Here is a 67042-nt window from a genome sequence, read left to right as displayed (position 1 = left end):
AATGAGAAAAATGCAACAGAAATTGAAGACATCTGTAGTCAAAATAGAAGCCCTAAAGATTCAAATAGGAAGCCGCCGTCCAAGCTGCTGCCTGAGACATCTGACGTGTTTCCTTGCGCAATGCTGTGTGCTGTGGGTTCTTACAGGCAGTGATTGTCTTATTCCTTCAAGTCTGTGTTCTTGCTGATGCCACTGAGGACAGTCTCCAGGTGGTTTAAATTCAAGACAAAATTTGAAAATCAGACCCAAATTTTTTTTATCAATAGCCCTACTGATACCTTCCTTCTGTTCAGTTTCCTCTCTGCTCATAGCCCTCGAATTAATCACTACGTTAGCCCTCAAAATTAAGTCCTCCTTTTTTTAAACCGTTAAAAGCTACAGGATGCCAAATCAGACTCATGATGAGGCTTCCCCCACATCCTCCCTCCCACCAAGTACACACCATGCTGTCCTTTTCCCCTTTCTTTTGCAAGTTTTGCTCCCTAATGATTTCATCTGGAGCCAGATGATTTCATCGACCATCTGTATAAGGATAATTTCCAAGTCTTCTTAGCCACCCTTGTCCTAGTATTCTCAAATCAGTCACACATTTTATCATGGTCAACCACCCTTCCAAATGAGTCAGTGTCATGTTGAACTGCCACGTAGAAAGCTGTGAGTGAGACTGGAGTTGTGTAACTTTCCACTTTGTCCTTCCTTACTAAATAGAAACATCTCTTGCGTGACTTTTGATGTCCTCCTTTTGCTGTCCCCAATTTCCCCTCTTAACCTAATTTTCCAAGCAAGTATGTCTACACTCTGTGACTCTTTTTTCTGCCTAGTCTTTGAAAAAGAAAATGTAGTTTCATGCCTTGCCAAGGTTCTTTAGTCTTAGTGTCTTCTTCCCTAAAATGTAGACTCATCCTTCCTTCTTCCACAATAGGTGTCTCCTCATTGCCTGTAAATCTGCTCCTGTTTCCCTACACTTCCCTTGACCTTGTGTTTGCTTCAAGCAAGAGTCTTTCAATATTTAAAACCTTTATATGGCTCTACATTAAGAAGCAGATTAAAAAAGACCTGTAACCTCCATATTCTAAGCTCTCTGGTCCAGACTATACTTCCAGCCTTCACTCTCACATCACCACATGAAAACCATGCTCCATCTGAAACTGGGCTAATTTAAATTGCCAAATACACCTATCTCTTTACATGAATCTCCTTTCTGTCTTTCCCTGAAAACATTTTATTATTTAAGGTCTGCCTCAGATGTCACCCTCCTCATGTAGCCTTTCTTGAGGGCCTCCAAGTGGACGTGAATGTTCCTTCGTTGTCCTTTCTATTACCTCATATCTCTCTAATACAATTTATTGAGTCTTATGACATGTTGTTTACTAAATTTAATGGTATCTCCTTCTCCTTGAATCTTCTTGAGCACTTGTATCTAAGCCTTGCATTTAATAATTGCTCCCATAATGTTGCTAAATTGAAATGACTGGATTTAGATAGCCTGCATTCTTCACTGTCCCATGGTCATGAGATAATCATCATTGGCCAATTATTTTCCTGATCCACTATCTATACCTTATCTGATTGGCCTAGCACCATTTAGCACTTAATTGTTCATTATCTTGAATGCTTTTGTACCATTTCATGTGGGTTCAACTTATCTATTCTAGACCACACATTCCCAAAGAGGTGTAAGCATGTGTTATATTTCCTTACAGCATTTACAGAGTGCTGAACATGGAGTAGGAGCCTGTAATAGATAATTTGTTGTTTTACCCATATTCTCTCTTGAAAGCCAAAGCATGGACCTATAATCCCCTGAGAATATCTGTTACTGAGGCTTCACAGCCATGCCCCTCATTGAGAATTGCCCTCAGTCACCAAGACTACCTTACTGAAGGTAACCTCCACCCCTTCCAGGTTCTGGCCCACAGTCCACGACTGTCTGAGTCAAGGATACAAGACCTACCCCTCTTACTGTGAATTATAACTACTCTGAAGGGCCATCTGACTTCTAGAGTTTCTTGTAGCATTGCCTGGAGCCTCACTGTCAATTGCTCTTGGTCAGTTTCTCCTTCAGTCTAAACCTGCCTTTCTGTGTCTCCCGAGATGACTCCTCAGTAAATCTTATGCACAGAAGTCACCATCTTAGAGTCTATTTCCAGGGAAACCACTCTAAAACAGAGCTTAAATCTTTTTATTTTTTTTCTCCCACCTTTTTAATTATGGGATGTCTCGTTTTCAAAATTGCAACAAGCATAACATTGCTTTGACATCATTGCTAAACTTGTATGAAATATAGTAATTCCCATTCATAAATTTTATGGACCACATAGGGTAGCCTTCCTTTTTAATAAGAACCATACCAGATATGATTAACAGATACCAAGTAATTCTGTGCATTTTAGTGAAAACACTCAGGAGTTTTAAAGGGACATATTTTTTGAACAGATTTAAAGAGATGAAAAGCAAAAGGAGGAGCAAAATTGTCATCAGAGAAGAATTTGTTTAGAAAAATATTGGCTGTGGATAATAGACTCTTTTTTTTTTTGTTGTGGCCTTGGCTCAACAAGCAATTCTTCATAGGATCTCTAAACCTTGGGTGTGGCAGCCTGGGGCCTTGAAGAGTTGAGGAGATCTTTCACGTATGCTCTCTTATAGAATGTTCTCACCAATATTGTATCAAACTCACTTAGTGAGTTATGACTCAATGGAGGGTTATGTCTGAAAGGAAAATATTTCCAGTTTATGACTCACTTTTAAAAATAAGCACATTCCTCTAGGATAGAACCCAGACAAGTAAACTTTTAATATAAACTAGATAAAAGTAAGGTCACTTTGATGTGATTTCTAATTTCGGAGCCCATTATTTTTTAAAAATAGTTTCCTCTATATTTTTCCTGTTTATTACCAAAATCAAAATATATTTTTTATGAATAAAATGGTATCATGTTAAAAGACAAAGCAGCATACAAAATGGCATATATAGTATTATCAAAATTGTGTTAGAATATTCCAAGAAGCTTTAAAGAAATGTCATTGATGTGGGACATGGATAATTAATTTTTCTTTTTAGTTTTCTGCATTTTCCAAATATTCTATAGTTACTGTGTAAATTTATCCTCAAGATTTATAAAATAAGTTTTATAAGTGAAACTTTTTTGTTAAAATGCCAGTTTAAAGGTAAAGACAGTTGCATTTAATTCTGCATCAAGAAAGAGATAAAAAGTGATAATATGACTGTGATTAGATTCCATCTCTCTTTGGCATCTTTGGACATAAGAAAACTTACATAACCTCACTTTTTAAAATCTGTAATTAGCGGCCTTGAAATACGTCAACTCTAAGCTTACTTATCCTCTTAATATGCTGTAATTCTAAAATGTTAACAGCACACTTGTTTTTCACTTGGCTTCTAGGTGACTGCACTTCCCTGGTTTCCCTTTGTTCCTTCTCCATCTCCTTTGCTGCTTCCTCCTCATTTCTCCAACCTGTAGACATCGAAATAGCCCAGAGTTAGTCCTTATACATTTTCTCCTTTCTTTCTATGCTCAATTACTTGATGATCACGTCTACTTCCATGGATATAAAAACTGTACATATGCTGAAACTCCTAAATTTATTTCTCTAACCTGGACCTTTCCTCTGACCTCCAGATCTGTATGTAACTGCCAACTAAGCAAGTCTACTTAGATGATGGATAAGCATTCAGAATGTAATAAGCCCTATTATCTCGAGCCTAAAATCTCGAGCCCCTCAAATCTTTTACCTTGATTGTCTCTTCCATCTCAGCTATTGGCAACTCTCTTCTCTCAGTTACTTAGGCAAAAAGCTTTGGATTCATGCTTTGTATCTCTCTTTCCCTTAGACAACACATCCAATTTGTTAGCACTTTTTGTTTTCTATACTTTCAAAATATATCCAGAACCTGACTAGTCTTTTGTCTCTTCCACTACTACCCCCCTGGTCGAAGCTACTATGTTCCTTGGCCCAGATAAGTGCAATGGACTCCTAACTGTTCTCATAGATTCTGCTCCAGCACAATATTTTCTCAAAAGAACAGCCACAACAACACTCTAAAACTGTAAGCCAGATCACGTCCATTTGCACAACAGCTTCTCATCTCCCTCAGAGCAAAGGTCAAAATTCTCACAGCAGCCAAATAAAAGTAGGGTGGCCATATAATATCCCCACATCAGAATACTTATGAGAATTCTAAAATGCTAAATGTTATGAGACATCAAAAAAATATGTATAAACTGGGGCTCTCCAGGGCAAATCCGGACCTATGGTCATCCTTCCTGTAGTCTCGGTACAGTCCGTCTCCCTGTCTATTTCTGTGGTCTTTTCTTGCACTACTCTCCCATGCGCTAACTCTGCTCCAACCATGTGGCTTGCCTCTTCCTTGAACACACCAAGAACATCCCTCTATTAAGGGCTTTGCAATTGCTATTTCCTCTGCCTGGAATGATGTTCTTCAAGATCTCCATGTTGCTTGCTTTATGAAAGATTTGAAAACTTTAGTGGGGATCTCAATTAAGCCATGGACTATATTGTCTTTAGTTCCATGAAATGCACACATAATTTTCTGAGTTAAAGTTCAACCACATCAGTTAAAGTGACGACTTAAGTGAAGTCTTATAATTCTTCTTTTTGTCCTTATTTTCTTTTTTGGATTGAATGAAGATAATAGTACCTCACAAGACTGAAGTGAGTAATACATTAATTAATAAGTTTAAAGTGACTAGAACAATGATTGGCCCATCTTTTTTTTTAAGATTTTATTTTTTTCCTTTTTCTCCCCAAAGCCCCCCCGGTACATAGTTGCACATTCTTCGTTGTGGGTCCTTCTAGTTGTGGCATGTGGGACGCCGCCTCAGCGTGGTTTGATGAGCAGTGCCATGTCCGCGCCCAGGATTCGAACCAACGAAACACTGGGCCGCCTGCAGCAGAGCGTGTGAACTTAACCACTCGGCCACGGGGCCAGCCCCTGATGATTGGCCCATCTTTACTTCCCATTATTTGTGTTGTTATTGCAGGAGACTTCCTCCAAAGCACTGAACTTCTTCATTCAAGATGCTGGCTCTACGAACTCAAAGTCTGGAAACCGGATGAAAGCCTTATGGCCTGTGTAGTTGCTCAACTAAGCTCTCTTCACCTGCATTGAAATTATTTGTCCTTGTTTATGAAAAACTAAGTATGACTGTCACAGGCAGCCTGTCTAATAGGGCGCATTATTTTCTTACAATTATTTTTACTTTGTTGCCAGTAGTCTAGAGATGCCCTCTGGTATGGAATCCTGTCATCTCCATTGAAACCAAGAAGCTTATTTCACCTGGTTTTTTTCTATTTCCATCTCCAGTCTAAAGACACACTTACAAGGAGGTTTTCAAAAGTGCTGGCACACATCTCACTGTGTATTTCTCAAGACCTTGGTGGTCCACCTTGGGAGTACAGTTAGAAGCTGAGTGGTGTATCACATATGAGAAACCATTCCAACAGTCTAAAGTTTTCGAATTACATTCTCCTTCTGCCAAAAAGTTTGTGATGTCTCAAATTCATTTAGTTTTGGCTGCTCTGAGGCCTGGTTCAGTCAACCATGCTAGTAATTATAACCTTCCTAGAACTCTGATACATTCACATATTGACAAATTTCGTCTAATCTGATCGCACAATTCTTCCTTTTCTAGTACCTCACAAGCCACTCCCACACATGTGGCCCAGATTTTAGACAATTTTAATTAATTAAATCCTTCTATTTTTTTTATGTGTAAGCCTCCTCCTGAGATTGACATTCTAATTGTTATCCCCCTGAAGCATTCTGGGATCTGACTCTAGTTATAAATCTGGAGACAATAAGCAGTGGTCATAGTGAGGTATGATGAGAATTAGTCTTTTCTTGTTGGCGTCTTGCATTTCAGGAAAGGCAGAAATATTCCCAGGCAGGAAATAAGGGGTCTTATTTTAGATGGCTAGAGAAGTTTAATGTGAAACAGGAATTTTTGAAGCGAATTTTTCCATAAACCCCATTCCAATTTCTGAGGTCGTATTATTTCCCAAGTATACAGCATTCAGAGAATTGGAAAATCCATTTATTTATATTAAAGTTTGGTGATCTGCAGAACTGAGATTTATATTTGCTTTTTGGTTATCTCAAACCTGTGCAAAGAGAAGAGTTTTTAAATTTTTAAAAAAATATTTATGTTTTCATTTTAGCACAGCCAGAGGAAGGTCATAGCTTCCCTTCTACACCTTGAGCCAAGAAGTTAGGGAATGGACCTTGTCATTCTACTTCTGTGTACCACCAGTAAAAACAGCCATACCCTCACGCAGTCCTGCAGTTTCTTGTGAAATTTAAATATACTATTGTATAGTAGAGGCCACTCATTTTCTTAGACCTCAGACCTTGACTTCAAAATGCAAATCATACCAGGTGATCACAGATGATGAATTCTATTTCCATGGACTGCTAAGTTCTCATCCCTGGATACAAACTGGATTTTCTTACGTGTTTCCCTAACCAGTGTAAGCCTTTGATCCCATAGTCTTTTCATTTTCCTGAATTTCTGCTGCCTGCCATCACTGCTGTGATGGATTACTAGCCTGGTCAGGATTCTTAGCTGCAAACAGTCTAAACCAACTTGGGCTGATTTAAGTAGAAATGTAATTTATAGACTTTATCTGAAGTTCAGGGAAATTCAGGGAAAGCTATAGAACCCAGAATCATAAGCGAGAAGATATGAAGGGAATGCTGACATTCAGAGTCATCTTCAAACTCATACCCAAGAAGCAGCATGGTGAAACCATAATAAAGCTGGACACTGGATGCCATTTCTGGCACTACTGGCCAAGGTTTTTTAGAAATCTGGCTACTGTGCCCGGACTCCAGCTGTGACCACCACCAACATGGATTTCCTATTCTCCCTGCTTCTTTGCATCGCTTTTGAGGTAAGAAGAATACTAGCCCCAAATATGTCCACATCCTGATCCTCGAAACATGTGAATGTTATGTTACATGGCAAGGCAAAGAGAAATTAAGGTTGCAGACAGAATTAAGGTTGCTAATCAGCTAAGCTTGACATGGGGATTATTCTGAATTATCCAGTTGGGCCCAATATAATTCTAAGAGTCCTTATAAATGAAGGATGGAGGCAGGAGACCCAATTTCAGAGTGATGCAATATGAGAAAGACTTGACCAAATATTACTGACTTTGAAGATGTCTAAAATAAAACTCCAAGTAATTTAATTTTTAATGCATAATGCAAATAGACTTTCTTTATCTCTCTCTCTCTATATATGTAAACAAAATATTTCTAGAAAGATAACTGACACGAGAACTGTTAAGACTGGGTGTCTCTAGCTTTGAGGATAAGTAGACTAAGAGTCTTGACATTTGACTGATGGGATCTTAATTTTTGAAAGTATTATTATTTTTATCAACCATATAGAGTGAGTAAATTTGAAACTATAAAGTCATATGTACAAGATCATACTATTTGTATTTATAGTAACTAAAAGATTAATAACTTGATGGTGGAGAAGGAACTGACCCAAGACGGCAATGAGTCAGTATATAGAGGTGATAGAACAAGCCTAAGCTTGTAACTATTCTTAATATTAATGTCTGTTTTGCCAGACCTTGCTTATTTCCTGATAAATTAATAGCGTTTTCCTCCCTGATTACTCCCATTTGGGGGCACCCTAATTTGCTATGTTACTATTTTTCAGAGATTTATTCCAATAGAATGCACTTAGTTTTCAATATGCCTCAGGGGTTCCACTAAATATAATCTAAAAATCTGCATGATTCCCCACTGAGCATTATGTCTGTTCTGAGCATAGGTTATATTATCTCATATTCCTGAAGGTTATGCATTATGAAGCTAGAGAGTTGGAATTCAATATGCTTTTTTTCAAGAAAATCACTAGAGTTCTTGAATGTAGACATGCATTTGTTAAATCTATGAAAAGTGACAAAAAACAGGAATGTTTTCTTATGATATTTTATTACGGGCGTCTGCAAGAAAAAAAGATCAACAACCACATACAAGCTTACAAAGTTAAATTTCAACAAATTCTCTGTGTTACTATGACAAAAGAAGCCCCATAATTTGTTTTTTGTTGTTGTTGACTTTTACAGGATGAAGGGAGAGAGTCCCCTGAAGTGACACGCCAATAAATCTTTTTGACCGGAGACATGTACAGATGGTGTGCATTTACGTTTTGAATGCAAGGCAACAATTCTGACCTAGAGTTTGAAAAGTGAAAGTACATTAGCACCATAATATGTGTCTTTAAAGCCTTCCCAAATGTTGGTAATCTTGACCAGCAATGACAAGAAAGGAGAAAAGCACCTTTAAAAGAGGATGATATCCAAGATTTAAATAATTGTGGCTTTTAAAATATTTCTTTAAATTCTTTTACTACATTATACCTTCTTTTTTTTTTTTCACCAATATTTTAGGAAGTAAATCAATGAAATTTATGTTTTACCAATTTATACTTTTTTTTTTGTCTTCTGGGACATATATAGAATTCATCTGTGTTTCTCACCAGGTTGAGGTAGTTGAAACAGGGAGGTCTTTTCTAATTTCCTGTTTGACTGTTTCAGAAAGAAAGGTAATCTTTTAATGGTAAGCATAGTCATTGCTCTGCAAATGGGCTAGGATTCAAAGAATGTAACGCAGTGTTCTTGTAAGAGTGTTGAAGTTTATTTATTATAGCACCATTGAGACATTTTGAAATTGGAATTGGTAAAAAAATAGAACAAAAAGCATTTGAACTGTATTTGGTGGAACAGGAAAAAAAGTATCATTTTTTGTCAAATTATACTTTTTCCAAAAATTTTGGAAATAAATAACTGGAATTTAGTTGGTCACTTGTACTGGTTGACAAAATTAAAACAAGAGGAACACATATGGAGTGTGAAACTTTTTGCTGGGGTTTCAGATAAGAGTTTGGTTTATAAAAAGCAAACAGGGCCAATGTCCACACCGAATTCTTGATCAGGACCACCAACATCATAGGGAGCAATATCTACAATAGGTAGTCTCACGGCCTTGCGTGTTCGATATTCGAAGACTGTTTTGCCCCATTCCCCAGTGTGTTTCTGTAAAAAAGAGCAGAAAAATGTAAGCAATCATGACATGACAATTACTTAGACACTTTCTCTGACTGACCAAGTTTAAAAAAAAAGTTGCTGGAGAGGAGTTGCCAATTTCCCATGTTATCTTCCATATGTCTGAGACCTGGTCCACTTCAAAGCCATAATTCTCCCAGTTGATAAACCATCTTGCTAACCAAAAGCCTCAAAAGGCCTCAGGGTAAACCCAGCAGGGAGATTGCCATAGGCCAGGGCATTCTCAGAAGCCTTGGTAATGGTCATTACTACCAGGTATATAGCTGTTTACTAAGGAGTGGATAGGTCTCTCACAATGGAATTTGCTAATATTAGAAGTGAATTCTCCTTCTGTTCATAAATGGTAACAACAAGGAATTGATTTAAAGCTAACCTTTAAAATGAAAAGAAAAGCAGAGATTTTGGAGTCTTTATGATGGCTATTATGCAGACTATATAGTAACCATCCAGATTATCTGACAAAGTTTATATGATGGATTTAAATTTCAATTGCTTTCATTTCAACTAGTTTTCACCTGGAGGTTGAAAATATGTATTTATTTTTGGTAGTTTTTTAACATTCCCTGTCATGCATTGCTCGATTCTATTCTATTCTCACACCAAATGCTATCTTTTGTTCACCCTCATTGTTTTTATTTCTTCTTTCCAAAATAATTAGCATGAGTGAACTAGAAATGCTAAGCTCTTTAGGATCCATGCTTATAAAAATGTTGTTACTTACAGTGCAACCATCCTCCAGAACTGTGTATGCGAATTTGCTGTTTCCTTCAGCCTTGAATTCGCCTTCATTTGACCCCATCAGCTTCAGGGCTTTCTTCACATTCCCGCTGGCTTGATCCATGTACGCAATGCTGTTTTTGCAGTGATACGTGATGTTCTGGGAGGCCCGACTGGAGAGAAGTCGGAGGAATGCCAGCTGGACATCAAGGACATCTTCAGGAAGGTCAGGATTGCCATAGCTAAACTGTGATAGGGAACAAATAAACCTCATCAAACATTTTTAGTTACAACACTATGTCAGGGATTCATGCAGTATACTATGGGCATTCTAGCGGAGGTTCATATATTTTATGTATGAGTATTTTATATGTGAATACGCTTTTATTGTATGTATATCATATAATGTTAGAGTAAAAAAAGTCTTAAGAATTGAAACAAAAGTGGTGGTATACAAAGAATAGTTCAATCTAGCTTAGCTCTAGAGAGACAAGTTATAAAAGTAGCTACCCGAATATACAAAATCATTCGGGTTCCTCTATTTATTAACTAACTTTGCTTTGTGATGAACAAATGGGAGGAACCAAAAAAGTTAAGTAAGTAGGGATCACTAAGTTAGAAAAATGGTATATCCTCTCTTACCTGAAAGCCACCATCCACAGATTCTCCAAACCAAACATGTTTCTTCTCAGCACCAGAATCTGTCAACCACTTCTTACGTGGAACATTCGAAGGACTGGCATTTATGCATGTTTCCCCAGTCTCCATATTACAGAATACTTTAATAGCATCCAGCTTGCAACCTTGGTTAGGATCAACCCAATATTCTCCTGAATAGTCACAAAAAGAGACAATGGGAATTGGTTATAAAATCCAGTAATAATGTTTGGACCAGAATGATATTGTTTGTTTACCTAGTGAGGCGTTCATAATGTTGCCCGCTAATGTATCTGTATTTTATAGTATAGCATAATAGAGAAACTTTTAGATTGAAATTATTGAGGTAAAAGAGTTAGCTATAACAATTAGAAAGCACTGAAGTAAAAATAGCATCTTGATACTGAACAATGAAGATAAACTAAGACAAGACATTTTGATTGGTGTATTGTATTTACTGAAATCTCTCTGTTTTTAAAGATGACCATCTATTTAAGGTAGTTTTGCTTAATAATGTAAGCTTTGTTTAATCTAGATTTATGTCAATAGGTCTAAACCTAAAGTCCCTATGATTGCTGATTGTCACCTATTTGAATTTCCAGAAATGACTCCTAACAAAGGCAAGTTTCCATGTCAAGATATTTGAAAGCTTGAAGTAATTTTGCCTTTCAGAAAGAATTAACCCAATACCTGCAAACCCTTACATTACTACCATATTCGATATAATTCTATATAATTTTCTGGAATTTTTCATTAATTGTTTCCTAAAATTTAATAATTAGATTTGTTACAAAAATTAAATTAGAATAAATAAATATTGCAATAATTAAATTGCAAATTATGTCTGCATCAAATTACATATATTTGATCCTGAAAACACAGTGATATACATTTCTTTATCACTCAAATAACTTTGTGATGATATACAGAAACATATCAACCTATGATTTGTATAGGCGTTTCTACAAAACTGTCTTTAAATTTTCTTACATTTGGAATATCTTGAAGGTATTCATGTCATGTTTTAAGTACACCTGCAAAATTTATGTTTTCTTACTCACAATATCAAGCAGTTTCAATTCAACTAATATTCTTGTTTTTTTTTTAAAGATTGGCACCTGAGCTAACAACTGTTGCCAAGCTTCTTTTTTTTTGTCTTTCTCTTTTTTCTCCTCAAATCCCCCCACTACATAGTTGTACATTCCAGTTGTGTGTCCTACTAGTTGTGGCATGTGGGACGCTGCCTCAGCATGGCCTGATCAGTGGTGCCATGTCCACGCCCAGGATCTGAACCAGCGAAACCCTGGGCCACTGCAGCGGAGCGCGCAAACTTAACCACTTGGTCACGGGGCCCGCCCCTCAACTAACATTCTTGAAGTACTATTTCTGCTATAAAAATTTTTCTATTCATTGTAAAAGCTTCCTCTTCCCTAAATTCTGATATAAGCAGCTTTCTCTGTAATCCTGTTGCCATGAGTGTGAAAGACTCCCCAGCATACCACTTTTGAGTTCAGGATGGCAGAATTTCAGGTCTCTGCAGTTCCGAGCAGGGTTTTTGCGAGAACCATCAGGACTGATGAGGTTTTCTATTTGTCCATTGACTGATTTGAGTGAAGTCATAATCTCGTCAGTGTTGATTTTGAAATCCATTGGTTCATCTCCATAATATGGGGCATAACCACCAGATTTTTCAGGTCCAATAACTCCAGAGATGGCAGAAACCCCAGCACCACAGCATGGACCAGGAGCACCAGGAGGTCCAGGAGGGCCCGGTTGTCCTGGGTGGCCCGGGGAGCCCTAGGAAGGGAAGAACATACATCATTGAAGTGTACTTGTTTGGTCTCCACTGAAAGAATATGTTGCTAGCCCCAAAAATGAATTAAAAATAATTAATACATTGTGTACTATAATTATTTTAATAAAGGTTTATTTGGGTTGCTTTGTGGTCAAATGATAACCAATTTGTAATAACTATATCATTATCATTAAATTTATTGTGCTCTACTGTTTAAGAATCGGTAGTGTTAGAGCACAAATTTTACTCTATCATGTTTCCTTCTGTATAAATGTAAGCAATTCTAATGCTGACACGACAAAGGGAATACAATCAGGAAGCCTAGATTCTGATCCCAGATTTGTCACTAATTTTATGTCTTTGGGCTAGTTACTTAACTTCTTTGTGTTTCAATCCCCATATGAGTAACTTGTGGGAATAATAATTTTTATTCCATTTACCTTAAAAGTGTGGGATAGAAAGGAATTAGGAATGTTGGTATCAATAGCAGAATAGGAATCACAGAAACTGTCTAAGCAGAATGTACCACTTACTTTCAAAGCATTATGATTCCCATAAGAGGGAGATCTCTAGCGTGAGATCAGCACCGGCAGAGTTCATTTGGTTAACTGGGCTTATGTCTTTATTCTGATATAACTGTTATCTGATCAAACTGTAAAAAAGGCTTTTTTCTCCCTGTTGTTATAGAGTGATGGAGAAAGTCTTAATATGGTGGAGAATGTCTTAAAGTCATTGCTCATTTTCTAAATCAAGTTGGGTGAAAGCATTGTGTTTAACTCACTACCTCAGTTTTAAAATGTTGTAAAGTGTTTCTGAAAATGTGAAGATTATAGCAAATTAAATATACATATTTATGAGTGATGTCTTACCTCAGATCCTCTTTCACCTCTGTTACCTCGAGGCCCTGGTGGTCCAATGGGACCTGGATGTCCAAGTGTTCCGTCTTTGCCAGGGGGCCCACTGGGTCCAGCAGGTCCCTAAAAAATTATCATAATATCACAATGCTGGAATTCCTTCTGACAGTGCAAACACTTAAAAAATATGGACCTCCCAATATCTTTCTGTGGCACTTACTCTGGGGCCTGCAGGTCCTGGACTCCCGACTGCACCTTGGTGACCAGCAGGACCCTGAAAGAAAAGGCAGGGTGAATATGAGTGAAGACTTTGAACACATTTGGAAAAGTGTACCTTCATGATCAGATCAAGAAACATGGGGAGCAGGGCGAAATTTGATCTCCTTTTCCTTTACTCTCCCCATTGTCTCATGCCAACTGCTATTTCAAATAAGCCCTTGGATCCATTTCTCATCTCTTTTAGCATATACTTTTGGAGATGAACATTTGTCTACTATGGGTCTCTAGAAGTTGCCTATTTCATCAGCTAAAACACATTAAAGGGGGTTTTCTAACAAAATGGATGCACTTACCGGAGAGCCTGGGCTACCTGGACTACCAGGGAATCCTCGATGTCCTTTGATGCCAGTAGAACCACGTTCACCAGTTTCACCCTTGTCACCACGTGGGCCTTGGGGACCCTTTACAAACACATTTCAAATTAAGGTCATATACACATTGGAAAAACAAAATAGAATTTATAACAAGTCCATCGTATGACATTCTATTAGAAATCCCATTAACAGACACTGCATACATGGAACAATAAAGATTGTTCTTGTGGTTGTTTTGATTTTGGACTGATAATTGCATGGAACCCCATGTGTATATCCTTAGCCCCAAAGAACTTTTGGATTTTGAATTGCTTTCTATATCATCAAAGGAAAATTTAAATTCTGCTCCATAGTTATGTATTTTGTCATCCCCTTGTCCTAAACATGCCAGAAAATAGAATATTCCCTACACTGCAGAATGAGTTTTAAAAAAAGACTTACAGGAGCACCTCGGGCACCAGCAGGACCTGGGGCACCAGCAGGACCAGCAGGGCCCTAAAATAAAAACAAACGAACAGACACACACGGAATTGCTTATTTATTGATATAATTTTGTTTTATTTAAAAGTTGATAATTTCATTGTAATGGAATAATAGTATGCATAGTTATTGAAAGTGAGTATCATTTTCTCCTTCAAAGTCCTGTAAATATCTTTCCCAGGAGGTCTGAGCAGGAAAGCTGAGAAAGTCCTATTAATTCAGCCTTGCATTTACCCAGGGAATATACATTCGGTTTAGTCAACACTGTTTTGAATTTTAGTAATGAATTCTTCGTTGACTACTGCCAGAAATGTCACACATAACTTTATTACCACACTTGCCTAAGGAATGACTAGCGTGAAAACTGTAAAACAAATGATAGTGGATCTTTCAATTAGCAGATATGACATTCAATCTTCTGCCTGCTGATCTCTTTACTGAGGAAAATAGACAAGTAAAGAAAGATGGTGCTTATTAGAACTCACACTTTCTCCTCTGTCACCATTCTTTCCAGCTGGACCCACAGGACCAGGTGGGCCTGGATGACCAGGAGCACCAGGGGCACCAGGAGAGCCATTTTCACCACGATCACCCTGTGGAAAAATTCACAGATCCAAAATAAATATGATCAGCAGTTATGGCTTTAATTACACAAACCTATTGTACACGTGTTTTTATACCTTGCCACCAGGAGCTCCATCTCGGCCTGGCAGGCCATCTGATCCAGGGTTTCCCTGATTAAAAAAAAAAAGGAGAAAAGAAATAAAATTCTTTGGAACTATTTAAATACCATCTAAGCCGTGCATTCTCAATGGGAGCAATATCCTCCTAAAGAGGATAAATATTAGTTCTTGGGAGTGAAAAATCTTAGATATTACAATGGGTGTGGCCCTTCAAAGGATGAAAATACCTTAACTGATACGCAGTGTATCTGTGGTACTAAAATTTCATGGGGTGAAAGAGGGAGAATTAGTTAGGGGAAAAAAGTCTAAAAAGGATCTTTACAGGAGAGATAATAAATAAAAGTTTGACAGACAGTAATTTACGCTGATAATGGAAATTTACAATGTAAGAAAAAGCTAATCACAGATAACATGCAGAACATTTTCACCCAGAAGGAATGTTGTAAATTGGGGCTCTCCTTACCCCCAACTTATTTCTTTATTTAGCGAGAGACCATATTCTTCTCCACTAACGATCAATCATTGGGTAAATACTAACAAACGTGAATAGTTGAGGCTAGTGTAAGTTGTAATAGAAAGAACATCTGTTATAGAGCAGGAAGGAGAACTCTGGCATGTGACAGTATTTACACTCGTAGACATTAAGGTCCAATTTGACCCTTGCTTAAATAAATTATCAAGTATTACCTGGTTGACTGGACATTTCCTGAGAACTAGTACTTACATCTCTTCCAGGTTCACCAGCTGTACCAGCCAGACCAGGCAGACCCTGAGGTCCAGGAGGACCACGTTCTCCATTGTGGCCAGGAGCTCCTGGTTTCCCACTTTCACCCTGTGTACAAACAAATAAAAAGCATTTTAACTTAAGAGATCAATTAATATGATGTTATCAGATGTCTTTATTTCCCAGAGAAAAACCTTGTTTTATTCAATTTCTATTGAATTTGTTCCTAAAACTATCCCCAACATGAGAGAAAAGCTCTGAGGAAGCAAGCTTCTTGTGTTTTCCAACTTGCCCAGTGACTCTGGATCCCAAAGGGCTGAGTTATCACATTAATTATCATATTCAGAATGCATTCTAATATGAGATGTATAAATAGACATGGCTATTGTAAAAAAAAATGATAAGCCATCATGAAACTATAGGTTTAGGGTGACCATTAGAATTAGGTTACAATGAACATTTGGCTCATATACATTTACTAGATATGTTCATATCATTTGAATACACTTCAATGCTATATTTTAATTTCATTACAATATTATATGACATTTTGTTGAAAGAGAGGTGCTCAAAGTGTCAAAATGTGAGCCCTAATAAAACAGAATTTTATTACCCCATTGGCTAAATGGATATTTAAGACCCTAAGCACTAGGATGTCATAGCAATATTAGTGAAAGAAAATCAAGAGTGCAAAACGAATAGAGTTGATGGATAATTGGTATCAATTAAAGGCTTTCAAAGGTCTATTAGCTGACATTATTTCCCTCTTCAAGGCTAACAGTCAACAAGCTAAAGAATGCTCATAAGTTTCCTAACCAGAGGTATTTGAGATGGCAAGATATTTTTCTGTGACATAAATTTATTTGTGTTTATGTTCAAGGCTGGTCTATGATGTGCATTGTTTTTGTGTTCAACATCCTTTTAATAATATGCATGCTTCCTGAAAATTTGAAAATATCAAGAATTTGCGTCTGTTACAGGAAAACTTATTCATACCATACTAGATATGGTTATGTGGTCTCTGAAGTCTATCAAAGGAAACAAGAGTCCAGTGAAAGACGGCCACACTCACCTTGACACCCTGTGGGCCAGGACTTCCCCTAGCACCTGGCATGCCTGGTGGTCCTGCAAGACCCCGTGCTCCGGTAATTCCTATAAGTCCAGATGGGCCTGGAACTCCCTGTTGTGAGAGAGAATGAAGCCTTAGCTCTTCTTTAGGTGACTATGTTCTCCTGTACTGAATTTATGATTAAAAATAAAAGAGTATTGTCAATCAATAGAGTAATGAAGCCACTCACTCACCGGAGGGCCCTGGGGGCCGGGTGATCCCTTCTCACCTGGTTGGCCAGCATCACCTTTCGGTCCAGACACCCCAGGGCTGCCAGGAGAACCACTGCTACCAGGTGGACCTGCGGGCCCATCTTTGCCTGGAGCACCACTGGGGCCTGGGGGGCCTGGGTTACCCTACAAAGAAATGCTTGAAATTTGAGTATTTTGTAATGAAAATGAATTTTTCTTTCCTCTTTTTTTTTTGCTTGTATTCAAATAATTTCATATGAGATTTAACACAAAGAAAAGCAGCAATGGATAAGTTTCTCATCCTATGCATATATGAATGCTTCTTATGGAATATATGGTGGAAAAATACTTTAAAAAGGACTTACATTACTACCAGGAGGACCAGGAAGACCACGAGCACCAGGGAAGCCAGCAGCACCCTGTGAAATGATAACATATTTTTGAATTTCAATAGTTAAGTAGAATAAATAGCCACTGAAAACAAATATAAAGTATAAGAAATGTGGTAGGATTCACATTCTACCCTGGGGTCACTTATGGCTTGTTTTTCCTCTTGGAACTTACATATAAGTCATGTATGATGATTAAAATCTTTATACTGTCCTTAGGGATCTAGTGCTTTCAAAGCAGTTTTTATACAGATTGATATTAATTCATACTTTTCAATAAGAGTTAAGAGGATCAATACTTACAGGACCACCAGGACTGCCACGTTCACCTTTGACTCCCTGGGGACCAGGGGGACCCTATATGGAATGAAGGTGGAAATGGAAATGGCTTATAAGAATAGCACCAAAATCAAAATTTGGGAGAAGCAGTAAGCCTTTGAAAAACAGTAACTCTACTTATTGTGATAATCATTTTCAATATATACATATGTCAAATCATTATGTTGTGTACCTTAAACTTATACAACGTTATATTTTGATTGTATCTTAATAAAGATGAAAAAAATGACAACAGAAACGACAACCTACAGCAAAAAAGCCTCAAAAGCCAAAACCCAGTAATTCTATGAAGGTAAAGTAACTTGATTAAGGTCATATGTAGACTGTTGCAGCCAAGCTTCAAACTCGGAACTATATTCCCATGAAGACTGTCCTCTCGTCACCGTGACCAGCTCTCTCAGTGTGAAATATGAAATTACTGATAAACCCACATGCTGTCCATTGGCAGGCTTAGGGAAAGAGAAAACTTACAGCAGGCCCAGAGCCTCCAGGAGGTCCTGCGATTCCAGGGGCGCCTCCTTCACCTTTCTCTCCAGGAGCGCCTCTTTCTCCTTTAGCACCAGGCTCACCGTTCTGTCCCTACACCCAGAAAGAACAACAGACTGTGAGCTGACATCCTTCACAACACTTGGCTTAGCATTTCATTGCTTCAGAAAATAGAATTCTTCAGGTAGAGAGATATTGAGAGGGAATCGGAGAAGAAGGCTCTCTGAAGAAATAGCAAAACAAAGTCAATCAAAATATTCCCACGACAAAAGAAAATGATCAAGAAAGCATTAAGATGTACATTATTTGTCATAAAGGAGAATGTCTCTCCAAGGATTGTGCATTTGAAAGTGAGCACCAGTAAATTCATTTGAGAAAGACGGGGCTTAGAGCTAATTTTAATTAGTTTCATCCTACAATGGAAACTCTTTTAAAATTCTCAGAGTGCTCTTAAATCTTGGGTGTTGTTACTTCATTACCATAGCATAAAGGCGAGACAGGTGTTTTTGTCTCCCTTTTCTAAAGAGCAAGAATAGAAATAAAGTAAAAAAAAAAAGGAATAGGGATAAAATGACCCTATAGAGAATGAATGGCTGAGGCAGGGCTAGAATCCAGACTTGACTTATACTTCTGCTATTTTTCAGCGAGTTCCTGATTCTAGGCTGTGTGACGTGTATGTTTTAGTGTTCATACTTACAGGAGCACCAGGGAAGCCAGCAGGTCCTGGAGGCCCAACTTCACCTCGCTCCCCCTGAAGTGAAAAATACCCTCGTTGGCCCCAGTGAAGACATCTTCCCATAGGGAGCATACATCATCCTTGATATTATCTTATCTTGCCTTTAAGCTGGAAGCTAACTAACATAGTTTAATCTCTAAAGATGTTTCCATTTCTTAAGGAAATTAGGAGTGGACAACACCAGAATCATTGATTCCTTCTGCCTCTGACTGTGATATTATTTACAAGAAAAATAATTTGAGAATTTTGAAGTGTTTAACACATTTAGTTGTATAACTTCTAAAAATGTAAAGATTTAATAATATGGTAAAAGGGTTGAGAAATTAATCAATTAATTAATAAATTAAAAACATTTACTATACAGTCATGTGCCACAAAACAATGTTTTGGTCAAAGAGCACATATATGACAGTGGTCCCCTAAGATTAGTACCATAGAGCCCAGATGTGTAGTAGGCCATACCATCCAGGTTTGTGTAAGTGCACTCTATGTTTGCGCAATGATGAAATTGCCTAATGACACATTTCTCAGAAGATATCCCCATTGTTATGCGGTGCATGACTGTATATCTCTCCTTCACACATCCTGCAGTGGGGAATTTTATATCTAGAAGGAGCCTCAGGCAAAGATCTACAGGTTTAAGAACTCATTTACAAGTGTATATTACTTGTGCAATTTTTATATTTTTTCCAGAATTATTTAGGAAAGAAGGCATGATTTTAAACTGTTTCCTGTGAATTTTAGATTTAAGAACTTTAACTTGCCCTGCATGTCGTGATTGCTAAAGACAGAATCCCACTGTTGAGACTCAGCACCTAGGCAGAATTGCTAAAGGGGGAAGCATGAGTAGTTGCTGCCTGTGTGGGGTTAAAAAGTATGTTGAAATGTCTTTAACACTCACAGGGCCACCACGAGGACCAGCTATACCCGGAAGTCCAGGAGCACCACCTTCACCCTTAAAAAAGAGAAAAAATAATAACATTGCCCTGCATCCAAAAAGCCAAGGACAGTTTCTTTTTGTTTCTGAAAAGTGTTACGTGTTACCTTATCTCCAGGCTGACCAGCTGGGCCAGGGGGACCAATGGGACCAGTAGGACCCTAAAGAAAACAGAAATACATTTTTAACTTTGAAGATAAAAAGCACCATTTTTCCTACTAATCACACAGAGAGTATATAGACATACCATTCATCTAAAAACTAAAGAATATGATTTGTTTTATGGCTTGAATGATATGCTCTTCCCTCAGTGTGTAAATACTACAGAGCTTAATCAACACAAGATTCTATGGACATGATACCAAAGGACTGCAAGATTCAGTGGCAATTTATTGACTCATCTTTCTTTCTATGGCAGAAGAAAATAAGATGTGGTATGAGATCTCAGAGTAACACATTTTAAAAATTAAAGTACATTGCCTTACTCAACTGCTTGATAATTCAGAATGTTTCATTTAACTACTCAAAGTATCATTATACATACTAAAGTTTTCAAATTGACATTTCCAAATATTAAAGTTTTACTTATATTATATAAATAAAATATTAGGTGTTTTTTTTTAACTGGATGATGGCTACCCATTTGGTCTGTCAAAAGCGAAGTATTTATAAATTTCTTTAAGGCAACTGCAGTAAATATAATATCTACATAATGGCTTAGTTATGTTTATTTGCTATAGTCATAGCCAGAAGATGTTTGCCAAAGTGAAGAGAATTGACTGTAACTTTTTTGTATACTTTTATTTTGAAATAGTTATAGACTCACAGAAGGTTGCAAAAGAATATACAGGGAAATACTGTGCACCTTTCTCCCCGCCTCCCTCAATGTTACATCTTACACGATTATAGCAAAATATCAAAGCCAAGAAACTGACATGGGTACAATCCAGAGCTTATTCAGGGTTCGCCAGTTGTACATGCACTCGTATGTGGGTATGCATGTATGTAGCTCTAAACAATTTTATCACATGCGGCCTTTAATGGCCACCACCATAATCAAGATACTCAAATGTACAATCACCATAAGACTCCCTTTGCCACCTCTTTCTAGTTACAGCCATCTCCCTCTCCCTCATTCCTAACTCCTGGTAACCACAAAGCTGTTATTCATCTCTACAATTATGTTATTTCACGAATGTTACATGAATGGAGTCATGCATTATGTATCCTTTGGAGTTTGACTTGTCTTCATTCAGCATGATATCCTGGAGGTTTGTATAAGATGTATGAGATGGTGCATGTACCAATAGTTCACGCCTTTTTATTGCTCAGTAGTATTCCACGTATGAATGCACCATAGAATTACAGTGTTTTTTAAAATCAAAAATTTCTTCACGAGTAGTATTGATTATCTTGGATTTTAGAGACTTATTATGACTTTAGCTGGTAACCTTTATCATACTTTTGAGATTTTTCCATTCTCAGGTCACTATTGAACTACCAGGTAGTGATAGATATAAATCAGAAATTTTAACAGTCAAGCCATTTGGCCCTTCTTAATGCCCAGACGGTGGCAAAGTATGGTCTAACTTGTGAGGAGTTTTGGGAAAAATAGAAGTTGAGGTATGGGACTATTCCATATCACATACAGGTAAGTCCTGTTTCTGCCGATGGCGAGTACTCACCCTTGGACCATCTTTCCCTGGAGCACCGTCAGCACCTGCACTGCCTGGTTCACCCTGTCAAATAAAAGCCAGCGTCATCAGAGTAGAAGTCTCTTCAATGAAAGTCTGCTAAGAACAGGAGCAACCCTCAAGACTTGGTGTGATGAATAGCGGGTGTTCTGATTAATGGTTGCTGTAGGAACACATCTCAAACTTCGCTTACTAGAAAATGGTAACATTAAGTTTAAAAATAGATCACTTTCCAGCAATGTTGCTTTCCTTTAACTACAAAGGTCTGTTTTATTACATAAATAACAGAAAATAAGTTAGTACCTTGTCACCCTTTACGCCGGGGCCTCCAGGACCTCCTCTTTCTCCAGGCATCCCTTGCAGACCAGGAGTACCAGCAGCACCAGGTGGCCCAGGGGCACCAGCAGGGCCCTGAAATTAAAGGAGAAATAGTAGGTCACGAGAAAAAGACGGAATGCATTTTGTAAAATCTAGGTCAATTGAATTATTTGGAGTTACCTTTCCTCCTTCGGGACCAGGGGGACCAGCTCCACCTCTAAGTCCGGGCGGCCCTGCTGCTCCAGGAGGTCCACGTTCACCTGGGGCACCAGAATCACCCTATAGTAGCAAAATGTGGTATCTCTGTTAGAAAAGCGAATGCTAAATACAAATCAAAAACATCCTAAGTTGTATTATTTTGATGCAGACCACTAGATTCTTATATTTTCTTAACAATTTGGAAATTTTTAAAATTATAAAAAAATTTTGATCAACTGAATGAGAACTGGAAACTTAAAAAGAATCTAAACAAGGAAACTGACCCCTGGTCTAAAGAGCTAGCTCCAAAACTATTATTATTTTATTCACAAGGGTGAGTTTTTATAGTTCTTCTACTAAAACAGTTTTCCTATATAGAATCAATATACTGGAAAGATTTTTCTTTTGAAATTTCAGGCCCATAGGCAATTGTATGGTATTTACTAATGTCAGAGAATTTGATTTTCCAGATGAAGCAAATTTAATGTATTGGAAATATCTCAAGTTACCCTAAGTGTGTTCACCAAACATTTGGAATGTTGTGCTTCTAAAAAAAAAGAGCATTTTGGTTTGGTATACTAAAAGTGTGTCACTAATCAATTGCTCTATAACATGCTGAAGAAATTAGAAAATAAATGGAAATATTTACCTTGCCTCCTGGAATTCCCGGTGAGCCGGCTTCACCCTTTGGACCCTATGAGATCAGCATTGTATGGTTAGGCCTACGTCACAATACATGTTATATAAATATAAGCAAGGTATACATGTGAACTTGCACACTGTACAATTTGTTAATTCTTGAGTTATGTACTCTTTCTTTAGTTCCTTTTATTTTATGGCAAAATTCAAACTTTCTATGTAATAGTTACAATGGAATATTTTTCTTTGTTTTGTTATAACTATTTCAAAACTAAATGTGAAAACTCAGATACTTTGGCATGAGAAAATGCAAAAGTTAATAACTGATGAAAGATTACTGCTTATTCTTTTGGTTTCTGAGTTTTGAAAAAATGGCATGCAACTTACTGGTTCACCAGGTTTTCCATTTTCTCCTGGAGGACCGCTCGTGCCAGGCAAGCCCTACAAAGAACCATATTTGTATTGTATAATTACTTCAAACATTGCTTACTGAAAACCTCCTCATAAGTAAACATGTTTCTGCAAAGTATTCAAATAATGGCTTAAGTGGACTTTTTAAGGGTGGAAAATTTGTGGCTCTCAAAATCTAATGACAGAGATGTGATATTCATACCTTACAAATCTATTCATCTCCCTCTATTCTCTCTGTGGCTGCATATAAATATGAATTGATGAGTGTGGTGAGATGGATGTAGCTTTATGGATTTAAATTATAATGGAAACAAGTATAAAGTATAGAATTATGTAAGCTTAATTATTTATTTTTAATTATTAATGCACTCATTCTGGAATAGATATGGAAGTTATGCCTTAACATTGTCTGTCATTTTATGTCAAAGTAGAAGACAGACCCACAAATTTTAAGCTTACGATGAGCTGTAATCTATTGGTGTCACAAAAAAAATTGACTGACAAAAAAAAATTAACTGACAAGTTAACTCAACAAATACAGGTATCAAAGGGAAGTACTTTGTTCTCTGGTAAAAGCAGGTGCTCAATGACATTTAAATAACAAGTTCTTACTTGTAATCCTTGTGGACCAGGGAGTCCTGCATCTCCTTTGTCACCAGATGGCCCCTATGTAGAAAAATACAATAAGATGCTCCATTATAAAATATCCTTTCATATTTAGTCCACACAGTTTTCATTTCAGCATGTGATTGCTTAATATAAAAAGTAACAGTGTATGGGGCTGGCCCAGTGGTGCAGTGGTTAAGTGTGTATGGGGTTCGCCGGTTTCGATCCCAGGTGCGGACATGGCACTGCTTGGCAAGCCATGTTGTGGTAGGCGTCCCACATATAAAGCAGAGGAAGATGGGCACTGATGTTAGCTCAGGGCCAGTCTTCCTCAGCAAAAAGAGGAGGATTGGCAGCAGATGTTAGATCAGGGCTAATCTTCCTCAAAAAAAAAAAAAAGTAACAGTGCAAAGCAGGACAGAGTCTGGCCTGTGGAAGTGAGGCAAAGGAGATATGTATAATATAAACTTTACCCAGTCAGCATTTAGTGAGCTAAGTAAGTAAGCAAGCTTTGTAAATGCTTTCATGAACTATAATGACATAGTGGTAGAGATTATATAATTCCCAAAGTCTTTCCCCTGTCCCACTGCCACCCACTTCCATCTCTAATTTATGTGAGTAAACTTACCGTAGGTCCTGGGGGACCCTGAGGTCCAGTTTCACCGTTCTTTCCAGCAGGACCCTAAAAAAAAAAAAAAAAGAAAAACAGAGAAGCAGAGTTAATAAAAATAACAGAGAGAAGTCATGGGGTTGGAGATAAATGCCTCTATTAGAAAGCTGGATATAAGCTGATGAAAGCTACATACCGGAGGGCCAGGACCTCCAGGGCCACCTCGTTCTCCATTCTTGCCAGGAGCACCCTAAAGCAGAAGTGACCAATATTTACTAATTCTCGAAAGAAAATCACTCACCATATTGTTCCCTCAGTCTTTTGATATGCCTCCTCCATACATAAGTACAAACATAAACTACTTTCTAGAACTAGATTCCCATAAATATCATCATTCTTTCCCAAAAAAGTTTTTACTACAAAAACATATTTTAGCTCCCTTCTCACATGGTATTTGGATTTTCATATACTCTTCCATGCTTTGAAATGGAGATCAAGTTTTGGCCCTCTCTGCACTTCCAGATGGGGGGTAAAGGCCTTCTGTCAAATATTTGTTGAAAAATGAAGGGAGGAACTCACATCATTTCCTTTAGGACCAGGGAAACCCATGACACCAGGCTGACCTCGGGGGCCAGATGGGCCTGGAGGACCTGGTCGACCACTTTCTCCTTGGCTTCCCTAATGAGAAAAAACATTACATTAACAGAGGTTTGACAAATATTTGATAAAGATATAGAATACACATATCAAGACTATACAATATATATCAAGGCTAGACCAAACTATGCATTCCATTATTCACTGGGCTTGTAAAATGAAATGTTAAATATGTACATACTGGAGGTCCTGGTTTCCCATCACTGCCTGGTCCTCCTGGGCTCCCAGGAACACCCTAAATTAAAGAAATTAGCCAGGTGATTTAAAAATGATCATTTAAAAAAAAAGAAAACATAGATCTATCTGTACAATTTTGAGATTTCCACTTACACATTCGCACACATTTTTTTCTGTATATCAAGTGTCTTAGTTAAGTGTTCTATATTCTGCTCTTCCTCAATCAATCCTAGCCTGTTTTCTTAAAATAATTTTGCTTTGTTTTGAGCCTATAAAGTATGTAGTCTGATTTGAGTTGTCTTTGATCCTTCTCCACTCGCCTTGCTTCTTCCTAAATGACAGTGTCAATCAAACAAGTGTTTCTCTGTACCCTAATTCCTGGGCCTCCAGGGACACCGTCTCGGCCAGGTTCTCCAGCAGCTCCTCTGGGCCCTGCGGGGCCTGGACTACCGCGGTCTCCAGGGGCACCCTAAGAGGTGAAATAAGTCAACAAATATGTAAAAGAGCCTTCACTGACCTAGACATTGAGCATATTTATGTTACAACTAGAGAACATCCTTTGTTCTCTGAGAGAGAGTTGGTATGTTGCTGACGTACTCTGTATAAAATCAGTTGTCTATTAGCTTGCATTATCTTGTTGGAAACATTTTGAAGCAACTCTGATGACTATCACATGCTTAAAAAAGCAATATTTAGTGGGCTTAATATATTTCTGTGCATATAAAGTTAAATATCTTTGATGACGTGAGATCATATCTATACAGCACATTAGTGTTTTCAAAGGACTTTCAAGAATTTGTTTATCTTATTCTTGCAAACGATGTTGAGATAAATAATTCCCAATTAACAAATAAGTTAAAGCATTCTTATGAAGTTTAAGTGACTAGCTTTAGTTACAAAGCTAGGAAAATGGCTGAGCAGGGGTTGGCATCATTATTTTACATTGGGAATTATTATTTTTTTAAAACTCCAATATATTTCTTTCAGACATTTAGGTTTCAGTTAATGGGAAACTGTAGAGAAGGATATATATATTTGTAGCACTAGCATTTATGAAGACAGAAACTACAGTTATCTACCTTTTCTCCTGGAAGGCCATTTGGTCCAGCAGGTCCTCGGAATCCAGGCGCACCCTGGAAATAGTGAAAGGTAAATATTTCAGTCCAAAGCATTAAAACTTTTTCATAATTCTTGAGAGGCAAAAGAAATAGGCTCATGTTTTAAATGCTTCAAAATGATATTTGGGATTGAGTACTCAAGAAAAACCATGCCTCACCCTGAAGGTCTAGTTCTATGTAGATTATAGCGTTGTTTGCTTTTTAGATGCCCATGGAAAACGTACCCTTTCTCCTGCAGCTCCTGGAAGCCCATTTGCACCAGGTTCTCCAGGCGAACCATCTTTGCCATCTTCACCCTTAGCTCCTGGAATACCTGGAGAACCAGCTTCACCCTAAGAAACGATGTTCATAAAAGAGTAATGACTGAATTTGGTTGCAAAATTTTTACCTATTTACTTTCTAATTAGATTGCATTTCTCTAAGAAATAACCAAATCCATTGAGGTAATACTTACGCGTTCACCACGTGCTCCTGGCTCTCCTTTGGCACCATTCTTACCAGGCTCACCCTAAATGAAACAAAATCTTGGCTTAAAAACAGGGAGAATAGACTAACAGAATCATCACCAGTAACACTTGATTCAATTATAACACCACAGTGAAATCAACATAAATTCAACTGAACAAGAAGAAAAACCCTGTTATTCATATTTTTGTTGTGAGAATTAAGCCCCACCTTTCTGGCAAAAAAGGAAAAATAGGCAACTTACCGCAGGCCCTCGCTGTCCAGGAGCACCATTAGCACCAGATGGTCCTGGAGGACCCCGGGCTCCTATCAGTCCAGGAGCTCCAGGAATGCCAGCGGGACCCTAAGAACAACCCAAGAAGACTAACATTAGTCAACCTTGAACTTTTCTTTCTGAATAGCTAGCTTAAAACATTGCAAATGTATTGTTACGCAAAATGCAAAGGAAGTCAATAATGTATGTGTGGATGAGAAGAGGGTGAGAGGTGGGGGTGTCTTACCATTTCACCTTTACCACCAGGACTACCACTAGCCCCAGGAGGGCCCTAGAGGGGAAAAAAAAATATTAATAATAATGCAAATAGTGTACATATGTTTGAAGTTGTTTATATATTTGCAAAATAAAGTTATTGGGGGGTGTTGTGCTTTATAGAGATTAGATGATTCTTCCGACTATAGCATACACATAAAAGGTAGGCAAAAAAAATCATTATCTGAATAAATTAGAGATAATATGCACATGGTCTAGATTATTAAATAAAAATAAATAGAAGAGGTTTTGGTCTTGTTTTTTCTTTGAATTTTTCTGATTAGTTTGGGGCACATTCTTTGAAGTATCAGATTATTATCTATCCTTTACTCTGTCATATAAACAAAAAATTCATAAATTCTAGAAGAATGCAAACCTCAAAAACTACCTTTTTAGTACTGTATTTATTACAGTAGAGTCACTGCAAAGCACTAAGCAACATTTGTTTTCAAAAAATAATTTTAATTGATAGCAACATTAAAACATATGCTTTCATGAAATGAGTGTAGCACCACTCTCCCTCTCTCAAAGGCCATATTTGCTACTTACAGGAGGACCTGGAGCACCAGCATTTCCCTGAGGTCCAGGTTCACCTCTTTGTCCTGGGGCACCACTTGAACCAGGAGATCCCGCAGGTCCAACTTCACCCTAAGGGATAAACTCTATGTAGTCAGTTTCCCTTGCCAATTCTAATCTTTTAGCCAGTTTACCCTTCAGCCTTGTTTAAATCTGTCTCCCAAAGGCTGGAGTAGTATGAATATATACTCTATGAAGGAATCATTAATCATAAAGGCAGAGAAAAATGGCAACTATGTGTGTGACTGTGTTATCTCTGTTTCCCCAAAAGAGACTGGGAAAAGAGAAAGGCATCGGAAGAGGTATTAGGATAGTTGAATGTCTGGAATAACACTCCTTTTGGAATCAAGAAGAGGGCTTTAAAGATCTAAGTAGATAAAAGATATCCACTTGAGTTGTAAAAAAAAGTCATATTCAAGAAACAATCCAAGGATTTTCTGTTGTCTCCAAGCTATATTTATATTCTTCTATAGAAATACTTATTTACCTTAGCACCAGGGGAACCGGGGAATCCTGCAGTTCCAGGGGGACCAGGGGGTCCCTGAAAAAATGAAGTACAATTTCAAGAGCTCATCATCAAGTAAATGAAAGCTAACACTACTAGTAAATAACACGTGAGCACATACTCAGTACAGAAGACAATTATGCAGATAAAAATATTATTGATTCATAGACGAATATTATGTGGAGAAACAATGTGATAAAATAAAAAGAGAGTGAAGTCTAAAGTTAGAAAATTTGGAGCCCCTCACCCCACTTCTGCCACGATTCTGTGACTGTGCAGGTTATGCAGCGCTGAGCTCTCATTTATAAAATAGAGGGAACAGGTTATCTATTTTGCAGGACTCTTAATTGTCATATCCAATACTGGCTATTAACTGAGAGTGTAAGCACCATACAGATGGTAGCAACTGGCCAAAGTATAACAAAAAGTATCGGAATTTTGTTCATGGGTTTAGTGTTTTTAGATTTGTTTATGGGCTTAGTGTCAGTTTGAATCAGAGGTTTATGAACAATGTTGAGTTTGGGGTCTACAATCCATATTATTCCAATATTCCACAATCTATAATTTCTCATTAACTTGAAGCAAATCAGGGTTAGATGAGAAGTTTCTTACCGGCTGTCCATCGCTTCCTCGAGCACCATCATTACCTCGAGACCCCTAAAAAGAGAAGTTTGTCTCAAGTATCTTCTTAATTCTAAAAGGCTGGTTATAAGTAATATTTTGACTAAAATTCTGACTCAATTGATGACTTTTCCACAAGTACATTAAAATCTGCCTACTAACTATATATTTTTAGTCAAATTGTTAAAATTCTGAGATATACAGCAATGATCTCATGTAGAAGAATTGGATTCTCTGTTTTACAGAACTGAATGTGAAATAATGGCTCTAATACCATATGCAAAGTTAACACTAAAAAAACAAAATCCTCAACAGAGATAATAACTAAAAAACTCTTACTTGTTTCCCTAGAATTATGGCTAAAATTTTATGGAGGTGACTTTAAATGCAATTTCATAGAAAAGAAATTTTCCCGCAGATTGTCACAGCCTGAAGACCTGGCTGAGACACTTATCTGTAATTGCACAAGGTCAGCAACAGTACTCACTGCGGCTCCCGGAAGTCCAGGTCGTCCTCTTTCACCAGGAGCCCCCCTAGGACCCTAGAGAATAAAATCAGAAGTATGGTTTTACTGTGAACTTGATACGTGGAAAAACAGTTGCTGAGGAAGCAAGGCGAATTTTGGGTTAGATGGAGGTTAACAGTAAAACTGAAAATTATACGAGAAACATAATTACCATGGGTCCAGGAGCTCCATTTTCACCTGGAAGACCATTTTCACCCTAGAAATGTATAAAATATGTTACCATTTTGTACCAGAGAAATTTATAATTTATTAAACACTCCATATTATGAAAAATTTTATGGAACCTAAGAAAAAGATATGCATTTTAACAATATCAAGTTTCTATTAGCATTTTATTTGCCATAAATCTCAATTTTTGCATTTTAAAAATGTGAGGATTGAGGCCGGCCCCGTGGCTGAGTGGTTAAGTTCGTGTGATCTCCTTGGGAGGCCCAGGGTTTGGCTGGTTTGGATCCTGTGCGGGGACATGGCACTGCTCATCAGGCCATGCTGAGGTGGCGTCCCACATGCCACAACTAGAAGGACCCACAACTAAAAATATACAACTAGGTACTGGGGGGCTTTGGGGAGAAAAAGGAAAAATAAAATTAAAAAAAATTTTGAGAAGTAAACAGAAGTAATCAATGAGTTCCTCAGGGGTGCGCCATCATTTCTAATGTAGGCAGTCCAAGTTATCAGCTTTCAGGGAAACTTTACTAGAACATCTTAATTAGTTTCTGTTATTTAGCTCCTAAAATGCAAAATTCAGGTGAATTTCGGGAAAAGCTAAACTCCAAAATATGAATCATAAATACAACTATAACATTTAAATAAATTTACTTATGAAAGTATGACTTTGTTGTGATTCACCTTTAATCCAGGAGCACCGGTTTCACCCTTTTCTCCGTTTCGTCCATCAAAGCCCTAGGAAGTAAAAGTTTTAAAACCTGTTCATAATCCAGAATGATTGAAAACATTACATTGAAATTTTTCTAACTAGCTTTTACCACATATCAATATTTTCAACAGTAACTTAATACAAAGTTCTTTTAAATGGATTGAAGACATTTGACATTGATTTTATAGTAAAGAATCGGAACTAATTAGGATGTACAATTTAGTCCAATTAGGAAATTGCCTTAATGTGGCATAGTAAATATCAATTTCATAGATTTTATTTCTAGCAAATTGACAGATTTTTGGCTCAGTTGGTTAAATCTACCTATGTTTTGCATGGAATAAAATTGCTTGATTCAATCTATAAATCGTATTGACTAAATCAATGAATAACATAGCTCTCAATAATACATTTTTATTCTTTTTTGACAGCGGTGATAAGAAAATTAAATTATTCTTTTGCAAGCCTTTCTGTACACTTAAAACTGGCATAATTACTTTGTGTAAAATAACTAGTTTGGTTAGCAAATAAAATTGATAGACTTTTTAAAAAATCAAATAAATTAGTTGTCAGAATCAATTTTGGTTAGACAAGTTAGACAAGTAAACACAAAGGGACCAGCTTATAGTCCGTTTAGAAACTCTACTTACTCTGTGTCCTTTCATACCAGGGAATCCAGGTATGCCAGCCGGACCTTTGATACCCTAAAACCAATGAAAAGAAAAGATATTAATGAACCTTCACATAGAATCACAATCCACTAGTAAAATGCCTTCTATTTTTAAGTTTAATTCAATTTAATTGTATAATAAATTTCAGGCTAAGATCATTGTGATTACTGCAATTAATTCATTGGATACTGAAGACTTACTGGAGGTCCAGGCAATCCTCTCTCTCCAGGTCGTCCGGGTCGTCCTGATTCTCCCTAGGTGGGGAAATAAACAATACATAGGTGCTTGTGCAGGAGAAAACACATTGTAGCCAATCAGCAAACTGATAACTTTGCATTTTTCTCCTCAAGGCCTCATGAAAATGATTGGGCTAAACATACAGTTGTCAGATCAGCTTTCTTAATAGAAGGAGTGAGGAGGGCTTCTCCCATCTCAATATAAATGTATGAACAATGCAGGCTTCTCTCGTCACTGAAATATTGTGACTATCTCTCAATCCAGTGATAAGAATTTGCCATTGGAAATTAAATGGGAAAGAAAGAATAGCATAATATTAAAAGTGTTTATAAGTTTTGAAATTCATAAAGTACTGATATCAATTTTTTCATTGCAAGAGGCAGAGAGAAGAGACATTTCTCCTCCCAGTAAGTGATTTATTCACTGGATGAATCTTCTTGACTTTAGGGGTTCTGTTAGTTTAGAATTCAATAAATGATATATGTAAATACTGTTTAGATATTCAAAGATTAATATCCGCTAAGATGTCATTATCAAAATTTTTTGAGTGAGGTTTTCCTTCTGAGATTCTGACATACGGTATATGCTATTCAGAATATTCCAAGTTAAATTTTGCCATATCCCCACTCAATCCTTAAAAACTTACATCTTTTCCGGCAGGACCAGATGGACCTATAGCACCAGGAGGTCCTGGAGGGCCCTGAAAATAAGGAAATAAAAAACAAATATATCTGTAGATTTTTCTGTTATAATCAATTTATTATTACATATTATGTGGATTCCTGGAAGGAACTTCCTTTTAGAAAATATTCTCAATATTTCTCATCATGAAAATGACATATTGAGTTAATATTATACCTATATTATCTCAGCTTTTACTGTTTATTCAACTTATTTTTAATGAAAATCAAAAGTATAATGTACCTGTATTTTATATCACATGTGTGTATTTATACACCCAAATGTACTTCTACAGTTTTTGAGATATTGAATTTTTAAATATATAAGTATTTCCAAATATTTTGAAATATTAAATTAAACTAACTTCCCCTTACTTCTCTATTTACACAGCATATTCTTCTGGACGACTCTATTAGATTATGTTTATTTCTACTATATTAAGTTTCAAAAATTCTATATCAGTAGAGTAGATATAAAGGTGAACTAAGGGACTACAGGAAAACTAAATCCCTGTTTAAGATAGAGGGTTTGTATCCACACCAGGAAATGGACTGTTGTGATGGCTAATCAGCCAGGGAATTCCTAGATTGAATAGTAAGTATCCAAGATATCTAAATCATGAAAAGATCCCAAAGATCCTTGCAACCAGTTCAAAACCAGTTAAGCTATTATAAAAATACTACATAAATTTTAAATGTAAGCATAAGTTTAATATATTCTTTGTAGGGAGCTATGACAAAGTTTAAGAAAATGAAGGTGGTTTCTATATAGAATTGTCAATTTATTAAATATAGATATAATTGTTACTTACTGCAGGACCAGCTTGCCCAGGTTCACCAGGGGGACCTTGGTATCCTGGAGAACCCTAGTGGATAGAATAACATGTACATATTTTTTAAGTGACTTAATCTTCATAGGATCCCTTTACAACTTGAAGACAGTATGAAATCAGGATTTGTGAATGTAGTCAGTGGATTTTATTCCAATTTATAAAGACTGAAACCAAAATTTTTCAGATCAGAATAAAGTTAATTTATTCCATTCCATCCACTTCATTCCACTGAAACTGAATTGTTTCGAATTTGAAGCCATATTAAAGGCAAATTAAACATGTGGTTTAATTTTACCAAGATTTTAATTGCTAATAGTTGTTGGTGGAAAGGAATTAAATATGAAATTCCAACATTTTTGAAGGAATGATAGTTTCTTGGTTGTGACTTCTCTACTTAATTGGGATCATGCACACTGGAATGGCTAAATTATAGCAGGATCTGTATTATCCTGACTTATATAACATGCACGAAGAAGAAAACACCACTATATATGTATTTCATGGCTGTACTTACAGGGGAGCCAGGATGACCAGATGCGCCAGGGGGGCCAGGAGGGCCGGGGGGACCCTAGAATGCAAATTTAAAGGGTAAATACAAAACAAGTGCACTGAAATACACTTTATCCAGGCATCATAGAGATGTCTCTGTTTAGGAATGATACGGACATCTCTAAAAAATGGGAACATATGTCAAAATGTGGTAACTATTCATGGATATGATTGATCTTATTAGATCTACAGTGAGGATCCCATTACAAAAATATCACTCTAAATGAAATTCCCACAGAATCAATAAAAATTATTGGTAAGTCTTATATTTTTTCAGTATTTCTTCCCAAAAGGGGATTCAAAATCTGGAAAAGTCCATGTAAAATGTTATGAGAATCTCTGCAATGTTAGGATGATACTGGTACTGGTGAAGAAGTGTTTTTTTGTCTGGCAGCCAAACTCACTGAGGAAAAATATTTATCCACATACTATAAATCCTAGTTTCTAAAAATGCTATAAATCAACACCAAAGTTCTCAGCTATGTCACTGAGTTACATTGACATGAAGATTTAGATGTGCATATGAGAATCATCATACATGGGACAATGCTGAATTAGAATTATAATCAATTATTTGTCATTGTTCAGAAATATAGGTTAAACTAGAAACCCTTCAGTTTTGTAGCATGCTATTTCTAAATACTGGTAATAAGTTTATAAAACTACAATTTGTAATTAAATTTTCTCTTGTAACCTCTTTTCTGGCATGTTAATAAGTAGTGACTTTTTTAGTTTAAGTGTGTTTTTTAGGAGCATGTTTAGGTTTTTTTCAGGTTTTTGATTGAAAAATAGGATTCATAATGTGAGTGTAGCTGAGTAAGACCAGATGTTTACGTAATTAATATAATTTTCCTTCTGGCTTTGAAAGATACAAAAAAGTCATAACTCAAAACTTTAAAGATTTATAAAATTCTCTTTATATAATTTACTTTATACCAATTTGAAGGGTCTTTTTTTAACTGGTCATTTGGACCTAGTGGCTAAAATTTTGTCCTCTCTAGTTTTACAAGTCACTAATATGGAGTCCAATAATCGGGCAGCAATCCTCCCTAATCCCCGAGAATCAGCATCATGCTCCATTTACACTTACGTACCTGTTACTGGCAGTGAAATGAGAGCCTCCCCTAGTGTAGCTTCTCCCGAGAGGCTGTCTACAGCAAGGGTCTTTTACAGGGGACCATGCATCATGCACATGTGCCCAGGTTTCAATATTCTTTTTGCTATTTTCTTCTATGAAAACTCTAGGTCATTTACATTGAGGAAAACCCTTCAGGTACAATGAAAATAGCTATCATTTACAGTAGAAGAACTTAAAGACTTGATGAATTCCGGAAATATTTGTATTTGATTTCAGGATTTGAGGTGAGATGTATGGTGATATTGGGCATTTATCACTCAGGTTGTCATCTAGAAGGTAGCATTTAATGAATGAAAATACATTAAAAGAAGATTCTGAACAACTTGGATGAGAAAGAGGAAAAGTGGAAGTGAAAAGTAAAATTTGGTTAAATTAGGAAATATATGAGTGTGAGACCTAAGCATGAAGGCAGGTGGGCCCCTGTATAGGTGTATAAGGTGTATAAGGAAAGAGTGGCAAACAGGCATGAAATGAGAGGCGGTGAGGAAAAATGAGTTAGGATAGAAGGATCATGATAATGCTACCATTTTATTTCCCAGCCTTACTAGAGGAAAACCTAGTTTGTACAATTCTGTAGTAATACTGGATTAACAGAAGAACCACCATTTGAAATTTCGCCAACTGGAAGGCTGAATAATGTTCTAAAATGCTGAGAAACACTTGTACATACAACTGGCCCCGGGTAGCCTGCGAGTCCTCCTCCTGCTACTCCAGCCTTGACATCATATGACTCATATTGGGGAGAATAGTTCTGTAGCAAAGAGACCAGATAGATATGATCATATTGGTATATAGACCATAGTTCTTTTCAAAAGCATTTAGAAGAAGTACATGCAACATCTACTATTCACTGATAGAAAGTTTCTGCATGCCAGAGGGTGTAGTATATACTATTTAGTCACCTTGCTTGTTCTGTCACTCTCTAGCTTTAGATGTTAGATAACCTACAGAAATACTTATGTAATGCACAAATCTTTTAACTAACTGTATGCAATGTTAATCTGCAATCATTTGTTCCTATATGCTCTTACTCAAAATAATATTTCTAAGCGATATCCACAGCATTAGAAACATGACATCAAAGACTGTTGGAGCCTTGAGATAATATAATCTGACCTTCTTATTTTTAGCAGAAAAATGAAGTCAAGTAACTTTCCCAACAGTTAATGATACAAGTAAAATTTATATCCCCTCGCTTCTGGTTAATAAGCCTAACAATCACCTAAAATAAACACTCCCATAGAAAATAAGCACAAGAATGATAAAAAGGCTCGTGTGCTTATTGGATTTCATTGGAAATTATTTTATTTTGAATTCTAGGCCTAACAATGGGTTCTGTTTGGTACCAGGATAAGAGTAAGTTAGATGACATCCTTGGCTTCTTGTTGAGTTGATGTTTGAAACACCTTTTTATAAACTCATAGCGATTTGTCTATATGTGTTTTCTAATTTCTTCTAATTACGCACAGCAGAAATTTTGTCTTATTTATTTGTTTTACATGCAGAATTAGTTGGTTGCCATGCTTTTCAAGAGGAGCATGTTGTACTCTGAAGGCTTGGCAAAAGTAGTTGCAAAGGGCTGAATAATCCTGTTGATTTGAAGTCAATACGGAGTGTTGTCCAGACTTTCAGAGGCTTTACCATTGGAGTTATCAAGGCAATAAGGTATAGTTATAAAGGCAATAAGCAATTCCTAAATTCTCTAGGTTAATTCTTTTAGGATGTGATAGTTCATTGCTCAAACATAGTGCATACGTTATATGCCTGCTGAGAAGTGGGAAATTTTGCAAAGATATAGTAGCCAAAGCATTAGCATTATGTGGAAAAGTGAATATTTATAAAGCACTTAGAATAGTGCCCAGCACATATAAGCACTAAATAAGAATTTGTTAAATACATAAAATCAGAAAATAGACATAAGAAACACACAAAGGTGAGAGGTAATATAGGCTAAAGAAAAGAAAATGAACTAGCGAGTCTTAAAGGCAGGCATGTTTTAGGCCTGGAATGTATTACCTGACCACCAGTAGAGCATGATTCACAGATTCCAGGGGGGCCGGGAGAACCAGGGGAACCTGGTTGCCCTGGGATACCAGGGTCACCATTTCTCCCAGGAATACCAGGAGGGCCCTGAGAAAATCAGAGATAAAAATTAGTAAAACAGTGAAAAGTCCTAGTGATTCAGATTCATTACCAAATTGTAGCTTCTCTGCTTTGTAACAGAAGGAATCAATAAAAGTGATACATCTGCTTGGGAACACATACATTTTTGCCCAAATCCTGTGAATAATTTCGGTATAATTCATTCCTTTGTATATTGACCTATATTTTATTTTTCAAACTGAAAATGGGGATGAAGACATTATACAAAGCTTGGGAAATTTGAACCTTTACATGTACAATTATGGATTCTCAATTTGAGTTATTCTGTGTCATTTAAATGTATGGTACTCAAGGAAACATATGAATGAAGAAAGTTCAAATATGGAAAGGCTGTTAGACAAAAACCAAAGTGAACTACTCAAGGAATTAATTTCCTTCCACTGAAGAATGTTTACTTACTGGATCTCCCTTGGGGCCTGGACGTCCAACACCATTAGGAGGGCGAGTAGGCTAATAAATGGAAAAGATAACAGATTAAACAAAACATAAGAGCAACCTTCTCATGAAGTGTATCCCAATTTGCATATCTGTTTCTTAGCCCAAATCACATCCAATTCCTAGCTTAAACTGACATTCACCTTTTACTTGTAATACCAACATAATTGTTTGACAGACGCTACTTTCATTTCCTTTCAGGCTCCTATGATATAGGAACTATTCATACATTTAAATATGAATCTTGAAGATGTACAGATTATCTTTAAACTCACAGCTGTTGGAGGCTGTGGGCAAACTGCGCAGCATTCTCCAAATGGAATCTCTGGGTTGGGACAGTCTAATTCTTGGTCGTCACATATTATGTCATCGCAGAGAACAGATCCTGAGTCACAGACGCATATTTGGCATGGTTCTGGCTTCCAGACATCTCTATCCGCATAGGACTGACCAAGATGGGAGCATCCTCCTTCAGCAACTGGAAAATAATTTAGATGGTGTGATATTTTCATACGTTTTGCTGAAATGTGATTTTGTTATGCTGTCAAGACCATTTCCAGTAGCCAACGTGGAAATAGTTTGAAACAGATAATTTTTTCCTTTCATTAAACTAATTTGTGGGTATGTTCTTATAAGCATGCTTATGCAAAAAAATTGCAAATTAAATTACGAAGAATATCATATTGTCCCTACATAATTTGCTAAGTAGTAAGAGAATGCTTAAAATACTAAATCTGTTTATTAATGTCAAATTGGCACACCATAGTAAATTATCCTTAAGACAGTAAGTATTTTACTTTTGTTTGTAGTAAGAATTTAACACCAATGGAAATCCCACAAACACTTAAACATTTTTTATTAATTGTATAATTGAAAACAAGCCTTTCTACTCAATTGCTATTCTTTATTTTAACAGTAGATGGGAGCATTAAACTATAAAGATGATTTTGTTACTAACAAGACTTTCTGGATTTTCTTAACCTAGTTGAGAAATTCGGGAGAATACGGAGTTACTCTTGGCAGCCCCAAACTCTTCCAGATTCCTGGGAAAACTTTAACAAAACTTATTGTATGTATTGAATATCACTGCTAGCTCTGTTGGGCACTGGTAGGTCAATATGATATGACGTAACATATTGCATATCTCATATGAGTGTGAAGAGATTTCCAAATCACTAAAAAAAAAGTTTTTTTAAAAAAAACAAATATTGGCAAGTAGTAAGTAAAAATAATATGGAAAAATATGAATCATGATCATGTGTTTTTGTGGCTTAAAATGGTCAAAAATTTGCTTCAACCAAAATTTTAGACTTGTTTCCTGATTATATGCAAGGTACTGAAATTTCAGCAGCTATTAACAATGAATCAGCTTAGGGGTTGCCAAAGTAAAACCTGGTCTCAATTCTTAAGGCATTAGCTGTGGATTGTGGTTAAATCCAAGCTTAGTTCTTGAGGATTACTATGATAGCTTGCCAGTAATTGAGTAAATAAACAAGAAATTTCTAGACATCTGCAAAAATTTTTGCAAACAACAAATGATAATACTGTTCAATATTTGTAGTTTTGTGAAATAGTGAAATTTTATTTTCCCAGAGCCAAGACCTTTAAAATGTCTGCTGAAAGAGGCCTGCTTGGGAAGAGGAAACAGTTTAACAACTACACTTTTTTGCTGCCTTGTGGCCAAGGGGCTGTGAGTGGGTCCTGAGATTTTTCCATCTGGATATATATGACTTTTTAAGATCCCGTTTCTATATTCTCTCCATATCCTAAGTAATAATGACTTAGATTATGCTAAATACTTTGGGTTTAGAGGTTTAGCTGGTTTAGTAAAAGTTCGCAAAAACAGGAGAACTTCAGAACCTGTAGACTCTATGAGGAGCAAAACTGCCTCTGTTCCTCATTTGCACTAGGTGCACAAATACAACTTTAATGATTTTGTGCAACACCCTTGATCAGTTCCAGAAGTTTAAAAGTCCACTCTCACTTTGTGTTATAATTTCCCAATGTAGTCTACAGGTACTAAAAGAAAGCATAATTGTTTTACTGCCATTTTAAGCAGGCAAGAAAGGATCTATTTATTTAGAAAAGTTATTCTAGTTCCTCCTCCATGTTTAAAACAGATACATGAGAACATTGAAAAGAAATATTGCCTAAGCTTTTAAAGGAGCATTCCTTTGTACTTAGGGAGCATAAAAGCTGAATGCCAAAATGATTACCTAATTCAAATGAAGTAGACCTATTTAAATGGTGTTTTGAAAGGTATGCTTAAGAGAAGCGCAAATAATTTTTTCCTATTATTATGAACATTAATAATATAAGAGGGTCTAGGCATTAAATTCATTGTTCTCTAGGCAGAACTGACATCTTTTATTTAAGAACTAAGCTCACTGGTTTTCAGAAAAGGTCTAAAAATTTTAGTGAGATAGAAGATTGTTTAATAAATTGCATGAAATGCATTCTTTGATCTTTGCGTTGGCTTTCTTTTTCTTAAAATGAACCATTTTAAAACTTTCTCTAAATTAACTTTATATGAAACGTTCCAATAGATTAGTTTCAGCTCACGATTTCCCCATTAATAATGTGGGTTTCAGTCTCCCCAGCTCCCTTGAAAATACCAGTCGTGTATAGAATGTTGACTAGAGGAGATAAAACTGTATTGTATACTTGAAATTTGCCAGGAGAGTAGATCTTATGTGTTTTCACCACACGCACACACCAAAAGGTAACTATGTGAGGTGATGGATGCATTAATTCACTTGATCATAGTGATCATTTCACAATGTATATGTATGTCAGATCATCACATTGTACATTTTAAATATACGCAGCTTTGTCAATTATACTTCAATAAAGCTGGGAAAAAAGAAAAAAATACCACTAGTTTATACTAATGATTCTTTCAGCTCTTTGTCTCTGGATCAAGAATATCTTTCTGCATTTAACACACGACCTGTGTTATAAAAATTAGCTACTGAATACTGATGATGTAGTAAAGACAAATGAGAATAACAGTTAAAGCCAGGGTGAAGTATCTCATGTTTTAAATATTTTCTCTTCCTATGTGCGTCCTCCGCCTTAAAATTAGTATGATTTTTCCCTTCTGTATTCATTCTCCCATGTCTACATCTCATTGAAAGTATCAGCACATCACTAGAAATACAGTGTTTCTTCTTTGCTCTGCAAACTGTTAAATAAATGAGCACAATATTGACTTATTAAAACTGTAAAGAAATTTATTAGAATTGGGCTAAACCAAAGTTATGTAAACGAAAATTGTTATTTAGCCCCTGGTTTCCGAATTTTATTAGAAACCATGTGTATTGTGCTTTTTAAAACAGAGAGGTCTCAATATAAAGGCTGAGTTATTTTAATGTACTTCTCTTTTTTTAAAAATGATGGGTTCTAAGTACAAGAAGGAAGTTGGACTATTTGAAAAGTAAGAACTATTGCAGTTTTGTTTGTTACTGTAATTTATTTCATACTCATTTGAAAGAAATTTGACTCTCCTGAAAAGTCAGTTCCTGTAGAAACTTATGGCTGAAAGTCAGACTTGTCTCTGTCACTCTACCTCAGTCACCTTTGTTGACAGAATGGAGAGTTTTACACAGTTTCCTCTATGTTTTCTATTCTGTGCAAGGCAAAATATGGTTGGCAATATGTTCTACCAGATGCTAAACCTCTTACACAAGTGTCTCCCAGCCCTCAGTTTTAGTACCATGGCCTAGCCATACGTGGGAAAATCATGGCGTGTCAAGAAAAAGAATGTTTTGTTTTCAAGAGGAATAAAATGTTCCAGTTAGTCACTTGCAGCCTTTAGAAATGGAATAGAAAATAGGATTCAGAAATAATAGTCATCTCATCCTAGTCCCTGCTTTTCTGAGACATCTAAATTCAGAGCAGCTTTGATTTAAAAAAATAAGTTAAATACCTTTGCCAAAATGTTAAATAAAATATCAAATAATCTCGTTTTTATTATTGGACAAGTAATAGATTTTCCAATTACTTCCTTTGCTGTTATTGGTTAAACTACGTTTCCTTGTTACCATTTATAATTAATTTTAAACTCGACTTCTCCTGTCACTTGGCATTTCTGTTCCTTATTACAAAGTACAGCTCTGAAATAATTTATTTGTGGTCACACAAGCAATGCAGTAGACTAAATCATCTCCTTACTGGGATCTAAATTATAAAACAAAATAAAGCTAGTATATGACATAATCCCCTCTCAGCTTCTTTTATTTCCGAGCTCTCTGTTTTGGAACTTTAGAGAAAAAGAAAACCAAGTAACATAATCTAATATTTTTAGATGTAGTTAAAGCTTTCCTTTTTGTTGTTTTTCCTTCCATTCTTCAAATGTTAACTTATACTGATTTGACATAATTTTATGACTAAAATTCTAAAAAATAATGCAAATTATGTTTATCTTTATTCCATTTTTGGAGTAAAAATAATATGCCCTGAAGCATCTAATCAAATTGTTAATTTAGCCTGAGTGACAAGTTTAATTTTTTTCTCTTCTCTTCTTACTGAATCCTTATCTGGGAAAAGGTGTTCTTTAACCTGAAAATCTAAAAATAACAGATGTGACATGCAAAGGATCATAACATTATTCTCCTGTTACTTTAGAAAGTTGAACATTCCATGTGTGACTATAGGGGGTTTATATGGTCTACAGATGAAAATAGTTGGGCTTTTAAATGAGACTAATGTTTGGGGAATATATATTTTTAGTAAATATGTTTCTGCTGCTTATATATTTATCAGAATATCTTAAAATATGCTAGATGAGTTAACAAAACGGACTTTGGAGGAAATATCTGTAAACCTTTAGAGATGGCTAATTTCAATTTTAATTTCAATGCTGCTTTGCATGGACAAGGCAGATTCTGCCTATTTTGCTCCCACCAAAAGACAAAAAAACTTAATGATTCATCATTTCTAGATGTTCCCTTGTTTTATTCTTCATAGATATCTGATTTTTATGTCTCCAATTAGAAATTTCTTTTAAGGTGATAAATATTTTGTCCTGCGAAAAATAGAAATAATTAGAGAATTAAAATGAAAAGGATCATATATCTACCCATCAGCAATTGTATTACAATATAATCTGATTAGTGACAAATTATAGGAATACTGATGAAAATATATTCTACTTGGTTTATTACAGTTGGCAAACATCTTTAAATTTTACGTCTGATAACCAAAATTTTATATCTTACCTTTCCTGTCACTAAGTCACTAAGTGCTTTAATTTCTTCCTTACAGTAGTTTTATTTTCCAGTGTTAGTAAAACTAAAACTAAGCAGAGCTTGCTCAGGATCTCCCACGTTGTAGGCACTGTTCTGAGGGCTTTGCAAGTCTATTTTACTTAATCTTCTCAAAGTCCTCGTGAAGTGAGTGCTATCATAGTCTTCATCTTACAGATGAGGAATCTGGACACAGAGATGGTAAATAATTTTCCCAAGGTTAGATAGTGAGGGGAAAAGCTAAGACGAGAACCTAGGAAAGCTGTCTCTAATTTGCTACTCGTAACTACCGCATCTAGTCCCTTTCTGCAGCTTGGAGGGCAGGGCAGGTTTAAAGAAGCCAGCTTCAAAGCTTTGTCCCATTATGGTTTCTAAACCCTGTCAACTTAAAATCAGAGCCTGCAAAGGCAGATTTTGTAAAGGGATAACAGTTTCCAACAGAATATCTTTTCTGTCTGATCTCAAAAAAAGAAGATACCATCTGGAGTTGAAATCTGTTGTTTATTTTCTCCTGACCTTCTGAAAATGACTTACATCTCCAAGGCCACCCTGATGACATCCAGACCACCAGCAGGATTAACGTGCTTGGGAGACCCAGGGTACGTTTTACTCTATACAAAGAAGCAGGATCCTAACAGCACAGCAGCAACAACAGACACATAAGGCTTCTGTATCCAATGCCAAAAACATATTTAGGATGTCTCACTAAGATACTGATTTTCAGAAAATATAGTTAGTAAATGATTCATATTAATGAACTTATAACTTCCTTAGAGGCTTCTCTTCTAAATTTGGACATCATAAACATACCATGCAGCTCCAAAGAGTGTTTCTCTGATTTTAATTAACTCAAGGAACACTGTCCCTGTTTGCCAGTCTCCACACCAAATAATATAGAAAACAAAGTTTCGGAAAAATGAATGCCATTTTACTGAAGCAGTAATTTCTCAATGTGAGTTTTCAAAGCAAATTTAACTTTTAATGGTTTCTGGATCCTTTATCTTTGGTTTTTACGTCCTTTGGGCCTTTTAATTTTTGCTCTCTTCTTTGAACTTTTCATTTTGTTCATTAAGATTACATTTTAAATGGCAATTCTTGACCTCAGTCATGGAAAATACAAGGGTTTTATTAGTTAATCTGAAAGGAATCCACTTCTGCTGTGTTTTCATTAGGCACAGACAGAAATTCTAGTGGTTAATGTAACTTCCCAAACTGCAGTTAGCAAATGATTTGTGTAAGAATAGCTATCTCATTTTTTCCGTTGTCATCTTGACATGAAACAGGCAAAGTTTCCCTTTTGAAAACTCTGGATTTTTTTACACCATATGACACCCCCCCCCCACCTTTTTTTTTTTTTTTGAGCATGGAAAACAATGGGACTGAACTGTTTTACAGGGAAAACTGTTTTACAAGAAACAGTCCACTGAGACATTTCCAGAAAGTTATTGTAGACCTGGAAACTTTACAAATGTTCTTCATGTCCAGCAAAGGCAACAACATCTTTCATTTTTAAAACTTTAACTCTTAAGAAATCCACTTTAATCACTTCAAGGCAGTGATATCATTTCATGTTACAAAATAATAGAACTGGGCTACATAATCTTTGGAACTCTGCACCAAAGAAGAGTCATCCGCAATGGAAACCATGGCTTTTTGGTAGAGGGCGCTCTTCTCTCTGAGTGACAGCTCAGGGTCTGGCGTGCGACTCTAGACGTGGAACAGGGGCTTTCTGAGGAGCTGTTTTTTAGTCTCAAATCTACTCCTGGGAAACTTACAGCCAACGATTCTTGATTTTTTAAAAGAAGCCTGTAGCTGAGACATCAACCCAGGAATCTGAATTAGTTAAAAGGTACCTAGTCACAGTCTTTCCTTCTTTCCCAGAATTCTTCCAGTGACTTTGGTCTTTTCACTCATACTACTAAGATGTTTGATTCCAGAATTTAATCAGAATTCCTATTCACCTACAGACCTTTAGATCGTCTGATGTTGAATACTCTGGAAGTAGTAAAGAAATGCAAGGTATCATGAATGAAAAACACAAAATCTTGTATCAGTACTTTATTCACTTAGAATTTATGTTATTACAGAACTCAAGATAATTTCTGGTTAAATCATAAGTGATTTAAAAAATAGATTTACCAATTCAAAGTTGAGTGTTAAACAGAAAAAATCTACCTTTTTCTCACCTTTAGAAATTCATTAGCTCATACATTTTCTAGGGCATTATATAATTTTTAGTATCTCCTTTCAATGACAAACAGTTACAAAAGTAAGAAAATTCTGGATTTAATGTTTATTTTATGTTCTCTAATTACCTAGGATTTAACAGAATTTTAGTTCTAGTCTTAACTTTGTCACTTCCTCATTGTGTAATCACAACCAAAATTCTGAACCTATGTTATATGACCAACAATGAAATCTGTGAGCAATCACACAGTCTCTCCTCTTAAAAGTACAATTATTTCCAGTGATTTTATGCTATATTTTTTCATTGGTTTAGTATGTTTGATTTTAGGGAGAACACAAAGCAGAAAACTTGAATGTTACTTGATCAGTTACAAGTTCTCTCTTTAAATATAGTGGAAAACAGACATAATCTGTAATAAGGAACTGATTCTGAATCCATTTACAGTTCTGTAATTCTAAAGGAATTAAAGACGCACAGTTCATTATCACACTGAAATTACAAGTGTACCAAAATATCATCTCAAACATTAGAACACTTTTAGTTAAAATAAAGTTTATCTCTTTGCCCCAATGAAGCAATATTACTTAGCAATAGCTCTCTATCCATTTATCTATCTATCTAATAAGTAGTAGCTAAAATACTTAGGTCACATAAGGACTACATCAGAAACTTGACAAATATTTGAAAAAATAGTTATATGTTATATGTGGCATAGTTATATGTGGAATTTTGAAAAGGGCCATAGCATTCAAGCTTATTTGAATGAGCTCATTTGTGTGGGAGTATGTGTGTTTGGCAATGTTTTATCAGTAATATACTAATTTTCTTAGGAAAGTAGTGTTTAATATTTAAAATTCACACGTAATATTTTTAAATCTCGTTATAAAATACAGAATCCAGCTGTGTAACATTTGTCTTGGCTTTGGTTATGTAGATGTAACTACGTCTGTCAGCCACTAGGGGGCGAGTCCTTGTGTTTAAAATTTGGCATGTTTATAAACTACAGGAAATACAAAACAGACCACATTTCTTTATTAGTGGAATAAAATATACGAATTAAACAGAACTTTCACAAATTTATAAAAAGACCAAAATTCTTTGTGAGGACATGTTTTATGCTCCAGAAAATTCATGCAAGTAGACTAGAAGTTGGTGTTCATTAGAAGTGTGCTACTTCACTGTGGGCTGCTCAGGGCATGTATGCCCCAGAACTGCATATGAGTGTCCTTAAGGGGCTGTTCATTCAGCCACCTCCTGTAACCTCCCTCATTTAGTTCACCAGCAGGGTTTCTTTTTTTTTTTTTTTTTTAATAAAACCTGTAGAGAACATAAGATGTACTATGTTTAAAAACGTATTTTTCATGACAAACAAAAACAAGAAGCTAAACAGAATCCCTTTCAACTTCTTTTGAACCTAAAAGCTACAAATGTATTAGGAAAATATAATAGCTATTTATTATTTTCTGCATCTAAAGAGGAAGGGAAAATAAAAAGAATTTATCGATGTAAAGGTAATGTAGGTATCAAACACTTTTTTCCCTTCTAAAGTTGAATTGAGAAGAAAAATAGCCATAGAGCTAATAAAAGATTGTAACCCCAGGCACCTACAAATATTTTGGCCATCTTTTGAACTAGACACCAAAGATTTGGGTGTTTTCCAATAAATGGGAACTCTCTGAATTATTTTTCCAGAAATCAGGAGAATTTAAGAGCTTTAAAAAAGATGAAAGTCTTTATTGAGGTGAGAGTGTGGTAGTAGTCATTTGGTATCCTAGCCAAGAACTAGAGTTGTAGCATCTTCTGGGGGAGACAGAATAGGGAGGGAAAGGGGAAAGAGGATTGAGGTTCTAGGGAAGGAAAGGGGTAGGGGGCAAGAGGAGAGAAGAAAGAAAAGAGATGGAGGCATAGGGAGGACACATGGGAATGAGGGAGGGGTAATAGAGGAGGAGGAGAGAGGAGGAGAGATGGACTTGCCTAGGAAGGGGGTGGAGTGATGAGTGAAGGAAGCAAAGGAAGGAAGAGGTCCAAGGCAGCCAAAAGGGGTGGAGAGATAAGAAGGAAGGGAAAGGAAGGGAGAAGAGAAATAAGGGGGAGAGGAAATGAAGGGAACAAGGAACATGGGCGTTGCTTCTTTTGTAGCCACAGGCTGAACATAACTGAAGAAATGTCACTGGGTATTCCCCTCCCCCTCAGCTTACATATATGACTTGTGAGGATATCAAAGATATTTGACAGTAAAAACAGAAAACTATTTTCAGACACCATGTTTGCAAAAACTATAGGTTTAAAGAGAAACACTTTTGATTATGTGCAAATGGAAATTGATGTGTAATGATTTCTTTTAGCACCTTCAAATTTAGCATTTAAATATTTATTCCTGTAAAAGTTTGTATTCCAATTTGTCCTGTATTTTCATGACTAAGGTGAACACATGAATTAAAAGAAATATTTTCACATAATCAAATAATGAGACAACTGTGGTTTGGGGGAAATTAGAACATGAAAACCATTGTTTGCACTTAGAAAATACAACAAATTAACTTTTTGAAGTCAAGCAGTATAGTGTCTTTACCTTGTTTGCAGAACACTGAAACATTCCTGTTGAAAATATTTTTAAAAATATTCTCTTCATTAATGCAAATGCCGTGAAAATGTAGAAGATGTGTAAAACACTAGACCTTTAACAATATGCTATTAGAAAACATGTATTAATCAACCATGGAAGTGCTTGAAACAGCATAAAGACAGAAACTATGAAAAAGTTTTACCAGTTTGAATCCGTTTCACAGAACATTGAAGATATTATCTTGTCATTTTATAGAAATATATTCAACAATTCTAATAATGTATTTTCCTTTAGACTATTCTTAATGCATGCTATTTTTTAAATGCGTTATCCTATTGGGAAAACAATACTCAATATTCTATCCTTACAAAGAATCCAGCATACAAAGGAGAACATAAAACTATTACAAGAGTCCAATGACTTCCAGACTGCGGAGGGAAGCATTCCAAGATGTTAACCATCCAGGAGGGGAACTTTTAAAAGCCATTTTAAAAGTTTCCAGCACCGTTAACATGCAAACAAGTTAGTACAAGAACATCTTTATCTTAAACCAGAGAACTTTTAAATAGAAAGTCACAATATTCTTTCTGAGCAAATGTAAAAAGGCACCATCCTGTTAAGTTCTACGCTTCACCGTTGGGAGCTTACAGAGGAAAGTAGCTTTTAGGAGACTGATTTTCCCTTTACACCTCTTTGTAAGGAGAAGTAAAAATAAAAACCCCCGTAAAGTTTCTGGAAATCAGTACCTACTCACCTTCCTGTTGTGCCAGAATAAGAGTGGGATGAAGCAGAGCAAGCAGTAACCAGGTCCCCTTTTGCACAAAGCTCATCATGTCTAAATATCAGACATGAGACTCTTTGTGCAAAAAGGAGAAAAGAAAAGCAGTTCAAAGTAGCACCATCAGTTGCTCCCTGCCCTCGAGCACCGGGCCCGTCATAAAACTCAGCCACTGAGATTCCTGTGCTTTGGCCTTAAATAGGAAAAAGTTTGGCTTCCCTCACTTTCCAGCCCCTTTCTGAAACATGAGAGCAGCACCCATCCCCTCAGCAGTAAAAGAAATGATTAATATGTCTTTTTCCCTTATAGAAGACACAACCCACAAAGGGAGAAAAAGAGCACATCTGGAGCTTGTGTGCATCTGTTTATGTATAAGATGTTACATATTTTAGTCACATATATGTTTGTATAACTTAAGAATATATATCAAAATGCTCTGCCTGGTGTTTAAATAAAAGAATTAAATATATGTACTTTTTGTTTCCTCTTATAACATTAACAACTGTAATTTTGAGAAATCCCTTGATGCCCTTGTCTTGGGCAAGGCTAATTTGCAAACCTTATCTTCCTAGAAGTTTTTTTTATTGGGATTTTGCCAGGATCCACCCTAACTCAATTTAAGTAGGGAACTGTGAAAGATTAACTGAAGGAAAAGCCTCTGCCTGTCCCTTCCGCTCATCCACCCACCCTGGGTCCCGGAAGCTCAATTTCAGGTAAATGTCAAAAGACTCAGCATCTGAGCTATGTTTGAATGGCATCTGAAGAGTTAGATGCTTATCTATAGCTGTTTCTATTTCTCACAAATATCTGTAGCCAGCCAAACAGTGATTTCTTCTGAGATCTCAAATTTTTATGCTGCCTGAACAGATTTTTCTAGAGAGAAATTTAGACTTTTCATGTCTTGACTTTGTAAGAAACAAGAAGAGAAAGAGCCTATCCCATGGAATATCAAAGTACCAGAAGAAGGTCTCATTTTATCTGGATTAGTATAAAGATTGGTATAAATATTTCTAAATTTATACTTTTATATGCATAATTTCCAGGCCACGTTAATATACGTAATACACACATTAATAATTTTCAATATATTTCTGGATCTAGGGAATAATTTCTGGGTTGTATTTGAAAAAGGGGTAAATGCCATTTATGAAAAATCTTTGTAAGAAAAATATGCTTGTCCACAGTATCCTTATTTCTAGTAATCATGATATTTCTTTACGCCCTAGTCATCAATCCATAGTTCATTCATCTGTATGTTCCACACAGGCTCTTCAATTCTGATCAAGGTCATCAGCATTTATTTTATTTTTTCTATGTTAACCATACTCATCTCCATGAATGTATGTGCACATAAAACTCTCCCCACTTCACAACAATTCACGGAAGTCATTTCTCTAAGATCCAGCTCAAAACTTTTGTCCTTTAAACTTGTTTTCATCTTTCTCTTTCTCCCTATTCATGTTACCCAATTTTTACTCAATTCATACGCTATATGTACATTCCCAGGTGTATATCTTTTCTGTAAGCATGGACAGTGGCTCACTTGCCTCCCTACAGACCCAGTTACAAAAATTACAAAGATGTCCTAATATAGATGACATCATCTGATGACAGGAAAAGAGAACTAGTTGGACCAAGCTCTTGTGCATCTTTTGATTTTAGAGTGGAGAGTCACTACTTGAAGAAAAAAAAGTAACGATTGAACTGTCATGAAGATAAACTTTTCTACTGGATCAAAATGGAGATGTTGGGGAAAAAGACTATTACATACATCTTTCTGTCTTCCAATCATCTTTATCCTGTACTTTAAAAAAATTCTCTTGTATTTAAACCCATTCAGAACTATGATTCATTTTTCTCCTGGTGTCTTTGACACTTGCAAAAAAATTCATATATCTATTCACTATCTTAGTGTTTTAGATGGTTAATGAGAGTTGAAGTTTATTGAATTTCTTCGTTATTTCTCAGTGTGAAAAATTAGATGTATTATTTTTTAAATAATGCTTTTTATGCTTTGTTTTGGGCATTACATGTACAATTTCTATTGTATTTTTGGTTTATCCTAAAATTCTTAACTAAAATATTCTTAAATAGAAGTTTTACACTCATGGGAAAAATTCATGATTGATGCACTCATTTAAGAAAAGTTAGCTGATATTTTGCACGTAAAAGCATTGTTGTATTTCAAGATATCCATGAGAGATCCGGAGATAAGAAATCTCATACTCCAGATTTTCTGATTTAGCATTCTTCACTATCTTGAGCATTTTTAGAGGTCCTGTACCAGAATCCTTTGCATTCTGTATCCCAGATCCTATTCCTCCTCCTCATGTCAGTGTTTTCTAATACAGTGTCTAGATGGGTGTGGATCTGAGCTGGTGTCATGACTGGGTAAAATACCCACACTGGTGAATCCTATCATGCAGTCCAAGAGCTGGTGTCCTCATAGTAATCTAGACATATTTTTTTTCTATATATCCCTGACTTCACTGACATTAACCAGCTCACATAACGTTTCGTTTTGCTCTCTGGATTGCATTTGGAGTTTTAACACAAATCTAAACACCTGCAGCAGCCAAAACACTGATTAATCTGACTCTCCTCTAACAAAAAGAGTGACTGGAAAGATGAAGCAAAGCAAGGGTGTGGCAGATTATCAACCAAAAATTCAAATCCTTTCCAGTTCATTGGAAAACGCATCTTGGGGGAGATGCATAAGCACAGCTGTGATGAACTCAGTAGGCCAGTGAATGTCAGCAGTGCTCTCTACAATAATAGCAAGAAGAAAATCGGTTATCTCCATCATGAAAAACACATGGAAGAGAAGTCTTTCTCTCTCTCCCTCTCTTTCTCACTTGTACTGCCTTATGTGTGATCTTCTTTTTTAAGCCAAGGAGATGCATTATTTTCATGGACATTTTCTATATGCCTTCAAATCACTGTAAGCCCCTTTAAAATGTATCTGTGATAAGATTCACTTAAAAATACACTGAATCCGTGGCAGAATTGCTGCTTAAAATAGAGTATCTTACTACAATTGTAAAATACAAAGCAAATTTTCTTTGCTATTCCTGGAGAGGTGGATCCGGAGTTCACTTAGTTTACATTGGTGATGCCGCGTTTGGAGAGTTGTGCTCCCTTTAAAAGAATTTGAACCAATGCCAATATGTTTGTAGAAAAGCCAGAAATATGGTTGAAAAATGTCATGTTGTAGTAGAAGGACTTGGGCATATCTAACCACAGACATATCCAAGATTGAGGCAATGACATTGGTGGTGGGACCTGACAGGCAAATATTTGAGTGATTCCTGTGACCAATTCCTCAAGAGGCTTTTCTTTAATTTCCTCTTCGTCCCCGAGGTAGAGTTAATTGTCCCTTATCTTTGTTCCTATAGAACTATATTGATAATCACTTCTCTTTAGCTTAGAAATTTTACTTTTGGACAGGGCTCACATTTCCTTGACATTTAGTAAAATGAAGTGAGCTACAACTTACTCATTTGGGAAACGATAAATATCTCTATTCCTGTCTTTTTTATATCCTTTACAGTTAAACCCGAGGTTCCACATTTCTCCTCTTGTATTTTTCAGCTGAAAATTACCCCAAGACTGAACAGAAAGTTCAAAGAGGTTACACGACTCTGAAAATTACTCATTGGAATTGGAATTAAACAGCACATTTTCCAGATTTTTTTTCACCATGTTTTCCACTTGGATTAGTCATTGATTGTGGTAATGATATTTTTATGCAATTTAGGAATTGGGTGAATACAAATTTGGCACTTACTTCAGTATTTTTTCTAGTGGGGGATTGTAAAAGGATGGAGAGAAGAGAAAGGATAAAATTGTAGACTGACTGGCAAATTAGAAAGAACACTGTCCTCTGGCTTATCATTAATCTTTAGGTAATTTCCAGTATTGCTATAATTTAAAAAATTTTGAGTAAATACTCATTAATTTATAGTGAATGATGAAGTCCATTCTTAGGGCATGCAAGAGGATTCACATATGTGTTTGTGTGTGTTTATAAGTGTGTCTGTGTTTATGTCTATATACATATAGAAATATATATATGATACATATACACATATACTTTTAAAGGGTGGCAAAAATTTGAGCAGGTAAACTTTCCTGGAAACTGCCTTAATGTACATGTTTGAATTGTGAAAGTTTCTGGAGTATTGTGATTCTGTCCTCCTGAATGAAGTCTTAATATATTTATGATTCAATGATGATTTATTTGACATCATAATTATTATAATTATATTTGAAAATTCATAGAAAATTGGAATTCGTCTCATTACCTAATACCCTGACTCATTCCAGAACAGTGTGATTATAAATTTTGCTCCAAAGGTGACACAGAGGCTGGGATGCAACGTCTTGTAGGAGTTTAGGAGCTCCCTGTTGGGTCTTCAGCTAACTTAATCATTCTCAGGATTGAACCTCCACTCTGCAAATCCCCAGGAGACTCTCTATCAGATTTAATTTGTCATCTGAGTCATACTTAGGAATTTTCAGCAGTATCCAACACAGCTGCAATAGCTTTTCAAATGTAGCCAGTTCTGTCTGAAGATAAAAAGAAGGCCCAAATCACGATCTTCTGATAGAAGCATGAAATAGGCTGAAGCCAGACTCATTGGATCTGTGTGATTCAAATGGAGATTGATTTTAATTCTTATCAATATTTCTTATATTCAGATATTCAATGAGGGCCCATATTTAGGGTCATTTCATCCAAATAATTCTTAAGATCACAGGAATTTAGAGCCTTCTGCCTCTCTCCCAAAATAAATGGAAGTAAATGTGGCTTTTCCACGTTTAACTTATCATGACTATTACTCTAGCCAGCTAACTTCTCGTAGGTCAGCATTATTGCTCATGTAAAAAATATTCTGCTTAATTGTCTGAAGACTTCGTTTTCGTCTATACATTAAATCATGTTTAAAGAAGCTGTATATTTAGGTATGCTATTGCTTATGGAGTAATACCAACGTTAGATTCTTGGTAGAAGGAGTCTATGGAAAATGGGCTCCTTTTGTTCCCAAGGATCGAAGTGCTGCCCTCTGGAGTCTTGGCTTTCATGTGGCAATGTCCATTTTAGTAGCTTTGCTTTATATTAATATTTATTTATCTATTTACTTTATTCCTGCTTACAGGTTACTCTCAGTTTTCACTCATACCCCCTTTTTAAAATCATGCACAGCAGCGAGCACAGTCCCTTGTACAGAATATGTAATTGATAAATGTAGAAAAGAATGACTGGATTGGAATGGAGTATTTAAAATATTAGGTGTTCTCTTTCTGCCATCTTGGGGCCTGCAGAGGCCTGCTGGGAACAGGACTTCAAAAATAGCAGGTATGTTAGGAAGGCTGTTGTCCAAGAACATTTTTTGCTGCTGTAAGTGGGGTCTCTAAAACCAAAGGAAGCACACAGCTCGTCTTAACATTGAAGATGCTTATGCCTCAGATAAAACTAAATTCTATTTGGGCAAGAAATGTCTTACGTGTACAAAGCAAAGAACAACACAGCGACTTCTGGTGGGAAACCAAATGAAATCAGAGTAATCTGGGGAAAGAGCACTTGTGCCCATAGAAACAGTGACATGGTTTGTGCCAAATTCTGAAGCAACTTTCCTGTTAAGGCCATTGGACACAGAATCCATGTGACGTTGTACCCCTCAAGAATTTAAACTTATTGAAAAGTAAGTAAATAAAAATGTGGAAAAAATATTAGGTGTTTAATAATAGAGGCATTTCTTAAAATTTACGGGATCTAGACCAGGAATCCGCCTCTACCCTTCACCATTTTACAGATGTTAGATACATTTCATGAAGTGATTAAGTCAAAACATCTGACTAATGAAAGCAAACCACTCCAAGTAGAGAGTTTCCACATAAAAGTTGTGCCATCTTGATTATTCAAAGTACTAATCTTTGGGTGATGATACTGAGTAGATTAATATTGCTTTATATTTATTCTTCATGTTCAACCATCCTCTTCATTTCACCCCCACACCCCAACAAGGGGCTAAATGCTCTTTTACGTAATTTCTGATATGTAATTCATCTTGTTTTAGGCACTACCTTCTGAACAAATCAAATGGCTCTCTTTCTCCAACCCTAACATATTTATTTGTTTCCATGCTTTTGCTTATGCTTCCTCCATCTGAAATGATCTTTGCTCATCTCCATATGCTCAAATCCTACACAATTTTTAAGACTTGACCCAAAGATCACCTAATATAGGAAATCTCTCTGATGTTCCCTGTTGCAATAATTCGCTTCTTCCTCTAGCCTCCCTTACCTCTCCCAGGGCTCTTAGTTTCTTTTAATTCTCAGCTGTTTACCTCCCTTACTAGACTCAAAGCTACCCCAGGGCAAGATTGGAGTTTCTTCATCATTTTATACTTCATAGTAGCTATTCTATGGCCTTGCATATAGTAGACAATTAATAGGTATCAAACGGTGTGTGATTTAAAATATGAAACATTTAATCCAGCAAAATGCATGTGAAGTAACCTATTTCCTTTGTATCCTTTAGGATTCATGTAATTTCCAATAAGTTAATTACTCCCAGTATTTCCATTACTCTGAAAAAAGGAAGGTCACTCTTTCCAGCATAGGAATTCTTTGGATTTATAATGGATTTTTAAAACTTCCAGATGTTATGAATTTGTTTCTAAAATAGAAAAAAAAATAAACAATAAAACTGGTTAGCAAACAAATTGAAAGCAGTGAAACTCTGTGCTTACCACGAGATCAAAAGTAAGAGACCACTAAAATATAAACCAATTTGTAAACTAGAAAGAACATAGGTGATTTACCAAGGATTATAAGAGACAACAACAGAAAAGTCAAAAGTTAATTTCAAAGCAAATTTAAATAATTGAACTAGAAATGCATCACGGTTTTAATGTTTTATTTTGGGGCTAAAAATTAAAAATAGCATATAAATGAGTATCATAAGAACAAAATGCTGAGTTCTCACATTTTTTTGTTTGAATTGTTTCACTTCCCTTGACTCAATTTCCTTGCAGTTGAAATTTTAAAAAAGAAAAAAATGTAAAATATCAAGTCAAAATATTGAAATTTCTATTCCCTTCTACAAATATAAACACCCACACATTATGTAAGACGAATGTTTCAAGCTTTGTTCTGTATTGCTTGATTTTTTGGTTTAAATTCCCTGGAAAAGTGTGGAAACTAACTGAAGTGGAGTTGAGTATGCCAAGGAATACTATATAGAAGTCCGGTAATAGTCTTCTCAAGAGGCCCCTTGTATGTAAGCATTGGAGTCCAGTTTTTGGTTGTTAGGGGCAAGGTTAGCTGCAAAGTGGGCAGTCGCATCAACCTAGATTCAGCATCAGGATTATATCACTCTTGATTGCTGCCTGGTGTGAGCTGAAACAGCCACTCCTAAAATTTCAGTTAGGGCGTGACTGTCAGTTGGGAGGCCAACAGCTGAGGGTTAGTACGCAGTTGGAAGCAGCACGCAATCAAAATGGGTAGGATTGTGTGAGGATTCCCTGACCCCCCCCCATCTTCCAATTTGTGCTATAAGCAACATACTTTTATGGTGGAGAAGGGAAGAAAAAAGAAAGAAATATGTCTGCTAGTTATTAGTAAGTATCATAATGATGGACTAAGTAAGAAGAAATTCACAGCTAAAATAAGGCTCTTGAATTATTTAACATGTCAGAGTTACTATTTCCTATTCAAAATGTAGTCTAGAACTGATGGACTCTTTGAAATCAGATAGATTTAGTGGAGGAAGAGGGGAGAGGATGTATCCTGGGACATTTCACTGAAATTAGCATCAAATTGAAGAAGGTAATTTTATATCCACACTTTTTGCTATAGCAAACACCAGAGCAAAATATGGCCAGACAGTCAATTGGGACAGCATGACACACCACTGGAAAAAATGATGTTGAGTGCAAAGTTACAAGAAAAGTAAAGTCATTGTTGAAGCCACGTTAGCATACCCTGCTCAAAATTATATCTGATTCTCTAGACACTTCTTTTGGAAGATTCCCCAAAACAAAAGCAGAGAAATTACATAAATGGTTTTCCAGGCCAATCTTTCTGATTTAGTGTATTGTAAGTTGCTTGCAGTGTTTCTCCAAGTAGAGGATCCAGGAAAATTTCTAGGGGCTGTGGATTTTGGAATTTCACCAAATTGTTGATGATTGCAGCCATGCTAGTTAGCAAAATCCTTCCTAGCTGTTAATAAAAAGAAAGGATAGCAAGTGAACTGGAGGAATCAACAGCAATAATGATAGCCAGTCTACACCTCGGCTGTCCATGCGTACCATCCTAGTGTTAGCTTCCTTCATTGTTGTTCTTCCCAGCACTGCATTGGCGTAGTTGAATTTGCTTCTCCCTGACTAAAAAAGATAAAGATAACATTTCTCATTTCCTCTTCTCAACAGCTTAAAACTTGGGCGAAATGGCCATCAAGAGTTTAGGGTGAAGAAATCTGAAGACATAGAATCTTAAAATAATGAAAAAAATGCCCAAATATGGACCTTATTGAATGGCGGCATTCCAAAGGTTCTTCATTTATTTTCCGGTAGTTATTTATTTATTATGATAATTTACTTGGTTACTCGTAATTATTACTTTATTTTTCCTGCAAGACTTTAAGGTCCGTGGGGAAAGGATTGTGCTCGTTGTGGTGGTCACTGTATCTCTAGTACCTATCACGCGGTCTCAAAGAGCAGGCACTCAGTAAGGGCTGACTGACTGACGAGATGCGGAGAATCCAGTCCAACACCAAGGATTCTAAGCTTTCCGGTGATTTCATTATTTTTCAGTCTAATTTACATAATTTGTATGTAAATTAAAAGCCTCATGATTCTCAACCTTGAATAGTGCTTTTACAAGAAAATCGTCTCTTTAGAATAAAAGTCTCCATCTGTAAAGTCTTACGACATTTTTTTCATTCCTGTTTTTTAAAAAATCCCTGCCAAGTGAAAGAAATACAAGGAAACTCAAATAATTTGCCAGAGGCAAGTTTATTAACATTTTCCCAAAGAATATCTTATTTGAACTGTTTATTTTGGATCAGTATTCAAGAGATAATTTTTTTAAGCTTATAAGAGAAAGCTTGGCCTTTAAATGTTAGTTTACATAGATCAAGGCAAGGAATGAGGTTGAGTGAGGAAGAGGAAGAGAGTCTCCCACAATTAAAATATTCTCAGAAGTTGTTTTTGACTGTGCCATTCAAGCACCTAGCCCTAAAAAGTATCATGCAGAGTGCTTCAATCACCTCAAAATAAAATCTGAACAATATTAAATATCTGATGCCTGATGCAGTTCCTGGCATATAAGGTGCTCAGTAAACATCTGTGTAGTGAATGAGTTATGAGGAGAGTTTACGTGTTTTGATTCTGTTAGTGTCAAGAAGGTTATTGTCATGGAAACATAATTGTGGACGATCTTCCATAATTAAAACCATAAACAAAGCCTTTCTTAATCATAATAGCAATTCTTATGTAGTACTTACCATGTGCTAGCCTTGTTCTATTTATATAATTACATATGTATTTAATATATGTTAAAATATAATACATAAAAAATATATTTCATTTAATCCTCATCACAACCTTATGAGCATACACTACTTTTTTTTTTCTTTCCTAGGAAGACTAGCCCTGAGCTAACATCTGCTGCCAATCCTCCTCTTTTTTTCTGAGGAAGACTGGCCCTGAGCTAACGTCCGTGCCCATCTTCCTCTTGAGCATGCACCATTTTTATACATGTTTTACAAACGAGTAAAATGACTTGCCAAAGATCACACAGTCAATGAATGGCAGAGCCAAGATTCAAACCCAGGAAGTCTGGTTCTAAAATCTGTTCTTTTAATCCCCATATGTTAAGGTGAATTTAGTAGCCCTAAATGCCTTTAAACAGATCAGAAAGTTTATATTCAAATGAGCATTTTCCTCTTCAATGAAAAATTTGGGGTAACTACTTTTACTTATTTTCTCCTCACCTATGTATTTTTTGAAACATATTTTGAAAGTTTCCATTGGTGGATCCATTGAGCATAGGCTTAATTCTTTTAAACTACTAAAAACAATTTGTTGCAATTTCTGGTGAATACATAGAATTAAGCAAGTTTGTGACACTGCACCAAAAAACATAAGGTGAATATAAGGCAATGATTCCGATTTTGTGGCGTCTCATAAAATGATTTTAAAGGCAATCCCATAAAATAGATCCAAAACTGTTTTTGAAAAGATGCTGTGAGGATGTAGTCAAGATGTACTCTTTCTGTTGTGTTAGTAAAAAGAAAAGAGAAAAGAGAAAATCTCAGTACTCTATGGAATTTAAAAATCAGTGAAAGAGTCCTTTAAATCTATTGTCTTGAATTGAGATAGTGTGGATGTACATGGGTAGACAGAGGTCTATGTGAGCAGAATCTCATTCTACTAAATTGTATTTTTTTAACCCTATTTTTGGTTTTCTCGGAATCTGTTAGGATAATCCTAGTTTTACTGTAGTCGATGTGGAGGTAGGATTAGCCAAGCAAAACCAGAAAGTGAAAAATTAGGCTTTCCCTCCCTTCAGGGCCTGTCCACGTTGTAAACTGTACAAAATGATCCCATCCTGACAGTGCAGAAATGAACACAGCTTCCAAGAAAACTTACATATGTGGCAGGGAGCTGTCCCGAAATGACATACTTAGACAAATATTTCTGAAAGGATCCTACATCTCTGTTTACAATAGTATTCCCTAGACTTTCCAACATTTCTCAGTTTGGCCCTCTCGTTATCATTCTCTCTCGTTATCATTTTTTCAAAAGAGAGCTTGATTACTTTGCAATCTCTTCAAAGAGAATTTTTTTCTTCAAACATTTTTATTTTGATGTACATGTTTAGTCAGTGCCAAGAAGCAATTACAGAAAATGAAAACCAGTTAAACTAGGAAACTTTGCAGATTATTACAGTTAAATAAATTAAAGCAGCTAACCAAATTCCAATTTTTATTTTATTTTATTTTTTTACTTTAATTATTTGATAGATTTGCTCTCACCTTATAGATTTGGTTTTCAAGGACATTATCCACTTTCTACATTTTTGCCTTCAAATTACTTTCCAACAATTCATGTAAGTGTCTCTAGGTGGATAGTGGGGTCGAATTGATGATTCCAACAGTTTCCAATCAATTAATTAATTATACTCAAATACCTATTGTGTGCAAGGCACCACACTGAGTTTGTTAGGGTATAAACAGAAAAGTAATGTACAATCTTTAGCCCTAAAGAGATGATAATTTATGTAATATTGAACAAATCACTTGGCCACTTGGCATAAATTCATTTATGAAATGACAAGGTTAAACATAATTCGACTAGGGTTTATTATAGTTAGAACATTCAATGATTTTCTGAGAAAATCATATGGTAAGCTTTTTTCTCCCCCAATTAAAGTGAAGTTTCAATTATTTACTCAAATTTGCTTCTCCTTCCTATAATGTGTTTTATATCTGAGACAAGTTTCTGTTTTCCGAATAGCTCCCACAGAGGTAGGTGCATCTATTCTCTAGATTTAACAGAATGTTAGCCTTTTTCCTAGAGCACATTAATATAAAACACAGGGAAAGAGAACCAAAGGTTTTTTTAAATTGCACATGAAGTGTTTTCTCAACTGTTAAACTGGTTAAGCTTCCTCTGGAGTTGATATATGGATGTTTTGCACTTAAAGGTCATGATAGAAATTTTTATACTTAAAAATAGAGCATTGTACCTACTGTAATTGTTTATTGTTCTTATTTATCTTACTATGCTTGAGTTCAATTTTGTTTTCAGTTGGAGTAGCCTGACTGATAGGTTTTAATTTTGAATGGGATGCTTCAGAATGAGGTGACAGCTTTCAAACTCTCACTAATGATAGGTGACATCAATTTTTTTTCCTATTGTGTACAGTTTACTCAGATAAGCCTAGAAAAAAGGAAGAAAGAGGTTTACCTTCTCATTCCAACCACAACGTTTCTTATACCAAGAGATCAAAGAAACATATCAAAAGTTGTAGGGTTTTAAAAATATTATTAACTAGTTAATAAATATTGGAACTGTTAATATCCATGATCCAGAGGTGGCCAGTTAGTCTATTCATGACTGCTTTCTTGAGTTATGGCAGGCATATTCTTCATCTGGCTGTCACGTTGTTCTATTTTTCAGTCACAGCAATTGAGCCTGCTCCACATTGTTCTATAGAAGACTCAAGATTATGCACGCATGCATTCTTCGAGCATTTCTAATCAAGTGCTTCACGCTAACTTAGGAAAGTGCTGACAGTAATGTAATCCTTATTTGCATAGAAAAGAATGATTATGCTTAAAAATGCTGGGACATAAATCTCAAAATCACTACCTTGCAATTGGACGACATGCTTGAGGCTAATTAGAGATGCTCATGTTAGTGACTTTTGGCAGTGTCTTATATTATCCTTTGCTAGATAAATGAAGACCTCTTGGAGGGATGGTGTTGAAGTAGGAGCTACTAAATCAGTTTAACTAATATTCCTATAGAATTGACTAATAGACCTAGCAGAAATTCTTATCAAATTTGTAGGTGATACAAAGCTACATGTTGCATGATAGCATTAGGATTAACATAAAAATATCAGAATATAGTGATGGTGGGCTGATATTAACATAATAAAATTGTCTAAGAGATAAGTGTAAAAGCATCCATTAAATACTGATTGCACAAGAATATGGTGAAGAGAAATATGGCTGCATAGTAGTAGCTGATATGAAAAAGAAAAGGTGGTAGCTTTCAGTTGATCCTAGTAGGGAAAATATGGCTGCCGAATTTGCTCATGCCCTGGTTCACGAATTAAACCTACTTTTACTGAGTGCTAAGCATTAAGCTAGGCACAGGGCTTAGTGAAGGAACAGATCTAATCCGTGTCTTTAATAAGTCTACAGTCTGGTTTGGAGGGCTGACAAGGAGTAATTTCAACTCAGAGTGACAAATGCTATGATAAAGGTGGTACCAAAACATGTGAAAGGCACAGGATCCAGTCTTTAGGAGTCAAGATGAGTTTTCCAGAGGCAGTGATGTCAAAAATGATACCTCCTATATTTTCCACCAATCTCACACAAAGAGGTTCATCCAGTTACATCTAGATCTCGCCCTTGGCCTGTTCTACAACAATCTTGCCACCGTTCTCCGTCCACTACACTGTCTGGAAAACGTTGAACATGGTGTCATTTCTTACTTCCTCAACCATCTAGAATAGTTTTATAGAGGTGAAATTGGGCAATGATAGATTCTAGAGCCAAAGACCTTTCACAGTACTTCTTCTCTCTCCTTGATAAGAAACAAGAGTTGCATTTAGCTTGTGCAGCCCAGTAAATTTTTTATGTGATAAAGTAGGAAAGAGGATAGATAGAAGAAGACTAAAAGGCAGATTAGTTTTTCTTTCTTATTTCTAGATCATAATCCTAGTATCCTCAAAACATTCAGAGTTGGAGTGAACACATCTACAAAATCCATTAGCCTCCGATCAAGCCCTATTACGTAGTATTGTCAATAATGTTTACCAATAAGAGAGAGATGTTATATACTCTATCCTATTCAAGGATTAGGTAATTTTGTAACACATTTGAGAAAGAGTTCTATCTAAATGTCTATTTTTAGAGTAATCTAGATATCCCTTTAATTCTTTCTCCTCCTCCTCTTCTTCTCCCTCCTCCTCCTTCTTCTCCTTCTTCTCTCTCTCCCTTTTTTTCCTCAATCTTTTTGTGTGTCCTATGGCTTTAACCTCCAACATATACTGATGTATGCACCAGGCATTCTCATGTTTCAGGGTTTTCTCTCTTGCTGGTCCCTCCACCAGGATCACTGCTTTCCCATATCTGCGTAGTTTGCTTCCTCATCTTTTGCAGATCTTTGCTCAAATATCACCCCAGTGAGTACTTCCTTGACTATCTCATTTAAAATCTCATATCCTTACCAGCTCTCTGCCTTCTCTTTCCTGCATTATTTTTCCTCTCACTACTTAGGATCCTCTGATATACTGTGTATTTTAACTTATTTTTGTTATTATCTTTCCAAGTGGATTGTAAGTTCCATGAAGACAGAGCTTTTGACTGTTTTGTTCTTTCTTGCAGCACCAGTACCTAATACCAGTACACTTGAGTACCAAGTACTGGACGTGGAAGATCCTCAATAAATATTTGTAAAACAAATGAATGAAGAAACAAACTCTAAACATTTTCTTCATCTGTGCTGTCTTTCCTGAGTGTCACACATCCCCATCCTAGATGTTGCCACTATAATCCATCTCTTGCCTGGATTTGGGCAAAACCTTCTTAGTTTTTAGCCCTGCTTTCAGTCTTTCTTCTTTTTACATTTATTCTCTACACCATCTCTTAAGAAATTATTCTAAAATCCAAATTTGATTCTGCCACTCACCAACTTATAATTTGCCAATGGCATTTTACCCACCTTGGGAGAAAAGCCTACCCTTTATAAAGAATCACTTTAGCTTTCTTTATCTCATTTTACTATCTCAGCTCCCAACACCCCAGTCTTCACTCTGACTGTCCTAAATTAAGTTCCTCAAACTCATTATCTTCTTTTTTCCCTCCAGACCTTCACAACCTACACTTTGGTTGACATACTCTTCTCACAACCCACTTTATGTATTCTTCATTGTCAGATTGTCCTGCCCAAGGGAGCTTTCCCTGAAGCATAGAAAGGCCAGGTTCCTGAGAAGTACCTACTTAGCACTTGCACTTTCTAAAGCAGTCATTGCATGCTATTCAAGTTGATGATTCCTCTGTGCCCTCTATTGGGGTCTAAGAGCCAGGCAGGTAGTCATCTTGTTTGTTTAGCTCACACCCAGATCCTTAGAGCTGAGCATGGTGCCTAGCTTATGGTATACTCTTGATATTTGTTTGAAGTAAAAGAGAGAGAGTGAAAGAGAATGAATGGAAGGGTGGGGCAGGGGTATTAGACTTTATTCTGTATTTAGAAGAAGACAAACTTAGATTATCCCTGGAGATAAATTTTTTTATCTTAAACTTTTTAATTAGATAATAAAAATACGTCTAAAATCCAGCAGAAAATATTTCAATAGTTATCTTCAAGTCATTCTCTTGTTTTAACTCCTCAGTAGACTCTTGAAGCCACAGTGGGTACTAAATAAATATCTGGTAAATAACACACAAGACTGTTCTTTGCAGCCGGATAAGAGGTAGTTGTTATGAATATACACAGATTTTTCGTTCACCAGACTTACTGTATTTTAGTGAGAATATTCAAAATGCCCGCCAGGCCAGGACATGGTTCGCCCAGCCTAGTGTTCACCACAAGACTGAGTGACTCCCTGGATAGAAATGGATGGGGGAACCCTCAGAGGTCATCTCAGTATGATGAACCTTTAGTCAAGTAATTCTTAACTGGCTTTATTTATTATCTATATATTCCTCAAAATCACTATTAAATTGTTACGTCTTCAGGCAGCATCAACCCTTGGGCAATCAAGTTCCACATATTAGTCCATTGATTCCATATTAGTCACTGTATTCCATAAGTGTTGTCAATTGTTCTAAAACTAATTATTCAAAGCTTTCCAGGATGCTCAATAGACTGCTCGAACAACTCCAAGCCACCAAATGATTAGAGTCCCTTTTATTTCCCCTAACTTTGATCAAATTTCTTATCTGCCCTTGTCTTTCAAGGCTACAGAGGCAAGTATTCCAAATATCAACCCGCCTGGATCTGGAAGCAGTGCTGTAGATAACGCAGGGCTGACCCTCTCAAATTTATAGCCCCGTTAGTGGCCTTTTGTTTGTCCACTTCTCTCAAATCTGCAAGAAAAGTTATTTTGAAACAAAGTTGGAAATTCAGGTGAAGAAAAAGGGTGGAACCAATCTGAGTTTGAGATTGCTGCCAAGACTGTGTGTATCGATTTTTCCTTGCCAAAATATTATTGTCATCGTTGAGAACTCTGCTAAGGATTTGGAATCCATCTCTTTGCTGAGTCTGCCACGTGTTACAATTTTCCTCAGACCATGAGCTAATGTTGCAGGATAGTGCACCATCTGGTATCATCAGATAACTAAATTTCATTTTTATGCTTAAGACAAGTATGCTGATGAGAAGCTTCCATATATTATTAAATAGAACTTTCTCTTTCATACCAAAGTGGCAAAGTTATATACACACTAAAAAGCAAAACAAAATAATAACAATAAAATAAAAAAAATTACACAGAAACCTTTTACATAGGAACATTTTATTCCTTATTTGTTTTATTGTGCCTTGAACTTTTTATTTGTCATAATCAAAATATCCCCAACTCTCATTTTAGTGTAACACTTTTTTTCTAGTTCTGCTTAATAAGACATCTGTAACTTTGACAAAGATTTCCTAACCAAATAAGGGAGTAAAATGTGGGAGGGAGGCCTTAAATTATGAAATATTAATCTAAGAAAATAAGATTTCATTAAATTTTATTATTTAAAGCCAAATATCTGGTACTGATACTGGTTATTTATTGTTTTTCTGATTTATCTGCAATTATTAAAATATCTGACAGTATGTTGGCTATTAATTCACCACAAAATTGTCAATGTACTGCCATGTAATTTCTAGAGTTATGATGTGACCAACAATCTTGATATGATAAAGTGAGATCTGAAGAGTGAGAAGAAAGAATTTGAAATTAACATATGGCATAACTTGGAACAGGAATTGACTAGAGTGAGATTTTGAGATGGAAAAAGTATTGAGCAAGTTTGTGGCACAGGAGCCAGATTGCTGGCTGGCTTAGGAGTGGAATAGAAGAAAGAAGGAAGAGGTATAAGAAAATGGGTAGTTGGGTAAATCCTATTTTACTTTATACGTGTAATTTGATTATTATCATTGAATCTCTATTCATTTTTCAGTGAATAAATAATCCCATATAATGAGTATATTTCCCACCAAAACTTAAATGAAGAAGGTGAATAAAAATTGTCAGAGTTCAGGGGCTTTTTTATATTTAGTCACACTCATACCATTAGGAAGAACATGTACACATTGTATTTAATATAACCTACATATTTACCTATTTTTTCAAAATATAACTCTTATTTACGTGCCCCATGAAAAATATACACTGCTGCAGAGCAAAAAACAATGGCTTATACATAAACTTATAAAATGGCAGCATTTTCTTTTTCTTTTTCTTTTTTTCTGAATTTTGGTATGATTCCTGAGAAACAGACAATTGGAAAAGCATACGTGTTACGTGTACTTAGATCTACACACAAATTCTCAGAGGTCAGTGAGTTCCCTTGGAGATTTTCATTATTGTGTTCTCATTTTGATGAAAAGCAGACAACCACATGTGTACACATGTATACTTTGGATAATATGTAGAACACTTTTCTAATCAAATAGTGCCAAACAATAGTCCCTATATTTATGTTTGTGTTTACAGCTTTTTGGCGCTAAGAGAACAGTGAAAATAGCAGAAGTCAAATTAATAATTAATTTATGAATGTTGGATTTTCCCCAAGTTCAAGTGCTGTCATGGCTTGATTTATGAATCAAAGTTTCACAGTTGTTCGAAAAGACAAAAGTGTTAGGAAAACTTGAGGGGAGAGTGAGGTGGAAGTCGTAAGGGAGAGAAAGTGATACTTTCTCAACTATACTTTTCTGTGTAATTTTGACATTGGAAGGCATGTAATATTCTACAAACTTTTAAATATAAATTGATATAAATGGGAATTGAGAAAAGAACTCAAAAACTGAAAGAACTCTGTAACAAATGGACCTCATTATATTTCCACTGACTATCATAACCACACTGTAGGGAAAAGAAATGAAGTAAGAAGCTAATCAAAGTAATTTGTGAGCACCTTATTTACATACCTTCACTCTTGAGAAAAGTAGGGTATAGAATTGGAGGTACTGGTGTGAACTCATAATTTCTTCAATATGTTTATCAATGTGTGTATGCATGTTTATGTACACATATGCATAAGTATATGTATGTAGGTATCTACAATTTAGATAAATGTATATATATATGTGCGTGTGTGTGTGTGGTTTTTTTCCCCATCTCTGTCCAAGGAAAGAATCAAGAAGAAATGACACCCCAGTATTAATGAACCCACCTAGTGCCCATGTCTTCTTCTCTGTTACTACTCTCCCCTAAAATGAACCAAGGCACCCTGAAGAAATGTCTTATTCCAGGGATAGAGCACAGTAGGTATAAGATGGTTCTGGCACTTCTTGTTATGCCAGAAAGTAAGGAATACTGAAAAAAAGAATGATGAGAGTATGTCATAAGAATACAAGTGCCAGTTTGAAGAGGCTTTGACTAGCCACATCTGGGACAGTTTGATCACCAAAATAACTATATACCTCAATGAATTATAATCCACTGAATGGTTGGGAATTCATGGGTCCATATTGATAATAAATAGAGGAATAAATAAATGGAGAAAGGAAATATCTTCTTTACAGTCAATACTGAGGACCAACTGATCAATGTGGAGGGAATGCTAAAGCTTCGAAATAATCATTTGATAAACATTATGTTATATATTGAATTAGGCAAGATCATGAATGCATGATAAACTTAGAAAGAACTCTGCATTAGGAGTAGAATATTTGCATTGTATTAGAGCATCTTCCCAAAGACTGATTATAAATTTCAAGAGAGGAAAACTAGTAACTAAACAGTGAAGATTTGGGAACTATTTTGACCAGATGATCAAATTTAACATCACTAGTGAGGGACAGATAGATATCATATGTCTCTGACTGTGATAACCTAGAGAGATATAACACAATTATGCAGTACTCCAGCTGAGAGTACATAATCTCAACCTAATCATAAGAAAATATCAGACAAATAAAAAAGGGGAAAATTTGTCTTAAAAAGGGGTCTTTATTTTTCAAAATGTCAACATCATAAAAGATAAAAAAAAGATAGCAGAAACATTCCAGGTTAGAGGACGCTAAAGAGAGATGGCAGATAACACAGTATCTGGCCCTAGACTGGATCCCTTGCTAGAGGGGAAAAATAGTATAAAAGACATTATTAGAACCACTGGAAAAATTGAAGTGTTGAGGCTAAATTAGATACAAGTATTGTATCAATGTAAATTTATAAAATTGACAATTGTAATGTGATTACATGAGGGAACATCTTTATGTTTAATACTTAGGAGCAAAAGACTATGTAACTTATTCCC

The 67042-nt window shown here is 36.0% G+C and overlaps 1 protein-coding gene, 1 non-coding gene and 1 pseudogene across 3 annotated transcripts; 1 reads left to right on the top strand and 2 right to left on the bottom strand.

Moving 5' to 3' along the window:
* Positions 1–7974: 7974 nt before the first annotated feature.
* COL3A1 (collagen type III alpha 1 chain) lies at positions 7975–48118 on the bottom strand. Of its 2 annotated transcripts, XM_070241397.1 has the most exons (51): positions 47803–48118; positions 37324–37526; positions 37013–37063; positions 36467–36580; positions 35121–35201; positions 33278–33331; positions 32743–32796; positions 31897–31950; positions 31214–31267; positions 30993–31046; positions 30315–30368; positions 29617–29661; positions 29427–29480; positions 28931–28975; positions 28301–28354; positions 27787–27885; positions 27209–27253; positions 26953–27051; positions 26698–26751; positions 26468–26575; positions 26205–26258; positions 25496–25594; positions 25130–25183; positions 24871–24969; positions 24488–24541; positions 24310–24363; positions 23688–23741; positions 23052–23105; positions 22675–22719; positions 22008–22106; positions 21813–21920; positions 21501–21554; positions 19923–19976; positions 19780–19833; positions 18840–18893; positions 18128–18235; positions 17621–17674; positions 17294–17347; positions 16932–17093; positions 16702–16809; positions 15630–15737; positions 14903–14956; positions 14708–14815; positions 14184–14237; positions 13722–13829; positions 13370–13423; positions 13165–13272; positions 12000–12297; positions 10486–10673; positions 9848–10090; positions 7975–9096 (listed from the first exon to the last, which is right to left on the bottom strand). In XM_070241397.1, the coding sequence occupies exons 1-51, from the start codon at positions 47879–47881 to the stop codon at positions 8950–8952; spliced, it is 4401 nt and encodes a 1466-aa protein (XP_070097498.1). In that variant the 5' UTR covers positions 47882–48118; the 3' UTR covers positions 7975–8949. The 2 variants fall into 2 exon arrangements, with proteins under 2 accessions (XP_070097498.1, XP_070097499.1); XM_070241398.1 differs by lacking the exon at positions 35121–35201 and having other exon boundaries at positions 47803–48086.
* MIR9182 (microRNA mir-9182) lies at positions 47816–47954 on the bottom strand. Its single transcript, NR_128262.1, has one exon. It is a non-coding gene; the product is annotated as a microRNA mir-9182 (primary transcript).
* A 5069-nt stretch (positions 48119–53187) lies between the features above and the next one.
* LOC106781926 (large ribosomal subunit protein eL33 pseudogene) lies at positions 53188–53519 on the top strand (annotated as a pseudogene).
* Positions 53520–67042: the final 13523 nt, after the last annotated feature.

Source organism: Equus caballus, chromosome 18, assembly GCF_041296265.1.
Source record: "Equus caballus isolate H_3958 breed thoroughbred chromosome 18, TB-T2T, whole genome shotgun sequence".
NCBI classification, from domain to species: Eukaryota; Metazoa; Chordata; class Mammalia; order Perissodactyla; family Equidae; genus Equus; species Equus caballus.
This window is presented reverse-complemented; position numbering and strand designations above follow the sequence as displayed.

Bases quoted from the DNA above. Each gene is read 5' to 3' on its own strand.
- COL3A1 (XM_070241397.1), bottom strand. From the start codon at position 47,881: ATGATGAGCTTTGTGCAAAAGGGGACCTGGTTACTGCTTGCTCTGCTT. The intron at 27,052-27,208 runs GTAAGACACCCC...GGTTGTTCTTAG, and splicing joins CTGGTGGTAAAGGTGAAATG to GGTCCCGCTGGCATTCCTGG. The intron at 16,810-16,931 runs GTGAGTGAGTGG...CTCTCACAACAG, and splicing joins CCGGCCCCCAGGGCCCTCCG to GGAGTTCCAGGCCCATCTGG.